At 37.1% G+C, this 72,089-nt stretch overlaps 1 protein-coding gene across 3 annotated transcripts; it reads left to right on the top strand.

The window, feature by feature from the left end:
- Positions 1 to 12,048: 12,048 nt before the first annotated feature.
- On the top strand, positions 12,049 to 69,021 carry LOC131041422 (uncharacterized protein At1g10890). Of its 3 annotated transcripts, XM_057974508.2 has the most exons (6): positions 12,051 to 12,346; positions 12,417 to 12,484; positions 46,340 to 46,511; positions 47,356 to 47,550; positions 68,230 to 68,449; positions 68,537 to 69,021. In XM_057974508.2, exons 3-6 carry the CDS (start codon positions 46,396 to 46,398, stop codon positions 68,816 to 68,818), a joined length of 813 nt encoding a protein of 270 aa, XP_057830491.2. In that variant the 5' UTR covers positions 12,051 to 12,346; positions 12,417 to 12,484; positions 46,340 to 46,395; the 3' UTR covers positions 68,819 to 69,021. The 3 variants fall into 3 exon arrangements, with proteins under 3 accessions (XP_057830492.2, XP_057830491.2, XP_057830490.2); XM_057974509.2 differs by lacking the exon at positions 12,417 to 12,484 and having other exon boundaries at positions 12,049 to 12,346; positions 68,552 to 69,021; XM_057974507.2 differs by lacking the exon at positions 12,417 to 12,484.
- The last annotated feature ends 3,068 nt before the right edge of the window (positions 69,022 to 72,089 follow it).

Below are 72,089 nucleotides of genomic sequence, written 5' to 3'. Positions count from 1 at the left end.
CTTGTCTCAGTGCATCCATGTTGCCCTCTCTATCATACAGTACCAACTCATCGTGGATTGGTATCCTCAGAATCCTATAAACATCCTCTAAAGTGACTAACATCTAGCTAGTTGACAAATGAAACGAACAAGTCTCAGAGTGCCATCTCTCAGCTAGAGCAGTCAGTAATCCTTTGTTCACCCGGATCTCAGGCATATACATGATGTGTCCCAATCCCATACCCTCGACAGTTGCCCACTTCTCAAAGGTCAACTCTGGTCGTAACCTTTGTGTCACAGGGAATCTCTCTCGCGACTCTATATGGGGCAAGTACTCCTGCATCCAAGCAAACCAATCATGTCAATCCTAGTGGTGCTCATGTATATCACATGGCACTGCATCCTAGTGTATATGTTCATCACATTGCACTTGATCCTATTTAGAGGCCCTACTTTAGTGTATCCTCTCAACAACTTATCCAATTGACAACGTATGTTCATCATAGAATTGTCAATTTTAGCCTATCTTGCCATTTGTCTCCCTAGATGCACCTATCCTACTTAGACGTGCCTGGCACTGACCTAGACGTGTTTGTAGTGTAGAACACCAATTTTGCAATTTTTTTATCTACCCTAAAATGTATTAATGACAACAATAAATGCAAAAATGTACAAAGAGGATTCAAGGTACTTACCGACTCACCCATGTCGTCTGGTCTCTGGTATTGCAAGACTCGATCGAACCTGTGAACTCTATCCATTGTCTTTGACTTCTCTGACTACTTTAAGCTCTATCTATGCACTCTGATATCTTAAGTGTGTAGGTGCAAATGAGGATGTTTTCCTTGTGGCCATATCATATAGGCTGCTTAACCCTAGTCTCCTAAGTCAGTCTTTTTCTTTTTGACCTTGTCACCCTATCTTGTCAGTCTTTTCTAGCCTTTCTTTCTTATCAAGAGATTGTCTGCGATCTTTTCAAATATTTTCATCTAATCTCCCGAGGGGGCATATCATTCCCATCATGGGGCAACTTTGTATCAGTTTATCTTATCTTCTTTGAGTCAATGCGACAAGTTGCATTGTCTCAAAGAGGGAAAAAATGTAGACACCTAAAATTGTCATGTCTAATTAAATAAATATTTTATTTATTTAATCATTTTATCCCAAGTCTTCTTTTAATTAAATAATTTCTTATTTATTTATTTAATTAATTCATTAATCCTCTTCTAAGCCTTTCCTCATTTAAATAAATACTTTTATTTATTTAAATGATTCTTTTCCTAAATTAAATAAATATTTTATTCATTTAATTGATCCCACTTCCTCTATTAATTAAACAAATCTTTATTTATTTAATTAATTCATTAGCCTTTTCTACCCATGACACATGTCATTTATCTCTTAATTCTTCTCTTGCCTACCCCCTTTATCATTTAATTATTTCCTCTACCTACCCTTTAATCCTAGTCAACCATTTATCTTTATACCTCTTAATCTTATCCCTTCATTTCTTACAATGTTCTCTATATAAGAGGATGCTTATTTCGTTATCAACCCTAATCATTTAATCCCCTAATGATAGAATCAAGTCTTCTTGCAACCAAGCTATCAACCACATTTTTGTTCTTTGTTGAGCTCTTGTGCACACATAAATTCTATGAGCAAATATATCAAACAAGATCAATGGAGATTGAAACCCTACTAGACATGTGAATGGTATATCTTGTTTTATTTTATTTATTTGCATGGTCTTAGGTAGCTTCATTTGTGTATGGTGGATGCTTTTCATTGTTAGGCTAGGGTTTTGTGGTTGGATCTTTGTTAGTCTTTCAATATTATTGTTTTCATTATTCACTTTTCACCATATACAAATAGACAGCAACCATTTTCACACCCACTATTGTACTAATTGTTCCCAATTAATTTTATTGGGTACAAAGACAATTGCAACTACCATAAATGTTTTTTTTTCCCTTGCAAGGTTTCCAAGATAAAAATATGTGGAGTTGTGTGAGTTTGTATGACTTTCCTAAAAGATTTCTTTTTATTTCTTCTCTCCATGTTCTTACCTTTTAATCAACTTGATTTGTTTTTGACATTAAAAGCAACAACACAAGGGTGTTGATCCTTTACAATAACAACTCATCAACAACATAAACAATAACAAGACAAAGACTAACAATAACCAAACAACAAATATCAAAAACCATAAAGAGTGTTAACCAGAGCTAAACGAAATAAAGTCTTAACAACAATGACCAAAAGGCCAAGAGCAATAAAACCAACCACCCAATGGTTATTTGAGCACATGGCTCCAATCATCAGTAAGAAACTTAAAGAGCTCTTTGTAATTCCCTTCTTTTTCAACATCATTGCCCAAGACTTTTGTCTACATGAGGCACATGGAGGTAGCAAAGCTATGCAACATCTTCATATTGAATTTGTTTCAAGCAAGCACCAAGTAGAATTAATATTTGTGATTCCTAAATTATATGAGTTTAAGAGTTAACATAAAATTTTTGTATCAAAGAGATGTTATATTTGTGGGTTTGTGGAAGTTGTGTGTAATAATCAATTCTCCCTCATTGGGCATGCCACTGTAAACCTGACTATAATTTTTGATAATTAGAAAACCATTTCTTCCTTTTTAGGCATGCACTTCATGCCTTATGTGTGATTTGACTTCAAAAAATATATTTTTTGCTTCCTTAGCATGCAATTCTTCATGTCACTATAACATTTTGTGTTCAAAATCTATCTCCTCCTAGCATTGGTATGCATATTAACTTTTATTGTTATCTAAAAGACATTGAAATTAAAAACTTATCTTCACATTTTAGGGCACACAACTATGTGTGGTTACAACTTTTTATAAATCCCAATTGTTGTGTCCTTTGTACTATGTTGCACCTGATAGTGTAAAGCATTACTTGTTTGGACCTCAACTCAAGCGTTCTTTCATTAGAAAATGTGGGCTATAGTTGAACTTGGATGCTATTTATTAGGTCCAATGGGGACAAATAATTTCGATTTACTAAGATGTATCATTGCTTTGGGACAATTTATCTTCACAATTATCACATGTTTGAAACATTAAAACTAAAAAAAACTTTAAATGATTCTAATTAATTAGTTCTCAATTTTGTGGGTGCTCTGCATAGAGTATGGTTATCACTCTCTAAATTATAATGTTTCTTAAGCTATGGTTCTATCAAGGGGAGCTTCCTTTAGGTAGTGTTGTTGAATAAATTTAGCTTACTCGGGGAAACTCATGCCAGCATAAACACATTGATCAAGTCTCGCTTTCAATTTGTCAATATCACATAGACTTGTAAGGCATTCAAATTCTCATTGAAGGATTTTCTTATGTTGAATTTCATACACATCTTAATGAATCGATACAAACAAGTGGACAAGATGCTTGAATTAATTTAAGCTCAAGAGTGATTAACAGGGATTTCTATTTTTAGGTTAAGCCATTCAAAACTAATAGTGTGAGATGAACTTTGTTGATTCTGCTCCCTATTATCAAAATTAAATGTTCTCAAGAATTTGAGTTTTTTTAATTCTTGTTTGAATTGTTCTTTTTAATTTCCATGAAACCATTTATTTTACTAGAACAATTTATATTATTTATAATTAGATGGTTCCATAAATTTATAAGATTAGTTAATGATAAAAAAATCTATATCTTTTTTTATCATTTACCCTTCTATTTTATGAATTAATTTATATAGATTCATTCTTGTGTTTTTGAAAGGAAGGCTCACTGAAGTGGAAGTTCAGCGGGCTCTGCAACCTAGGGTTTGATGTGGACCTTCTGGTTGTACTCAGCATTGGGGTTCCTGCTCCTGCGTGTGGAGGAGGTGGCAAGGCCTCCTCCACGGTGGTAAATTTATCTCTCTTGTTTGCCTTTCTAATCCATTCTTTTTTCTTCATTCTCTGTTTGGCTCTCTCCGTTCGGTAGAATTTATTGCAGGCGTGTGAAGGAGGCGGCCACAATCAATGCTCGATGGAAGAGGAAACAAGTGGGTTGGGCATTAACTCAACCCAACCGATATCCTCGAAAGCGGTGGAAGAAGGACTTATCGACAAGTCATTTAGAGACGCCATTGTTGAAGACACTGTGCAGGTCCCCCATGAAGACAAGTTCAACCTGGTAAGTGCTTCTTCCTCTGGGTACGATGGCGGAGATGGAGGACAAGGTAAGGGTTCTTCCTCGCCTCTTTGTACCTTTTCTTATTCACCTAATGATTCTATGACCAAAGCTCTTGAATTGGAAAATCTTAAGCTTCAAGACATCGCCATCTTCTTTGTTGTTACTGATTTAGATAGATGTCTGACTAGAAATTTTCTAAATGACTGGATGAAAAATGTATGGAGTAAAAAGCTAGGGTTTAATTTCTCTTTGTGTAGAATGATTCAAAAAGGTTTATTCATCATTTTCTTCAAAGATAATATATCGCAGGAAGAGGTCCTCCAAAAACAATTTTGGGTTGTTGGTCAAACCACCTTCAGAGCCCTCAAATGGTCCTTGGATGCGATTAATGAAGAGATTTTGGCTCTCTCTTGCCCTCACTGGCTCCTGATTAAGAATTTGCCTCCCATCTTCTAGAATTTCATCCCTCAGATTCTAGAATCCATCGGTAGAGTGATTAGGGTTGATCACTCCTCGAATCTTGTCTACCACCTGGATGCCAGAGTCATAGTTTCCATTAACCCTGGCATTGATATCCCTAGATTTATTGAAATTAAACTCCAAGATGACACATTCACATGTATTGTCGAAACCCTAGGAGGGTTGAATTCTTGTTTTCTGTGTAAACGAAAAGGACACATCAGAAGGTCATGCCCTATCCTTTCGGCCAAGAAAAAAAATGGTGGTAACCCTCTTGGAGTCGTCGCTAAGCCAGGTGTCATTGCTCCCCCCAACTCAACCACTAAGACTAAAGGATCCTTGCCTATCCTGGATAAACTGGACTCTCTCAAAAAGTCCATTAATAACGTTGTGGCTAGTTTCTCGAAAGAACAACTTGTTAACCCCCCTGTTATTAAAAAAGATACTGACTTTGGCTCCTTTATTGCCGCCCCCCCCCCCACTTGGCTGTATCTGTTACCATCTCCCAAATGGAGGGAGTTGAGGAATCTGGCTTCCAGGTGGTCTCTAGAAAGAATAAGAGGACAAAAAGGAAAAATGCCCAACAATTGGCATTGGAAAACATCAGGGCTAGAGGGCAACAAAAGCCATGCTCTGTTGAGACACCCATGGAAGATGGTGCGAGTAGGCCCCCGCTTGAGACTTTATCAATGAATGATTCAAACAAGGACTCCCATGTTAATTCTATTATTAAGACTTTTGAAGGGATTGATCGAGGAAGCTATGATAATAGAAGAAGGGATGCAACCTCCCCTACTCCCTGTGATCCTCACTCTGCTTCTAACTCTAATCAATTCCAGGCCTTGGGTGACTTATCCAATTAGACCATAATACAGATTGGCGCTGAGGATCCCCAGGGGGATGAAGATTGCCCCCCTCCCTCTCATGTCATTGCCTCCTTGGTCTCTGCCCCTATGAAATCTAACTCCGTGGTTGATGATGATAATGTCTTCTATGAGGTTATCTCGGCTACTCCAATGATTGACAATCATAAACCTATTTGCCCTTCTGAGGTAGGTCTATCTGAGGGTGATACCCTTGAGGAAGCCTCCTCAGTAGACATTCATGAGTCTGAGTTGAGATCCAACTTTTTGGTTATTAGTTGTGAAGGGATAAGGGACAATGATAATCCGAATGAGGAGATTTTTGAGTCTGAAGCACTCACTAGGAGGAAAAGAGGCAGAACACCAGGATCTAAAAATAATCTCTCTCCCTTGCACAAAAAAAATCTAACCAGAAGGCTAGCTTCCCCAAGTGTTTTAGTGGCTTTAAAGCTGACAAGAATGATAATTAATTATCTAGTTACCATGAAGTGCCTATCTTGGAATATCTAAGGGTTGGAATCCCCTGATAGAAAATACATGGTGAAAAGAATGTTTAATCAACATAAGGACTTGGACTTTGCCCTGCTACCGGAAGTTAAAGCCATTAGTTTTTCATTGGAAGTCAATCTCAATTTTATGTGGAGGGATTCCCTCAAATTTTGCATTAACCATGAGAAAGGCAAAGGGGGGGCTGTTATTCTTATTAACCCTAAATGGAAAAACTCTATCCTTTGCTCACGAGTATCCCCCCTGCAATAGGGTTGTATGGATCACCTCTGAGCATGGTGACTCTTCCTTTGGGTTCTGCATTGTATACGCTTCTAATGACTATAGGGATAGATCTGACCTCTGGCAATGGCTTGCATCCCTTCCAGATATCCCGTGGATCTTGGGGGGAGATTTCAACATGGTTGAGCATAAGGAAGATAAGCTAGGGGGAAACAATATTGAATGGAAAGGGGGAGAGAAGATTCATTGGGAAAGACTGAAAAACATTAAGAGACTCTTTGACCCCTTGGAAGGTTTAAAACAAGCCTATAAGGGCATATGGTTTACCTGGTGCAATTATCAAAAAGTTGGAAACAAGATCTTCTCTAGACTGGACAAATTCTACACCAACAAGGATGCCTTCTCCTTTGTTCTGAATCAACAAGGGTGCCCGATGATTGTGAGTCCCTCTTCCCTTTCTGACCATCACCCCATTTTTGCCAATATTGTCTTTACAAGTTCTAACAAGACTGATAACAAAAGTGGTGGCAAATTCATCCTCAACAATAAACTATTGCAAGATCACATGATGTTTTGGCTGCTATTCATATTGTGAGACTGTTCAATAAATGGGATTCTCAAGTTATCTCTAATATTACTAGGTGGAATACCTCAGTGTCTAGCTGGCAGGAGATTCTTTGTACCATTGGCAAGAAAAAGGCCAAGGATGCTAGACAGGTAGAGCTTATCCTATCCTTTAACCTGCATAAGGTAGCGCAAGACATTCAAAATGACCCTTACAAGTCACACCTTACCCACCTGGTGGTGGTGGCTAGAGATAAGCTAAGGAAATTTTAGCATGGTAGAGCCATGGGAGCCAAGACTAGAGCTAGGATGCTGTGGTTGTCTCAAGGAGATAAAGGGTCAAAATTCTTCTTCAACCTTCTGAAGCAGAAATAGTTCAAGGAGAAAATAGACAAGTTGTGGGTGGACAACAGGGAAGTCTCTGTAGAAGAAGAGATCATGGATGAATTCCTTAATTTTTACAAGATGTTGTTCTCCTCAGAGGATTGTCCCACATCCATGCTTGCTAGAGACAAATGTTGGACTCTTATACCCAATATTCTATCTCTTGAAGAAGGTAGGACTCTTAGTAGACCCTTCTTTATTGAGGAGGTCAAAGGAGCCATCAACTCCCTATGCAATGATAAAGCCCCAAGGCTAGATGGACTTACCATTGAATTCCATAAGGCTAATATTAGCTGGATTGTAGATGACTTACTTGAGGTCTATAAGGAAGTTGCCAAGACAGGGTCTCTAGGTGCTGACATTAATGGAGGCCTTATCAAACTTATTCCTAAAGAAGGGGACAAGGCTCTTATAAAAAAATGGCATCCTATTACACTACTTAATGTATCCTATAAGATCCTTGCGAGGATGCTTGCTATTAGACTTGAGAATATCCTGCCCAAGTTTATCTATACCACTCATACCAGATTTATTAAAGGGAGATACATCTTGGAGAACCTTATTACCAGCTGGGAGGCTATGGAGTGGGCTAGAATTTTGAATCAAAAGGTGGCCATGTTTCTGTTGGACTTTGAAAAGGCCTACAATAGGATTGAATGGAACTTTATTTCCATAATGCTTAAAGCTTTTGGTTTCCCTGAGGTCTTCTGTCATTATGTTCAGGTTCTTCTTAGGGATGCTCATGCCCAGGTGGAAGTTAACAGGTTGATATCGCAACCCTTCAAGCTTAGTAGATCTATTCGACAGGGGTGCCCTCTAACCCCTACCCTCTTTGTAATAGCCTCTGACGCTATGTTTTACCTGCTCAAGGATAATTCTCTCTCCCCTAAGGTTAGAGGAATCTCCTTGCCAGATAAATCTGAATTGCTTAACATTCAGTTTGCAGATGACACTACACTCTTCTTTGAACTGTCCAAGGAAAACATGAGTGCTTTATTTGCTAAGCTCACCCTGTTCTATGACGCTTCAAGGGCAAAGATTTCCCAAACTAAATCTACTATGCTCAGTTGGACTGAGTGGCCACCAGATTGGCTTTCCACCTATGGGTTTCAATGGGGAGGACCTAACACAATTGTCAGATACCTGGGGATTCTTTTTGCAATCTCTCATTGCCTCAAAGATATGTGGATATGGATTAAGGGTAATATTGACATCAAGCTTACCAAATGGAACAAATACTACCTCTCATTGGCAGGGAGAGTGCAAGTTTGTCAGAAGATTCTGTCATCCTACAATATCTACTATGCCTTTGTATGGATGTTTAGTAATTATCAAATCAATGAGCTGCAAAAGATCATCAAATATTTTTTGTGGTCGGATGGTAGAGGTCACAAAAAAACACACTCAGTTAAATGGGAGTGGTGTTGTATGGACAAGTCTATTGGAGGTCTAGGACTTAAGGATATCAAAGTGCAAGGGATTGCACTTGCTTCTAAATGGATCTTCCATGCATTGGAAGGTAATGAGCCTTAGAAAGTGCTCATTCAAAACAACATCAGACTGGGTGTTCCCAAGAAGGCTAAATCCTGGAAATTACTTCCTATTAGTGACCTATTAGCTGGATCCTTCTCAGTCTTTATCGTAGGCTCTGTTGCCTTTAAGTCTATATGGAAAGCATGGGAAAGCGTTAGATTTAGTATTGGCAATAATTGGATCAGCCGAGGTAACCAAGTCTGTGGAGAAAGATCAATCTCGTGGAACTTAACCCACAATGGTAAACCTCTCGCCCTCACTCAAGGTTGCTCGACCAAGAAATGGGCCAACAAAAGGTATTTGTTGTCTTAAAGATATTATTATTAATGGTGCTCTCATCTCATGGGATGATCTCTCTAGCAAGTTTCAACTTCCTATATCTAATAAAAGGACCTATAACATAATGTGCAATGCTTATGATCTATTGCAGCTTCCTAAAGAATGCGATGTGAATGAAGACAAATTTGTATCCTTCTCATGGATTGATGGCAGCCAACTCTGTAATGTGAAATCAATTTCTATCTATAAAACTCTATCTTATAATGATAATATTCTTAATCATGTTAATACTAACTGCTACTCGGATCTATCACATGCTCAATGGGGTAAAATGTTTAAAGCTCTTTGGAGCTCTCCTCTGGCTCCTAAAAAGAAAACTTTTAGATGGTTGATAATGCTTGATAAGTTGCCTATTAGATTTGATTATAGTAAAGAAGAACTTTGTACTGCGTGTAAAGTTAAGGAATCCAGTAGACATATTTTCTTTGACTGTATTATTGCTAAGGAAGTGTGGCTTATGTTTTGTTTCATTTTACCGGTGCATATTAACATACTTGTTGTTGTTACTGGATTTATTAAAGGCATTAAGAAAGACACTAATCTTTTTTGGAATATGTTATCTTGTGAAATCCTTTGGTATCTATGAAAAATTAGGAATATAGAAAGATTTCAAGGGGAAGAAAGGGCCCTTACTAAGTCTTTTCGTAGACTTGCCTTTCATTTTATCTTCTCGCAGGTTACTATGGTTATCAGGCTGAATAAGGAGAAATTTTGTAGATTCCTTACCAACGGGCATATAAGAATCTTTATCTTCGAACTCTCTCATGGCTATACCTGGGGGAGAATGAATGCTGAAAGAAAACCCTTTGTCAATGCCCTAGATGCTCTCATGGAGGAAACTAGAGGAAATAGATAGATGGTTTGCCAATAAATGATACACTCTGCCAAAATGCTGGATGATCGGAGGTTGGTCTGGATGGAAGGCCACTTAGGATGGATTGCTTGGATCTAGCACAAAATTGTCTCATGTTGGATGTATATAGCTAGACATATTTTATATATGCCTCTTTAGTTGTATAGGCCTGTATATGCTTTTCATATATCTCGGTTTAGGAATGTATAGGCTTTGTGTATATGTTGATGGGTATTTTGTTTAAACCCATATGTCAATATCCTAACCTTTACATACTCTCTTATGCGACTGCTTACTTAGAAGGCTGCCATGATCTGCTGATAAAGCTTTAACTGTTTTGTATTTCAGTTTACTCTCATTATCAATACAAAAAAATAAATTTATATAATGTTCTTTTAAACCAACTATCTCCTTATTATATGCGTCTTTTCATTCAATATTTATAATTTCTATGAAAGTTATTTTATATAAATGTCTACATCCTAAATAATGAATCTTAGCATTACATTATTAAACATAGAGAATACATGTATTCAACTATGTCAATTATTAGTTTTTTCAAGTACAAAATTTATCTTTATTCATAATTATTTCCTTATTCTCGAAATATACAATGTTTAATATTTATTATTAAATAAAATTTGGTTTCAACATTTAATGTAGGGTTAGTGTTGGTGTTAAGTCTTTAATATATCTTTATTGTTAGGGCTTCTGAAAGATTGGCCCTGATGAAGACAAAGAGATAGACATTTCTGTCTAGATTTGGTCCTACTATTTGCCATTGGTAGACGAGGTTAATCATGGTTTCAAATCCCTACCTAGAGACTTTGAAGACAATTGTAGTGGGTGAGACTGGTAGGAGGTTGATCTTCTTGTGACCACTGTGACCTAGTTGCTTCCTCCTTTGCCTCAAATGGCCCAAAACACATCTTCCCCCATGTATTTTCTATTCAACAATCCACTGTTGAGATGTATCAAAATTCATTCTTTGTAGTGTAGCACATTCATTTTATTTTTATTGATTTTGATTCCCTTTTAAGATTGCTGGACTTTGGCTAATTTGTGCATCACATTTTCAACATATCTTTAATGATCATAAATTTAGTTGCAATTTTATGGATAAAAATTGTATATGAATGCCATGTCTTATGCTATGCATGCTTTGCACATGGGATTTTGTCTTGCCTCAATAAATATATTTTGTGCTTGGTTGGTAAATATAACCATCGTCACATTTTAAATTTCAAATTAACTTGGTAAGTGTATGGCGATAGTAAATCTGAATTCAATTTAAAAAATGAAAAATTGTGAGGTTAATTTTTGAATGATGGATAATTATCATTTAAAGATGACTAAGGGGGTTTATTTTGGAGAAGAGTTATCATAGTATTAAGATTTGTGACTTCATCCAAAGTTCTAATATTTTATTTATCGATGTACTATTTGAATGCTATGAGTGCTAATTCAATATCTTGTGAATCACTATTCATAAAATTTGAATTATTTGCAAAAACTATAATTTGTAAAGGTTTGTTCATTTCTTACTCATCTTCACTACTTTTATCTATGTTACATTATCGTCAAATGAATTGCAATACATGAAGAAATAGATTGACGTAGAAGCTATATATTACAATAGGTATTGAGAATGCGTCAATGATAAATTTTGTCTATTCTACATGTTTTTCATTTAACCGTTTAGGTAATTGTCCTTGTCTAATTTTGTTAGCATAGTTTTAAATTGTGTTTTTAATAGCATGCATGACTATGTCTACAAGGTCCACCACTTTTTTAAATCGAGATATCTCTTAATGTATTTTATATATATTATTTAAAAATATTTGTTATAGAAATAAATATTAATTAAAATATTTTAAAAAATAGAATATACATTTTTTAATTTTTAGAATATTTAAAAAAAATTACTTTGTTTTAGTTGTAACAATAAATTTAAAGGTTAAACTTCTAGTCAATAATTTGACAATAATTCATTTAAAAAAAATAAAAATTATATATCTATTTAAAAACAATGTTTAAAAAAAATAAAAATAACAACATCGTCAATGATAACAAAAATATTTAATATTGCAATAATGGCAAATACCAAAAATAATAAAAACAAAAAAAAAAAACTTAAAAAAACAAGCATACCTACTAAAAGTAACTTACGCTCAAAATGTTTTGCCAATCACAATTTCCCAGCATTTAAAAAAAACATATTTTTTTCGTACATACAACAAAAATATCTATCCGCATTCCAAATAATTTGCTCGTCGATTTACGCACAGCAGAAGTAGTAACAGTAGGCATGTAGACGCGGTATAAATCTCCATTGATGTCTGGATTGCAGAATAAATATATTGTAGCTTTTCCACTACACATATGTGGGAATTTATCATATTGAGGGTTTAATGATTTCCAAGGGCCAGACAGGGTCGACCTTTTTTGGGTGATATTTGGAGATTCATTTCCGTGTATAGAGAGGTAAGATATTATTGGCTGTTGTCTAATTTGATCTATTTTCTCTTTTATATTAATCTATTTGTGGTTTCAGTTAAAATTTGCTTTTTGTGAGGGTTTTGATGGCACACTAAATTGAATAGTTTGAGAGCACTTCAGACTGTAAGTATTTCATCTTAAAATTTGGTTCGGAAATGGCAATCCTGTTCCTTTTTAAGCTTATATATACGTTAAGGGTATGCTAACTGTTGTAGGTCTCCCCAACCAAAAGATAGGAATAATAACACATATGTCGTGTATATCACTCAACAGCTGGACTGTAAACCTGTCATCATAATTTCATCAGTCTTAGAAATCTAGCGACGCCATATTGATTTGACCTTTGGGTTTTAGAACTGAAATTCAAGCAAATGAAATTCATCTGTAAACAAAACACTAACAGACATATAGATAATAAATGGGGGTATTTGGAATGGTTTCCATACCGAGCCAAACATTTGACTTTGGCAAAATAAATACGAATTCGAAAGCGGCAAAAATGATTATAAAGAGGAGAAATTTTTCTATACCTGGAAAAAAGTATTCTCATGAGAAAGTACCTAAAACTGGATAGAGATTCAAAAGGACATAGGTGAAGATTCAAAAGTACACACATTATGAGGAGGAAAAATTTTCTACACTCTTCAGAGAGGGTTTTAATGTAAATACTTCTTGCTGCCAGCAATAACGTCTCGTTGGGTAGAGAAAGTGTCTAAAACTGGATAGAGATTCAAAAGGACATAGGTGGAGATTCAAAAGTACACGCATTATGAAGAGGAGAAATTTTCTACATTCTTCAGAGAGGGTTTTAGTGTAAATACTTCTTGCTGCCAGCAATAATGACTCGTTTGGTAGAGATTGCATTCTGGATTCAAAACTTGTGTGGAAAGCATTTAATGAGCCAAAATAAACTCCGACTGGATAGAGAAGATACCTATAATTAAAGAGAAATAATGGACTCCAACCTCAAACGTGAGCAATATCCTACATTTTTCAAATTTAACATTCCAAAGAACATAATATGGAAAACTAGGCAAAACACCAAAAATCCAAGGGAAAAACATTCTTTATACTGAGCTGAAACAATCCAAACTTCGTGATTTTACAACAGCTGTCCTTAATCAGACTCTCCGTGTGTATGCACGTAATATAACATGCATCTGCAACATTGAATTGTCTCCCAAGATTATCTAGCATTGGAGAATCATGCTGTTCAATTAAGCAGTTGGATGCACCCCTTGAAGATTCCAAACAAGTCCAGATTTCATCCATGGGTTTAACTCTTGTTTGGAGTTCAATATTCACTAAGGAAAGTAGTTAGTTTAACAGGTTTGAATTCTTAGTGTTAATGTTAATAGCTGCAGGAGATTTCATTATACCTGCGATGATGTAAAATCTCCTTGCTGTTGCTTTTCTGTCAGTGGTGGAGTATGTAATGACATTCAATGTAACAGCATTCAATGTGATGGTGTATTCGGCTCCTGTTGGTGGCAGAATATGTAACGGCATTCAATGTAATTGCCGATTTGGGTTTTGCACGTATGAAGTGTTGGCCCTTCGTCTTCCTCCATCTTCGAGGTGTTTCAAGCCTGGCCTTTAAAAAGGCGTGTTGCTGTTTGTGTTAGTGTATGAAGTTCACAAGAGAGAGTCTATTATATGTAATCTTCTAAGCTGAGAGTTTTGTATCTTCTTCTTCTGCTATTCTGTATATTTTGTAGAAGCTTTCAGTTCTGATATATTATCAGCTTCTACCATTGATTGTTAAGTGTTAACAATCTTGCTTGAGAGCATTGTATTCAAATTTTGTTCCTTCAATAAAGGCTGATTTTTGGTGTGGCTGGGTTTTTCACCCTCAGGTGGAGGGTTTTCCTGGGATAAAATTCTGTGTATCTTGTTCTTGTAAGATTTTCTAAGTTTCAGATTGCTGTGTCTTACCTTTCTTATTCTAACATTAACATGGTATCAGATCTAGGTTTGAGGCCGTCTCCATCACAGGAGGTCTTAGGATTCTGGGAGGGTTGCTTGTTTATTGTTTGGTGTTATTCAAACTATGTTTTTCTGAAGACTACACCTTTTTCTAAGCTGCGACTTCATTTCTTCCTATTTCGGATTTCTTGAGCGGCCCTGCAAAACTCGATGGGATCTCTGTAATGTGACTGATCTGGGTATCACATCGTGTGAGGTCCACTTTATTATTTTGGAAGGACAAGATCATGGCTTCTCTGTGTCGTTGCTCTTATCTGGCATCTGCATCCTATCAGTTTGTATTTGCTGTGATCATTTATCACATTGTTGTCGTTGCTATAATCTGCAATCTTTGTTTTGTTCAAGGAGAGAACACTCAGTATGTGGTGTATTTGAGCAGACCTTAATGCATACCAAAAGATTCCTGATATAAAGAATAGTGCTGGAGGAGTCTTATTGAGACTCAGCTACAAGACTAACTCAATGGGAACCGACAATAAAGAGATAAGTTTCTTTTATGTTTGAATGATGTTCATGAATTTTCATAACATTGGAATAGTGAATCATTATTTCTATTTGTGCTTCTTATTATAGGTGGAGGCTACACATGTTCTAGGTGCATAGCATGTGTTTGTGAACTTCCAACTGAATGCTATATCTGAGCATCATTTGAGCTATCATTATGTTTCATACTGCTGGAAGTGTTTGTCACTCTACCGATGGGAGATTTGGAATTGGGGTATGCTCCAACATACTTCTTGACCGCTACAACACTGAAGATATTAAAATTGAGACAAGAGGGTTCTCCCAGTGAGAGGGAGCTTGACATTTCAGCTTAAGAGGGAGCCTGACTTTTCAACTTCATAGGGAGTCTAACATTTCAGCTTCAGAAGGAGCCACATCATCATGAAGATTTTGTTAATGCATTTTTCTTTGTGACGGAGAAATTTGAGGTGAAAGCCCTTGTTGCTCTTTCCACTCATGGGAGTAGCCATAGTGGATGTCATGTCGAGAGACTCCATGACAACATCACGTTAAGTGACTCCGTGATGAGAGCTTGTGTTTATTTCACACATGGGAGTAGCCATGGTGAACATCATGTTGAGTGAATCCATGATGCTATCACGTTGAGAGAATACGTGATAAAGTGTAGTCATTGTGTTTGTCATGTTGAGAGACTCCATGACTTGAATATCTGTAAATGATATCTCCTTTGCTAAGAGGGAGTGTTAATGTTAATAGCTGCAGGAGATTTCATTTTACTTGCGATGATGTAAAATCTCCTTGCTGTTGCTTTCCTGTTGGTGGCGGAGTATGTAACGACATTCAATGTAACAACATTCAATGTGATGGTGTATTTGGCTCCTATTGGTGGCAGAATATGTAACGACATTCAGTGTAATTGCCGCTTTGGGTTTTGCACGTATGAAGTGTTGGCCCTTCGTCTTCCTCCATCTTAGAGATGTTTCAAGCCTTGCCTTTAAAAAGGCGTGTTGCTGTTTGTGTTGGTGTATGAAGTTCACAGGAGAGAGTCTATTATATGTGATCACTTAAGCTGAGAGTTTTGTATCTTCTTCTTCTGCTATTTTGTATATTTTGTAGAAGCTTTCAGTTCTGATATATTATCAGCTTCTACTATTGATTGTTAAGTGTTAACAATCTTGCTTGAGAGCATTGTATTCAAATTTTGTTCCTTCAATAAAGGTTGATTTTTGGCATGGTTGGGTTTTTCACCCTCAGGTGAAGGGTTTTCCCAGGATAAAATTCTATGTATCTTGTTCGTGTAAGATTTTCTAAATTTCAGATTGCTGTGTCTTACCTTTCTTATTCTAACATTAACACTTAGGAGAAATCAAGGGTCAATAAATCCTATGAAGAAGATCAATGGCTCTAGACACATCCATGGAAGCAAAACATGACGACCAACACATCCTAAATGTATCGGTGAGTTAGCAACATCCTCCACATGACAACATCTTGATACTTAACCCCATGTAATCAATGGATGCCAATTCTCTTCAAAATCATCACAGGCCCTGTTGGGTCATGTTGACGTGTATTTTGTACACAATCATATACAGAATAAAATACCCAAGGGTACCTTATCCTCTCTTGAATAAAGTCTCTGATTGCTGAAGATGTCGCAAAAAGGATCAATCAGGGTGACTCCAATGTTCTTTTATGTAGGGTCTCTACGTGTGGATAAGCACCAGTGGTCGTTGTGATTGCTGTTTCATCAAGGGGACTTACGTATCCGAATTGCAGGAACAAGATTTCCTAATACTAATGAATTCCAAAAAAGATCAAAAGGGTAAGGCTTGCAAGAGATAAACTCTAATCTAATCCTAAGAATGACTCAATGTAGGCTAGACTTGGCAAGATTCTACCAACTCAGTATTGCCAAGGAATTACAACTTTACTGAAACTGATGTGATTTTCTAAGGTGAATAATGATTTTCAAATCATCAAGAATCATAGGCACTACCATGAAGGTACATATCAATGACTCAATAATGAATGAAGGTTTATGCAATCCAAATATTTCCAGTCGACCACACAAGGCGTCCTTACAATCAGTAAGAAGCTAGTGGTTTGGAATGTGAATCTCACCAAAGATCAAGCCCAACACTTAGTCCTTCAAACTTAAATACTACTTTGACTGAGAATGATTCAAGAGAATAAACAACCATGAAGATAACCACAAGAATTGCAATAAAACACCATAACTTCAATATTTTATTGATCTCAAAGCCATCATAAACAACAATTGTTTGAAATTCCTTCTTCAAAGCTCAATCTTGCTACAAAATAACTTGCTTCTCAAAAACTCTAACTATTTCTTATTGCTCTCTCTTAATTCTAATTTCTCCTATCTATCTATCTCAAAATGAAAATGAAGGAGGGTATAAATAGCATCCTCAATTACAATGAACGGTCCAGATCAAAAGAAGATCAATGGCCAAGATTATGACACCTAAACCCTAATTAGGGTTTTATTACAAAAGTTCCCTTTTTATTGCACAACATTAAATGCATAGCCAAATATTAAATTTGGCACAAAAATCTAGGAAACATAGACCAATGACAATTAAGGTGCCACATCATCTATAACAACCTTTCTTCTAGAATCTTATTCCCTTTCCAATGCTCCTTTTTAGCATATGCAATGAATCTAGACACGATTCCTTCGATCTCAGCAATTGGAATCTCGGGAAGATTCCTCATTCGTTCCTCCAAGTGTATGACCTGATCGAAAGCCTTGAGCAGAGCAGTGTCCCATCCAGGTTCAAGTTCTTTGATCCTCTCAATCAGGAGCATGGTGGCAAACATCTGATCCCGTTGCTCATCTGTAATAATATTCTCATCTTTGCAAAAGATGACTTTGACTCTTTCTTCTAATTCTTGCAAATCCACATCTGTCTCAACTGCAATCCTCCTGCCAAGAATAGTACATAATACTTCAAACACTTTGTCCTGGATCAGATGGATAATCTCTTCAACCTGATTGCATTTGTTACTGATATCCTCAAAAAGAACTTCCTTCATCTGGAGTAAAGTTGACCATTGGAGTAAACTATGAGGTCCTCCATCTATTATCTTTTCTTGTGCTAAGACCTTCCTTGATGTTTGTCTGATTACTTGCAGGACAGGAATGATAACATCCTTAGTATGAGCAAAAGCAGCTACAGTTATCATTAGGTTGTGGATGACCTCAAGAACCTGAATAGCTCGGTGAATGGTCTGCATCATCCTTGTTGCAAATTCAATAGCAACTGTATGGGATTTGTCAATCCAAGAGCTCATAAGCTGAACCAAACTCCTGACTCTCTCTGCCTCGCCAACTGATTCAAGGGGAAGTGCCTGTGCAGGAGATACTGTTGGATCCTGACGTCTCAAAGGCTGATTGAGATGACTAAAGTAGCCTCTCCAAGCACTGACCTCTCGCTCAAGCTTCCTATTCTTTTTCATTTCTTCTCTAAGCTTGTCCTTAAGTGCCTCAAATGAATCAGTGGCATCATCCAACGTCTGCTCGGCTGTGAGTGGACCAAGCTCAAATGTCTCTACATCATATTCCTCTGCGAGGATCTCACCTTCATACTTGTCCACTGCTGGTGTAGCTATCTGCAATTTCCTGGATCCTGTCTCATCTCTGATCACCTTGGACATCTTAGTAGCCTTCCTCCTTTCTGTCACTTCCTGAGAATTTCCAACAAGGCTCTCTAAATCAATCACATTATCCTCGTCCTCGATCACAATCACCCTTGTTAGTCTCTCTTTCAACCAATCTGGAATGGCGGATCTTGTTTCTCTAACCTGTATCTCCTTAAGCAATGTTTCTTCTTCTCTGAGAGGAGATGTCACTTCGTCATCGTTCTTGTCTTCATGTAACTCATTAACTCGGAGAGATTGGCTTGATGAACGTTGAGGTGCCTGTCCTTCTTCCTGTTTATCGTTCTGTACCATTGATTCCATAGATTCCTCCATTTCAAGTGTCCTTTTCTCCTGTCGAGAAGATGTGCTGGATGAACGATCTTTGTTGGCTTCTTGCTTCTTCTTGGAGGATTCTCTTTTCTCGGGTCTCTCTTTTCTCTTTGAGCATCTAGGATGGGGGTTGCCTTCACTTACGCTTCGAAGGTTGCCTTCACTTGTGTTTTTGGGATTAGGATTACCTTCACTTACACTTGCTCCTCCTTCGGATGGCCTTTCCTCCAAAGTAAAAGTCATAGATATGCCTTGCTCTCTCAACTTTTGATGTTGCACATCAACCCCTTCTGCGAGTACAAGACAAAACTGGAGCCATCAAGGCATCTAGATCCAAAATTTCAGGTTCATTCCAATCTAGCCTCACTGCTTTGCTCTCTCGGTCATAAGATGATTGGAGATGTCTGCCACTGTCCTGAGCTTGGTCGGCCACTCTGTAAATTTTGCATTTCCTGATAAAGTCTAAAGGCAATCTGGAATGCATCTTTCTTTTCACTTCAAGATCATCTGAGAGATTCATCACAAAGTCCTCTACCTGAGGTTCATGTCTGTATTTCCTTCCGACTGTCTCTTCTATATACCCATAAGGATCAAAATTCTCTCTCATGGCAAAGAATGAAAATGAATATAAAGCTAACTCCTTTTCTGCATCATCCATGGCTAGAGCATTAGGACATACCTCAACTGAATTTCCTAGTATGATAGGAACAGGAACTCCATTTCCATGCCTGTGTCTGAATGCCTTTGCATACGCTGCCAATTGTCTAGTTACCTCAAGTAACACTATTCTGTCTGTCGGATATCTCGGCAACATGTAGGGAGGTGAAGGACATCCATGAACTCTAATATATGTAAACTTCTGAAATTGGATGAACCAAGCACCGTACCTCTTCACAAGCTCTTGTGCATCCTGAGATAGCCGATTGTGAATCCCGCCTTGCAATGTCCTGGTGATGTTCATCGTGAAGGTATCATTGACCAACTTGTAGTCACTTCCTGGAGGATGATGCAAATGAACATAGGAATCACAAACTCTGACTTCCCCGGGCCCTCTCCCGATCACTCCTCTGTGAGGTAATCCTGCATATTCAAAACTCCTGATCAAGGCATATATGATGTATGAACTCATGTGGAAAGACTTGGTAGCCTTCAGTCTTCTTAACTGCACGTCCAAGCAATGGCTAATCATTCTAGCCCAATGAATTGTTCCTTTTCCTTGAACTATCACTTGGATGAAGTAGAACATCCACTTCTCAAAATAGAAGGCTTGAGGAGCCCCTGTAACTCGGTTGAGTAATGTTATCAAATCTCTGTACTCCTCCTGGAAGTCGATCCTATGTGGTGTGTTCGGAATCTTGCTCAGGCGAGGACGACTCTTGAGTAACCAATTTTTGTTGATGATGCTCAAGCAAATGTCTGGATCATCTTCATACATGGACCTGGCTCCTTCTAAGCTTTTATAAATCATATCTTTATGTTCTGGCAGGTGAAAAGCTTCACTGATAGCCTCCTCTGAAAGATAAGCAAAAGTGTCTCCCTCCTTGGACACTATCGATCTGGACTGTGGATCATAATGACGAGCACACTCGATCATCAACTCATGGCACTGGACTGCTGGAGGGAAGCCGGCCGCCTTGATAATGCCACTTTCAATTATTCTCCTTGCGACAGGTGATGGCTTGCCAATGTAAGGGACCTCTCGAAACTTCTTCACACTGAAGTTTCCCAAGTTAGTATCTCCAATGTTGCTCCACTTAGACACGATCTTGGTCTCCAATTCTTCGTTCTTTTGATCTTCCTTCATGAGGGCTAGACGACTGGTAGATGCTCCTACCTTCGGGGTCGCCATCGTGACACCTACACAACATTTCATAATGAGTAATAGATTTTGCAATATAGAAATATAGATTAAAATTTAAATTTAGGAAACTTCATGATAAGTCTTTGAGTTATCATTTCCTAAATACGATTGAGCCATTGGAAATTCAAAATTTCAAAATTCAAAATTCGAGATTGAGACTAGGATGATTAAAATTCAAAATTTGAACAAGGGAATTTCGCCATACCTCACTTTGAGAGCTAACTCTAACAAAAGGATGCAAAATTAGGAGATTCGCCTAGGCAAAATGAAGATTGAAGTCTTCAACGTGAGCTTCCTCTAGCAAATGCGTCTCCTTTATTAACTTCACCACCTTGAGGGCAAATTCGCTCCACCATAAACAAAGTTCGCACTCCTCTTGATGAGATCTCGCACTTCCTTATTCGCCTCTCCAAATCGCATATGAACAATGATTGAATGATGGTTAAAACATGCTCACATACCTTCATTATATAGGTGCTCACCTCTTTGCAATCCCTATAGGCCGACTTGGAAATAAGGCAAATAATAACAAAATTTAAATAAAAAGAGGAGGCCGACTTTTGTAAAAACATTAAAATAAAACCCAAGCGCTCTCTTTTTATTTGATTTAATAATTAATTAATTTTAATGCCTTTGTATTTAATAATTTCGATTTTTAAAAAGGCTAAATTAATCATTAAATGCCTCATGCGCTATTTTTAAATGCTAATTTAATTAAATAATTCAAAGTTTTTATCGAATTTTACCATTTAATGCACTTCAAAATTTATTGGCGCCAAAACATGAGAGATATAAGGGATACTAACCACATTGCTCTGGTCCCTGGGAGAGGGACAGGAGTGCCTTGGCCAACTTGGATTGATTTTCACGTTCAAAGTTGCTTCCATTACGTCCAAACTGGGATCTTCATTTATAACTTGGAGTTTGATCTATTCAATTTTTTGAAATGAATGCCCCTTAGACCCTTTTCGCTCTGGTCCCTTGGTGAGGGACAGGAGCGAACTTTGTGTTTGAGCTCAAAATTGTTGACTTTCGACGTTAACCCCTTGTTCATCATCTTCCTAAAGACATTTTCGATCTTGCATGTCCTGGCCTTGATGTGGTCTAGGAAGGAAATGATTGTTTCAATGAATATCGCCCTGGTCCTCCAGTGAAGGACAGGAGCAAACTTTTGTTCCTTGTGCTAATCCTTGATCATATCAACTTTCAATTGCTTTCAAAATGTAAAATAGTGTCTCTTACTCCTTCTTGAACGTTTGAAACGGAAGTGACACCTCAAAATTGGACACACTTGCATATTTCGCTCTAGTCCCTTGGAGAGGGACAGGAGCGCCTTAGTCATTTCTCATCACTTTTCGTGGTCTCTGTAACCTTGCTTTCCTTCGAAGCACCTCCAACATCTTCGCCACCTTGTGCCTTGGCTTGGATCCGACCAAACTTGGAAGGGACGACTTGATAATCTATATTTCGCCCTGGTCCTTGGCAGAGGGACAGGAGCGATTTTACCTCTATAGGCTAAGTCATTCATTGCCAACGTTTAAAACTATCTTCAATGGATTCATTATGCTCCCCTTCACTCGTCTCCAACATGAAACTTGTTCTAACTTTGTGGGAAATTTGCTTCATGAGGAAATCGCTTTGGTCCCTTGGAGAGGGACAGGAGCGCCTAGGACAAAATATGTTTCACTTTGCGTCTTGCAACCTTCAAAATTATCTTCAATGGAACGACTACGCCTTCTTTTATTTGCCTCAAACTTAAAACTTTCTTCCTCTTCGCCAAAAACTTGTCCTCTAAGATAATCGCTCTGGTCCCTTGGAGAGGGACAGGAGCGCCTTGGGCAATTTCATCAAGTTCTCGAGTTATTTACAACTTCGTTCTTTTTTGAGGCATTCCAAACATCTTTACCATCCTGCCCTTTGGCCTGGACTTAACCAAATTCGGAAGGGAATGCTAGATAATGTATATTTCGCCCTGGTCCTTGACTGAAGGACAGGAGCGATTTTGTATTTATTAGCTCAATTGTGTTTCGCCAACTTTCAAAATTCATCTTTGACGGATTGGTTGGGTCGCCCTTCATTCATCTCTAGCTTGAAATTCGCTTTTCCTTGGTCCAAAACTTGTCCTTTGAGAAAATCGCTCTGGTCCCTTGGAGAGGGACAGGAGCTATCTTTAAAATTCGCCTTGGTCCCTGACAGAGGGACAGGAGCGAACTTGACTTTTTGGGTAAATTTTCTCCTTCGGGGTCCATTCAAGTTATATTCAATAGGCAAAACGTACCTTCCTTGATCTCTTCCAAATCGCGAAAATCATTTAATCCTGCAAAAATAAGGCAAACTTGGTGTTCAAGCTCCGGTCCTTCAGTGAGGGACAAGAGCGATTTTGTCATTTTAGCACATTTCCTTGTTTGCAAATTACTTCAAATTATCTTCAATGGATGAAACATGTCCTCCTTGATCTCCTCGAATCAAAAAATTGTCTTGGCCCTCAAGGACAGTGCAACTTTGAGAAACAAGCTCCGGTCCTTCAGTGAGGGACAGGAGCGATTTGTGTCCTTAAGGTCAAATGTTCAACTTTTCATTGCAAACGACTAAGTCTAAATACTCCATCATGTTGATTTCACCCCTTATTGCGTCCTTGACACTTCAATTTGATCAAGTAAGGCCAAAAAGGCCCTAAGTAAGCTATTTCGCCCTGGTCCTTGGGAGAGGGACAGGAGCGATTTGGCCTTAAACTTAAAAAAATTTGCCATTTTGAGTCTCAAAAAATCTTCAAAACCTTCAATTTATGCTCGATTGCATCTCTTGGCGACCCTGCACAAGACAAATGAAACAAGTCAATAACCAAGATGCATAAAATACCAATTTCGCCCTGGTCCTTGACTGAAGGATAGGAGCGATTTTGCCTCTATAGGCCAAAATATCAAGAATTTAGGCTTTCAGTCACTTCACAAGGCATAATTAGGTCATCTCCAAGGCCAGGGGTCACTTATCAAACTTTCCAAAATTTGGTCAAAATTCACCCGGACAAAATTGCACAATTCCATCATCAACACTTAGGTAAAATTTGAACTTGCTTTCAAAATTCCTACTGGACCTAGTCAGACACACCTGACACCCTGACAGACTCATCCTATTTCAAAATTGCAATTCACGCGAGGATGCTCAATAATCTTCAAAATTTGACTGGACTTCGGCTTGAAAATATCAAAAAAGGAAACCCTAAGGCTTAACCCTAGTCCAGACGACTCACTCACTTACTCAAAACCCTAAAAGCAGAGAGAAGAACAGGCAAACCAAGCAAAAAAGAGGGGGTCCCCATTTTAATGTGGCTGTAGCGTCCTAAAATTGCGACACTTGCAATTTCGACTGCATTTCGGTCTTCACGATGGCGACGCAACACGGAACCTGAATGGAGACCCCGAAACTTGTCCATGACACCAAAAATTGCATTTTCAAGCACCCTGGCTTGAACCTCCTTTGCACCCTGCTGTCCCGGGAGGTGGGACCAGAGCGCCCAGCGCCCTGGTCCCCCAGGACCATGGCGCCCAGCGCCCTGGTCCCTGGCCCTATTTTGGGTCCGGTCTCCTATGGGACTTCGGGTCTTTTTTTTTGCAAATTGGAAATAATATTTCCTGGTCGGCCTAAGGTTGGAAAAATCAGTCTTTTAACCCTAATTGGCAAGTATATAAACTACATTTTCCTCTCCCATTTGGGTAAGAGGGTGATATGTGTACAAAGCGTGGAAACTATACTCAAGCACTCAAGCATTCAAGCATTCTTTCAAGCAATTGATCATTCTAAGTCTCCATTCAAGGCTAAGTGTTGCATTCAAGACAAGGATTCAACCATTGAAGAGGAGATCACATACTACATGCTACATACAACATACAAACATACAACAAACAACAACATCTATACCTTCGCACATAAGGATACAAACATCCTTACAACAAGGTATTAGTACTTGTTTTACATTACATACATTGACATTTACAGCATTTCTCATTTCTTGGTTAATTCCAAAACCGGGGTTTGACCTAAAGGCAAACCCCTAATCCCTAACCCCCCAATCGTCTTCGCTTTTCTGTGTGTAGGTTGCAGGTACGCGGCTGAAATTGAAGATCTGGAATCCTTGTGCAGAGACGAACAGATCCCCCTTCGTTTCGCGGATTTTTCGGAGGACCGTGGCGCCGGGCGCCATCGTCCCGACAACTTTCGCTCAAATTTGCAGGACAGCGCCGTATCGACATTTTACTGCTAATTCCAGGTCCACAGCTTCATCCTATATCCCTATCTCAGTTTATAAGCGAATCTTTGTCACTTTCTATGCATTCCTAGCTTAATTCTCCTATGCACATTCTTTACAAAAGAGGGTAGCCTTGCTGTCATAACCCTTGAAACTCATCTAGCATCCAATCTTGCATTGCGTGGGATTGGATCTTGTGGGTTTCAACCCCTCTTTTGAATGTAAAGTCTCTCCCCTAAGCGAAAACCATCAACCCTAGAGTGAATCTCCCTTCTCTCTCCTTGGAGTTGGAAGAGGGGAGAGCAACTAGGGTTCGATCGCGATTTTCCGCTTTACAGTGGCGATGTGTGAAATGGTCACAACAGGTCCCAAAACTATTGCCCCACATCCTTGAGTGAAATTCCACTCACAAGGCCAAGGTTGGCATCATGCAAGTGAAACTGGCTCATCAACAAAACATGGAGGGTTAAAGGTCAACTCTATAAGAGTGGGTTATAACTTATATCCAAACCCAATTGCACTCTTGACCCTAGTTGAAGGAAGACTGGCTGCATAAAACCCCTATATAGCTGATATAGCTGTGTGAGCATAACCCACATAAAATATATCTACTGAATCCTCAATTAAGAATAATTCCTTGGTCATATCAACAGTCATGGATGAACAAGAAGGACGGACTTATTACTAAACTATTTATTTATTTTTTGAATAATGTGAGATTGGTGTATGGTCTTAGATCACTGCTTATACATTAGGCAACAGAGTCACAACGCATTGTGGAACAAACAAATTGGAATAAAAGGTGGAGCTATGTATTTGCAATTTTGCACACAACTAAGATCATGAAATTTTGTAACAAAACATACCTAGTAACCCATTCAATTGCATATGTTCATATATAAAATGAGAGGATCATTACAATACTTGCATTGTTCTTAGAATGCTGTTACATTCATTTGACCCAATCTTACACTCATGCCAACAAATGTGACATGGGAAAATGTTTGGTTATGGCCAAGAAATCTTCCTGAATATACACCTAATGCCATGGAGATATTCTACAGCACAAGCTACTTACAATACTACTCTTCTTTGATTCCACAGGTTTGTAATCTTTCAACAAATTGCATGTGGAGTCTATGGCTGCCTTGCGATTTCTTTGGTGTTTAGAGACCATAGCTGAACTAACCTCTTCCAAAATGGATTCCAAAACATTACTTAGTCAATTTTGGGCCTGAAACCTAACTTGTGGTACTGTAGTAGTGCCAAATCTAAGGGCAAGGGAGAATCTCGACCAAAAAGGGCATCTTAGATCAAATAACGGGTTGAGCATTGAATTCTGGTAGTTGGGAAACCTTCTACATGCATGGCGGTAGTTGGGAGCAAAACTAGATGTTTATTTTGGCGCCCAAACTCAATTTAAAAAATATGCTTTTGGTTCCAAGCGAGGTCTGAGACTTGGGAAGGAACTATAGGTTGGGGAGTTGGGAGTGGAAGTGGACCTAGAACCAAAACCTCTAGGTTACGGGTTCCAAGTCCCTTCTGGGCTCTAGAAAAGATGATAGGAGCAGGGAGTGGGAGTGGGTGAGGACTTCGAATCGTAAAGGTTGTTGGTTTAAAGTTCCACTCGGGGTTTGAGATTTGAGGAAGAATGGAGGCTTGGGAGTTGGGAGTGAGTGAACCAATGGCATGATAGATTAAGGGAAACAACTCTTGGGATGTAGAAGAAAACAAGGACTCGAAACCCATAGGTTTCAGGTTCCGAATGGGATTGGCAATTGATATGGACTAGAGGAAGACCGATGGGAGTGTAGAGAAATGAGGACTTGGGCCCCAATAGGTACCAATAGTAGAAGAAAAACCATGGGGCCCGATCAAAATGCCACCTCCACCAAAATTTTAGCATGTCTCATCAGGCCACATAATAAGCCATGGAAAAGGTTCCATAAAATATCTTTGGTTTGTTCTTGATTTGGATAAAAATGAGTACATAAATGGCATCAAATTCCATTTAGCAAATTTGCATTTGAAACCTTAAATAAATTGGATTAAGAATAATTTTTCATTTGCCTCTTTTTTTCTTATGAGTGAAACAACTAATTGTTGACCACCACATGGATACCATTGAGCACAAGCAAATTGGAAATCAATGGTTCTCATGCCCATCAAGACTATTGCAGGCCCATGAAAACTTCTTGAATAACTCAACAAATACCTAGATCGAAAATCCATAGTTAACTAGATTTGAAAAACATATGGCTTTGATCCTTGCTCGGAACATCAAAGGTGAATAAATTGTATTTGAGATGTGCAAAGCAAACCCATACCTAAAATTCTTGGGTGACAGATTTGAAACTATTTTGGGTTTGCCCTTTGTCTCCCTTGGTCTATAAGAACCAATTTGGAGTTGCCAAGTCCCTCACAAAGTAACTTGCATGAACCAATCTTGCCTTGCCAACTAGAGCACACCACAAACTCAAAACTGGATCCAAAATTTGCATTGGATGAGATATAGACCACTTTTGGATCCTGTTGTGACGTTTTCACACATCGCCCCATTGCAAATGGGGACCCATGTTTTTTGCTCGTTTTGTTCGTTTTCGCTTTGCTTTTTTTTAGGGTTTTGTTAGTTTGTTAGTTGTCTGGATTTAGGGTCAAGCCTTAGGGTTTTAATTACCGTCTTTTCGGACCAGAATCCAGTCGCTTTTGAGAGCTTTTGAGTTTCCTTTTCTAGAATGCAAATTTTGAATGAAATGAATTCGCCAGAATGGTCTAATTTTCAATTGGAATGTTGACGCAGAGTCTAAATTCGTCTAAGTGTTGATGATGAAACATGAATTTTGTCCAATTGAGTAATTTTGACCAAATTTTGACTTTTTTGATTTTTGATCCTAGGCATTTCAAATGATTTGTTTTCGCCTTGTGAAGTGATAAAATGTGTAAAATCATGATATTTTGGCCTGTAGGAGCAAAATCGCTCCTGTCCCTCAGTGAAGGACGGGAGCTCGTTTTCAAATATCTCATCATTCTTGCAGAGTCCAGACAAATTTTACGTTTGAAGTGATGGAGAACGGCGAGATCTTTCCATTGAATATAAATTGAAGATTTTCATGAGCACAGAAATGCCTCCAGGGGGAAGATCGCTCCTGTCCCTCAGTGAAGGACCGGAGCTACAATTCAAATTTCGTCTTGTCCTTGCAAGATTTTGAAAGTTTAATGATTTGAGGACGTCCGAAGGAAGATACTTTGCCAAATGAATATAATTTGATATGCAAAAACGAAGGAGAATGACCTATATTGACCATATCGCTCCTGTCCCTCTCCAAGGGACCAGGGCGAGGTACCTTGTAGCTCTCGTCCCTCTCCCAGGGACCAGAGCGATTTCCTTCATTATGCAAAATCCAGACAAAGGTCAAGGCAAGTTTACGTTCAAAAACAAGGAAAAACATGAGATAAATGCGTTGAATATAAATTGAAGATTTTTGGGACGTCCATAACAGTGCTAATTGCCTAAATCGCTCCTGTCCCTCAGTGAAGGACCGGAGCTACAAATCCAATTTTGCTTTGTCCTTGCAAGATTTTAACGTCTTGACGATGTGAGAAGGTCCAAAGAGGTACATTTTATCAAATGAATATAACTTGAAGTGCTGTCGGGGAGATCAACAGGGTAGCAAGTCCGGCTTGAGTGAGGTCCTGATCCTGAAATTTGGCTAAGTCTGGAATGCCCTGATCCTGAATTTGACTAAGTCTGGAAACTGAAAAAACCTCCAAAAACTAGATTTTGCAATATAACTCCTGGAGGTCTGAAACCACTCTCAAACATCCTGAAAGTATATATGGAATATAACTTAAAGTATAAGAAAGAAGAAACATAGAAGGAAATGTCACTTATACTTAAATGTTATATTCCATTAAAATTGTCCTGATCGAGAGTGCGACAAGTCAAATTTCGCTCGTGTCCCTCACCAAGGGACCAGAGCGAAAATGCTTAGTTGAGCCATTCCTGACCTTGTTTGGACGAATCGAGACATCAAAGGCATGGTGAAGGACGAAATGAGCATGATAGAGCATCCAGACTTGATCAAAAACAATGAGATGATGAAGTTTTGCCTAGAGGGTCAAATTCGCTCCTGTCCCTCACTGAAGGACCAGAGCGAAATTCTTCATAAGGTACGATCTAGGCAAAGATCAAGCAAATTTTATGTTCGAAGGCAAGAAAGGAGGTCAATCGAACCCGTTGAAGACAAATTGAAGATTATCAAACGTCAACAAAGGACCAAAATGCTTAAGTTCGCTCCTGTCCCTCAGGAAGGGACCAGAGCGATTTTTGTTGTGGATGACTTTCTTGCACAGTTTGAACCGATCTCAAGGCATGGATGAATAGAAGAGCACATTACGAACCCGTTGAATATAAGTTTTGAAGGTGACAAAGTGAAATAAGGCCCATAGAGCTAAAATCGCTCCTGTCCCTCTCCAAGGGACCAGAGCGAAATTCTTATGAAGGCTTAAAATTTGAAAGTTTATCAAGCATCAAGTGATCACGAAGGATCAAGGAACTTTATTTTGCACGATGATGGTGATTGCAAGTTGGAGAACGCAAGCATGAACCCAAAGACTTGAAGTTCGCTCCTGTCCCTCAGGAAGGGACCAGAGCGATATTGATTATAGTTGCTAATTCCTTCAAAAATCACGTTAAGTCAAGGTTTTGCAAAGGGGTAAAAGGTACAAGGTGTCTTTTGAAGATGATATGCAAGAGTTTTGAACGTAAAAGTGTTATCAATTAAGTTAAAGGACTCATATCGCTCCTGTCCTTTGGACAAGGACCAAGGCGATTTTTACTAAAACACTCATGTTCCGACAAAATCAAGACAATGCAAGGATAGCTAAGGTCAAGGACGTCCTTTAAGAGGCAATGAACGAGGAACCAAGGATGAAAGATGACACGTTTTGGCTAGAGCTTCAGGATCGCTCCTGTCCCTCTTCAAGGGACCAGGGCGATATCACATCTAAGGGACATTTATTTGCAAGACAAGTCACTCAAGTTTGAAAATCCTAGCGAAAATGCCAATTCCAACGTGAGGTTAAAGGCTTTGAACGTCAAAAGTGCAAAAAATCAAGACCAAGTGATGGATCGCTCCTGTCCCTTAGTCAGGGACCAGGGCGATGAGGTACATATTTTCCATGTTTTTTAAAAATTTTGGCGCTCAAACGCATTTTTGAATTTATTTAAATGCTAGGAAAATCGATATTTAATTAATGGCATTTAAATTTAGCGCTTGGTATTAATTGATTATTTTTGCCTTGTAAGAAAATCGAATTTATTAATTAAAAATGAAGGCATTTAATAATTGATTATTAATTCATTAAAAAATTAAATGGAGCGCTTGGTATTTATTTGTTTTATGGAGGTCGGCCCTTGTTATTCATTTAAAAATCATTTAAATTGCTTTATTTTTACAAAGTCGGCCTAAATGGTGGTGAGAGGTGTGAGCGCTATAAAGGGAGGGGTAGTTTATTTCATTTTCACATCATCATTTATCATCTCTCATATGCGACTTGGAGAAGGCAAAGGAGGAACGAATTTCATTTCAAGCTAGAAGGCACTAGTAACTATCCAAAGGAGAGGCGAACTTGAAGTTTCTATTTGAGCGAAGTTGCCTAGGACGTCAAAGACATATCAAAGATGGCGAAATTGCTAACTTGAAGAAAAGATCACGTCCAAGGCTTGAAGGGTGGCGAAGTTGATAAGAGGAACGTTCTTTTGAAGATCACATCAAGACTATCGAATTTCAAATTTTGCCTAGGCGAATTCCTTTATTTTGCATTTTAGAGTTAAGCTCTCAAGTAAGGTATGGCAAGATCTCTTGTTTTAATTTCAAATTTTGATCGTCATTGCCTTAATTTTGAATTTTGAAATTTTGTTTTGCCTTAGCTCAGTTGTTTTTAGGAAATGATTAATAAAGGACTTATCATTAAGTTTCCTAAAATTTGCTCTCTAATTTATGTTATGTATTGCAAAATCATGTTACTAATTTTGAAATGTTGTGTAGGCGTCAAATGGAGGTCTCTTCAAGGAAAATCAAGCCGGATCAAGGACGGTCTTCGCCAGGACGATCAAGCCAAGACATGGGCGACCTCTTCCAATCCAGCGTTCCAAGGCGAGGTACATCATCCTGCACATCAAGGACAAAAGGAGTTAGAACAAGAGTTAATCAAAGATAGCCTCTCAACGACATCAAATTAAATATCTAGCAAGCTTCAAGTGTCAGATGAGGTGGCGTCCTAGTCATCATTTCTCCAATCAGAGAAGTCCATCTCAGCATGTCCAGATTCAATGTACTTAACTCATGGAAGGTGGCACAAACTCCGATGTACCTACCCCGGCTATCCATTGGTCGATTTTTCTAGAAGGGACATGTGTCCAAGCAATACAATTTTATCATTGGTCAAGCATTAAATGTTATGTAATGGTTGTAACAAACCCTAATTAGGGTTTTCATTGTAAAATCTTGGCCATTGATCTTGAATTGATCTAAGCCATCAAATTGTATTGTGGGCACTATATAAGCCCAAACATTTCATTTGTAAAAGGAGAATTAGAGTGAAAGAGATTTTTAGATAGAATTAGAGAGATTTGTAAATAGTTGAAAGTAGTTAGAGAGTAGAATAGGAGGACAAGGCAAGAAATTGTTGCCATTGATTGTAAACAAACTCCATTTTCATTGAAGTAATGGTGAAATATGTCGTTTTTCTTGCAATTTGCATGGTTTCTTGTTGAGTCTTCAATCTTAGATGGTAGATAATTAGATGAATGGAGGAAATGTGATTGATTGATGGTGGAATTCGTACATCCATACTACTAGCAGTTTGTTGATTGCAGACTTGCCTTGCGTAGTCAACTGGAATCATTCAGCCTAAGCTCAATTTCAATTTGTTGCCTCTTCATTGATATGCATCAACTTGGATGGTATCTATGCCTGCGGTGATAACTTGAACATCATAAAGCTCCCCTTAGAAGATTGCACTAGTCTTGTGTAGATGTTCCATTGATGTCAAAACAAGACCTAGTTAGAGTTTCATCAAAAGGTCAAGTCATTGCTCCTACATTCTTAGTATTAGGATTAGATCCTCTCTTCGCCCTTATCCTTTTTCTATTTTTTTTAATCTAAGTTAGTAAGAGCCTGTGTCCAGCAAAGCAGATCGGAAGTTCAATGTAAGTCCCCTTGTGATTCCAGCAAATCACATCATACCACTGGAGCTTGTCCACACGTGGAGACCCCACTAAAAGAACCTTGGAGTCTACCTAACTGATCCTTTACGCGAATCTTCAGCAGTTAGAGACTATTTTCTCAAGAGAGGATAAGATGCCTTTAGGTATTTTATTCTGTGTATGATTGTGTACAAAATACACGTCAACAGAATTGGCGCTAGAAGGAGGGCTTGTACGTGAACTCCAGATTCTATCACTTCAAATTTACGGAGGTTATCTCAAGAGCTTTTGTCCCTCCTCCCGCGCACAACAGAATTGGCGCTAGAAGGAGGGCTGAGCATTTGAAAGTCCGATCTTGTCAAGAACTTTTTACCCTCCTCCACGCTCGACAGATTGAATTAGGAGTGCTTGACAGTGAACACGAACTCTTGAATCCAAGGAAGATCAGTGGAAAGCTTTTTCTCAAACACTCGAAGGAAGGTGACTGCTGGATCGTTAGTTGGACTTACGCAAGAAGGAATCAAGCTGGAACCAGTTGAACGTTCAAGTTGAATCCGAGATATTCAAGATCTCTCTTATTCCAGAAAATCCAAAAAAAAAGCGAAAAATAGAAAATCCAAAAAAAGTGAAAAATAGAAAATCCAAAAAAATCAAAAAATCAAAAAATCAAAAAGAAGGATTTCTCAATGGAGCGACAACAGTTTCACGAGGAGCAACAAGTTGATTTTCCTGAACTTTGGTGGAGGTTAGATACACAACTTTATCCACGAAGATTGTCCGAGTTTGCAAGACAAGGGCAGTGTCGAGTCCACGAGACAGAGGAACATGATGAGATGCATTGCTTGAAGTACTTATCAAGGATGGAATCGGCAGCACAGGGAAAAATCTTCTTTTGGGATGTCCCAAGGCCAGAAACGGAAGAAGGCAACTTCAGTGTCCCAGAGACTAAAGATCCTCTTCTAAGCTTCATGTGGATGATCGAGAGTCAACTCGTTTTGGATGGTGAAATGCGTCTGGAAAACATATTGCTACCATTGTGGTGTAGAATTCACAACTCACCTCACTCGGAATTTACTTGCTTAGTATGTGAAATGGCTATCAATCAAGTCATAAACCAGTTTGGAATGCCAACTTTGTCCGAGGAAGAATGTATCATGAATGGATCTTGGGGTGCACATCTCGCAGCCGAATTTAGGAGAACCTATGAACAGGACATTGCTCCAACATCTGAATGTGAGAAGGATCAAGTGTACGTTGACAATACCAATGCACCTGATGATCAATGTATTACAATGGATAGCCTGCCATGCCTTGCACCTGAAAAGGAATACTATGAAACAAAAGTTGAAGAATCAGTTGAGAATATTCAAGCAATAATAAAGGAAGATCCAGGAGTTGAACAAGCAACTAAAGGAAAGGACGACTCATTCCTTGAAGAATTCTCACTTATGCTACAAAAGGAGATCCTTGAAATTGAATTGCAAGAGTTTTCGAATGGCCTCATTGAAGAAGACAATCAAGTTGAGATATTGAGTGAAGAGCTACAAATTATCATAAGTGAGCCCAGGTATGAAGAACAATTCAAAGGGGCGCTTGAAGATTTTATCACCATTATGCTATTTGAGGAAGCATTGAAAGATTTTGCAGAGGAAACACAAATGGAATCACTGCCAAAATTTTTTCTAGATAAGCAAGTTACTGGGAGTGATATGATCCATCATCAACTTCGACCTCCCGAGACTATACTTGAAGAAGAAAGGTCACCTGAGATTATCTTTGATCCACTAGAGGAGATGTTTGAAGCTCAATCTATCAAGGAGACTCTCATTTTTGAAGATATGCTAACAATATTTCATGAAGATGCCTGGTTTATGCAAGATATCTCAGTGAAAACAGAGAATCTTGAGCTATTCGAAGGGGCGCTGAGCTTGTTTCAAGAGGAATTTCCTAATCAAGATCAATATGTTGTGGATACTCGTGGAATGATTCGTCATCAATGGCGACCTCCTGAAGCAGTTGGTGACCTCGCTTCCGACAATACAATGTCGTCTGAGCCTGAAATACGCCAGGTTGTCTCTTTCCTTAGTCCTAGCCTTGAAAGTTATTATGATTTTGATTATGGGGATTTTGGGAAAACAACTTGCATCTGGATTGATCATGGTCCTAACGAATTACCTCAGTTGATCATTTTGAGTGAAAACTTGCTTGAGTATGAGATGTGCATGGTGAGAGTTTGCCTTTTTGTATTTAAGGATGAATTTGCCCGATTGAGAACCATCACGTTTGCCATGCTCCTGTTGCACAACCTGAGAAATCATGTAAAGTCATGTACATATTTTGCTTCTTTGAGTCGTGTCGAGTCTAGGACTCTTGTATATAGGTTTAGAGTAGGTTTTCTTTTTGTGTTTTTAGATTAGAGGTCTTTTGAGCCTTGTTCTTAATTTGCCTTGAGTCATTTGACTCATGATCTAGTGTGGCTCAGGTAGTTTAGTTGTTTTCTTTTGGTGTGCGTTTTAGTTTAGTTTGCTTTGGGTCGGTTTGTCGGTCGGTTTGCTTTAGTTTAGGTGTCTTGAGTGGGAGCCTCCATCTTGTGAGAAGGGCGTTTGTGTTGTTGCCCGCACGCTGGCAATATCCTGGATCTTATGTTAGACTCATTTCTTAGATATCTATTCATGAAGTGCTCGGAATCCGAGGTTGTTCCTCTTCAGCTTTATCATCTGATCAGGACCTGTATTTGACTTGGAAGGGAATCATTTTCTGTGTCTTGATGCCGACATCTGTTGATTACTATATCTTCACACATTAATAGACTCCGAGTCATTATGGTTTTTAGGCAAAGCTGTGATTGGTGAAAAATCTAAAATCTGGCTTCAGCGCCACCGCAATCCTCAAACCCCAGTAAGCTTCACTGCTTACAAGCCAAAGGAATTGACGAAGAGAAAAAGCAATATCAAAAGGAAAAAATGAGAAAAAAGAGAAAAAAAAAGAGAAAATGAAAGAAAAAAATGAAGAGAAAAGTGAAATGAAACGAAATATCAAAATTGGCTAAAGGGAATATGCGAGTAACTCCATCGGGGCTATAGACGCCTGGCTGGCAATGGAGCAATGTTCGTGAGCTTGCGGCGATAACCTCGTCGGGACTATGGACGTCTGACTGGCAGCGAGGCTCTATCCAGGATGCTTTTGAAGTTCAGATATACTACGTAGCCTATCACAGGGGAACCTGAAAGTCATAGTTGTCTTGTCGAGAGGAATGAATACACTTGCACACACCTGGGTAATCAAAGACTAAGTGTCTAGATATGGTTAAGGATTCTCCTTCTACTTTGAGTACATTTTCTAATCTCTTGATGAGCTAGGTTGAATTTTCCAGAGGTTCTAGGTGTCGATTGAGTCTTTATCTCTGAAATGTTTTTCAACATTTATTCAAGGTGGCGCTAGATGTTGTGACGTTTTCACACATCGCCCCATTGCAAATGGGGACCCATGTTTTTTGCTCGTTTTGTTCGTTTTCGCTTTGCTTTTTTTTAGGGTTTTGTTAGTTTGTTAGTTGTCTGGATTTAGGGTCAAGCCTTAGGGTTTTAATTACCGTCTTTTCGGACCAGAATCCAGTCGCTTTTGAGAGCTTTTGAGTTTCCTTTTCTAGAATGCAAATTTTGAATGAAATGAATTCGCCAGAATGGTCTAATTTTCAATTGGAATGTTGACGCAGAGTCTAAATTCGTCTAAGTGTTGATGATGAAACATGAATTTTGTCCAATTGAGTAATTTTGACCAAATTTTGACTTTTTTGATTTTTGATCCTAGGCATTTCAAATGATTTGTTTTCGCCTTGTGAAGTGATAAAATGTGTAAAATCATGATATTTTGGCCTGTAGGAGCAAAATCGCTCCTGTCCCTCAGTGAAGGACGGGAGCTCGTTTTCAAATATCTCATCATTCTTGCAGAGTCCAGACAAATTTTACGTTTGAAGTGATGGAGAACGGCGAGATCTTTCCATTGAATATAAATTGAAGATTTTCATGAGCACAGAAATGCCTCCAGGGGGAAGATCGCTCCTGTCCCTCAGTGAAGGACCGGAGCTACAATTCAAATTTCGTCTTGTCCTTGCAAGATTTTGAAAGTTTAATGATTTGAGGACGTCCGAAGGAAGATACTTTGCCAAATGAATATAATTTGATATGCAAAAACGAAGGAGAATGACCTATATTGACCATATCGCTCCTGTCCCTCTCCAAGGGACCAGGGCGAGGTACCTTGTAGCTCTCGTCCCTCTCCCAGGGACCAGAGCGATTTCCTTCATTATGCAAAATCCAGACAAAGGTCAAGGCAAGTTTACGTTCAAAAACAAGGAAAAACATGAGATAAATGCGTTGAATATAAATTGAAGATTTTTGGGACGTCCATAACAGTGCTAATTGCCTAAATCGCTCCTGTCCCTCAGTGAAGGACCGGAGCTACAAATCCAATTTTGCTTTGTCCTTGCAAGATTTTAACGTCTTGACGATGTGAGAAGGTCCAAAGAGGTACATTTTATCAAATGAATATAACTTGAAGTGCTGTCGGGGAGATCAACAGGGTAGCAAGTCCGGCTTGAGTGAGGTCCTGATCCTGAAATTTGGCTAAGTCTGGAATGCCCTGATCCTGAATTTGACTAAGTCTGGAAACTGAAAAAACCTCCAAAAACTAGATTTTGCAATATAACTCCTGGAGGTCTGAAACCACTCTCAAACATCCTGAAAGTATATATGGAATATAACTTAAAGTATAAGAAAGAAGAAACATAGAAGGAAATGTCACTTATACTTAAATGTTATATTCCATTAAAATTGTCCTGATCGAGAGTGCGACAAGTCAAATTTCGCTCGTGTCCCTCACTGAAGGACCAGAGCGAAATTCTTCATAAGGTACGATCTAGGCAAAGATCAAGCAAATTTTATGTTCGAAGGCAAGAAAGGAGGTCAATCGAACCCGTTGAAGACAAATTGAAGATTATCAAACGTCAACAAAGGACCAAAATGCTTAAGTTCGCTCCTGTCCCTCAGGAAGGGACCAGAGCGATTTTTGTTGTGGATGACTTTCTTGCACAGTTTGAACCGATCTCAAGGCATGGATGAATAGAAGAGCACATTACGAACCCGTTGAATATAAGTTTTGAAGGTGACAAAGTGAAATAAGGCCCATAGAGCTAAAATCGCTCCTGTCCCTCTCCAAGGGACCAGAGCGAAATTCTTATGAAGGCTTAAAATTTGAAAGTTTATCAAGCATCAAGTGATCACGAAGGATCAAGGAACTTTATTTTGCACGATGATGGTGATTGCAAGTTGGAGAACGCAAGCATGAACCCAAAGACTTGAAGTTCGCTCCTGTCCCTCAGGAAGGGACCAGAGCGATATTGATTATAGTTGCTAATTCCTTCAAAAATCACGTTAAGTCAAGGTTTTGCAAAGGGGTAAAAGGTACAAGGTGTCTTTTGAAGATGATATGCAAGAGTTTTGAACGTAAAAGTGTTATCAATTAAGTTAAAGGACTCATATCGCTCCTGTCCTTTGGACAAGGACCAAGGCGATTTTTACTAAAACACTCATGTTCCGACAAAATCAAGACAATGCAAGGATAGCTAAGGTCAAGGACGTCCTTTAAGAGGCAATGAACGAGGAACCAAGGATGAAAGATGACACGTTTTGGCTAGAGCTTCAGGATCGCTCCTGTCCCTCTTCAAGGGACCAGGGCGATATCACATCTAAGGGACATTTATTTGCAAGACAAGTCACTCAAGTTTGAAAATCCTAGCGAAAATGCCAATTCCAACGTGAGGTTAAAGGCTTTGAACGTCAAAAGTGCAAAAAATCAAGACCAAGTGATGGATCGCTCCTGTCCCTTAGTCAGGGACCAGGGCGATGAGGTACATATTTTCCATGTTTTTTAAAAATTTTGGCGCTCAAACGCATTTTTGAATTTATTTAAATGCTAGGAAAATCGATATTTAATTAATGGCATTTAAATTTAGCGCTTGGTATTAATTGATTATTTTTGCCTTGTAAGAAAATCGAATTTATTAATTAAAAATGAAGGCATTTAATAATTGATTATTAATTCATTAAAAAATTAAATGGAGCGCTTGGTATTTATTTGTTTTATGGAGGTCGGCCCTTGTTATTCATTTAAAAATCATTTAAATTGCTTTATTTTTACAAAGTCGGCCTAAATGGTGGTGAGAGGTGTGAGCGCTATAAAGGGAGGGGTAGTTTATTTCATTTTCACATCATCATTTATCATCTCTCATATGCGACTTGGAGAAGGCAAAGGAGGAACGAATTTCATTTCAAGCTAGAAGGCACTAGTAACTATCCAAAGGAGAGGCGAACTTGAAGTTTCTATTTGAGCGAAGTTGCCTAGGACGTCAAAGACATATCAAAGATGGCGAAATTGCTAACTTGAAGAAAAGATCACGTCCAAGGCTTGAAGGGTGGCGAAGTTGATAAGAGGAACGTTCTTTTGAAGATCACATCAAGACTATCGAATTTCAAATTTTGCCTAGGCGAATTCCTTTATTTTGCATTTTAGAGTTAAGCTCTCAAGTAAGGTATGGCAAGATCTCTTGTTTTAATTTCAAATTTTGATCGTCATTGCCTTAATTTTGAATTTTGAAATTTTGTTTTGCCTTAGCTCAGTTGTTTTTAGGAAATGATTAATAAAGGACTTATCATTAAGTTTCCTAAAATTTGCTCTCTAATTTATGTTATGTATTGCAAAATCATGTTACTAATTTTGAAATGTTGTGTAGGCGTCAAATGGAGGTCTCTTCAAGGAAAATCAAGCCGGATCAAGGACGGTCTTCGCCAGGACGATCAAGCCAAGACATGGGCGACCTCTTCCAATCCAGCGTTCCAAGGCGAGGTACATCATCCTGCACATCAAGGACAAAAGGAGTTAGAACAAGAGTTAATCAAAGATAGCCTCTCAACGACATCAAATTAAATATCTAGCAAGCTTCAAGTGTCAGATGAGGTGGCGTCCTAGTCATCATTTCTCCAATCAGAGAAGTCCATCTCAGCATGTCCAGATTCAATGTACTTAACTCATGGAAGGTGGCACAAACTCCGATGTACCTACCCCGGCTATCCATTGGTCGATTTTTCTAGAAGGGACATGTGTCCAAGCAATACAATTTTATCATTGGTCAAGCATTAAATGTTATGTAATGGTTGTAACAAACCCTAATTAGGGTTTTCATTGTAAAATCTTGGCCATTGATCTTGAATTGATCTAAGCCATCAAATTGTATTGTGGGCACTATATAAGCCCAAACATTTCATTTGTAAAAGGAGAATTAGAGTGAAAGAGATTTTTAGATAGAATTAGAGAGATTTGTAAATAGTTGAAAGTAGTTAGAGAGTAGAATAGGAGGACAAGGCAAGAAATTGTTGCCATTGATTGTAAACAAACTCCATTTTCATTGAAGTAATGGTGAAATATGTCGTTTTTCTTGCAATTTGCATGGTTTCTTGTTGAGTCTTCAATCTTAGATGGTAGATAATTAGATGAATGGAGGAAATGTGATTGATTGATGGTGGAATTCGTACATCCATACTACTAGCAGTTTGTTGATTGCAGACTTGCCTTGCGTAGTCAACTGGAATCATTCAGCCTAAGCTCAATTTCAATTTGTTGCCTCTTCATTGATATGCATCAACTTGGATGGTATCTATGCCTGCGGTGATAACTTGAACATCATAAAGCTCCCCTTAGAAGATTGCACTAGTCTTGTGTAGATGTTCCATTGATGTCAAAACAAGACCTAGTTAGAGTTTCATCAAAAGGTCAAGTCATTGCTCCTACATTCTTAGTATTAGGATTAGATCCTCTCTTCGCCCTTATCCTTTTTCTATTTTTTTTAATCTAAGTTAGTAAGAGCCTGTGTCCAGCAAAGCAGATCGGAAGTTCAATGTAAGTCCCCTTGTGATTCCAGCAAATCACATCATACCACTGGAGCTTGTCCACACGTGGAGACCCCACTAAAAGAACCTTGGAGTCTACCTAACTGATCCTTTACGCGAATCTTCAGCAGTTAGAGACTATTTTCTCAAGAGAGGATAAGATGCCTTTAGGTATTTTATTCTGTGTATGATTGTGTACAAAATACACGTCAACAGATCCATAATCACATTGAAGCTCAAATTCATCAAAAGTATCCCAATCAGAACTTGATGTGAAACATATTTGGATCCAAATCCAATATAAACCATGTTAACAAATATATCGGATTCAAAATCCTCTTGGAGCACCAAAAAATCCAAATTTGCACAAACTTGGTGTGATATCTCCTTTGATGTGAAGATTTAATTGTTCTAGAACATTATAGACATCAAATCTGTTCATAACAAAGAGTAATAGAAAAGTGTGAGCCAATAGGAAGGCACAACTTGGCATACCACCGTCATTGGAGAAAGAAATTGGCTTCCATGATGTCGACACTTGGCAATCATTCGACATAAACCAAAGTAAACATAACCCAAGCAAAGCTAAAGGAACTGATGTTCAGAAATTTTAAAATTGGGTGTGAAGGAAGTAACAAGACACACTAGGATTAGTTTACTTGAGTACAATAGAAATAAAAATATGACTTGAGGAAATAGAACAAAAGTGAAGCAAGGTGAAAGCACCAACAAGGTAAGACAAGGGCTTGGGGAAATATGATGCAAACAAAAACACCCAAAAATTAGAGATTGCTAACAAGGGTGATACTCTTGTTTTATTGGCTTTACTTTGGGATGCATCCAGGATGTAGCTTAGGCCAATAGGGGAACCTTGGTAGAAGAATTTACAAAACTTACATACAAAAACACCCAAAAATTAGAGATTGCTAACAAGGGTGATACTCTTGTTTTATTGGCTTTACTTTGGGATGCATCTAGGATGTAGCTTAGGCCAATAGGGGAACCTTGGTAGAAGAATTTACAAAACTTACATGGGATTGATTCAAATCCAAAACACACTTTACATGAGTACAGCTACAACACAACACTAAAAGGTGTTAGAGTAGTATACAAGGGCATAACAAAGGCATCTTACAAAAAATAGTGTTTTAGATGTTACCCATGGACGGGTAATTCTAGGAACTTGTGCACATGGAAGGTTTCTTCTGCACAATGATTTTGTACGATATAGGTCCAATCCATAGGCTTCAAATTTTCCATCTTTTTCTTTGTTCTCAACGCAAGCACTCCATAGCAGGACCATGTCACCATTGTTGAATTTTCTTGGGTTACCTTCCTATCATATGATAACTTTGTCTACCATTGACTCTCTAGATTCTTCTTTCGTGCCTTCCTCTTGGACTCATCCAATTCAAGCAATTGACATATGTGCTGGGAAAATGGATTATTCTCCAAGTCTTTGCACCGTTCTAACAATTGAAAATAAGGTATTCCAGGCTCACTAACAAGATGACACTCTAAAGGGCTCTTCCTAGTAGATTTCTTTGTGGTAATCTTGTCAGTCCAAATAATTAATCTCAACTAATCATCCCAATATCTTTTGTTCAAATCTTGTGTTCTCTTGATTATCTTCATTAGATTCTTGTTGCTAGATTCAACTTGCCCATTGCCTTATGAGTGATAATGGGAAGAATAAGTAACATCAATCCCATATTTTTTGCACATCTCCACAAATTGATGTGCCCTAAAACACATGGCATTGCTTGCAATAATTCTCCATGGGACACCAAACTAGGTACTAATATAATTTAAGATAAAGTCCAAGATGGCTTTAGTGGTGAATGGATCCATTGCTACTAGGATCCATCAAAAACTATTTCTTGATCTTTCAATGATTTCATGTACATAATCAATTCCCTATTGTTGGAATGGAGCTTTCACTGGTATCAACTTTAGAGGAAGAACTCTTTTTAGCTTTTAATTTCCTTGAAAATCTTTGGCACACATCATACATCCAAATTTTTTAGATGACATTTGAGAAAAGAGATGGCGACCAATATCCAATTCTTAGATCTTATGTGTAGTAGTCTTGGCAGTGAAGTGGCCCCCACACACACTTTGATGAAACTTGGCAATAATTTTTTGAATATCTCCTCATTTACACATTTCAGCATAACCCTCTAGATCCATCCACAAAAGCTCTCCATTGATCAACAAGTACTCTGCACAACAAGCTTTAGGGTTCTTTTTTAAACTCTTTGGACATGCTTTAGAGGAAGATCCATTGAAGCTTTTAATTTCCCCAAAAGTTTGAGGGATGCATCGCATTTCTAAATGTTTTGATTACATTTGAGAAAAGAGATGGGCCAAAAATACTCATCCCTTAAGATCTTATGCCTTATTCTTGGCATTCAAGTGGCCTTTGAACACTCTTTGATGAAACTTAGTAATTATTTTCTAGAAAGTATCCATATTTACACATATCAGCATTACTCCCTCCGGATAGTTCTACAAAAGTTCTCCATTGATCACAAATAGTTCTGTGCAACGAGCTTCAGGTTTTTCTTTCAGATTTGTTTATACTCTTTGGGTACGCCAAATCTTTAAGATATAATATAATATTAGAGTACCAAGCACAACCCTCTAAAGCAAAGGATTTGGATACCTCTGAGTCTCAACTAAATTTACTTAAACCGGTTCTACATTTGAATCAGTGCAATTTACCCTCTCAGGTGACCATGGGTGCCCTTACAAAATATCTTTGATAGCTCAACATATACTCGAATTTGAATTTCATACTTAAGTGAATTTGAAAAACACCCCAGGTTTGATTCTTGATTGCAGCATCAAAAGGTAATAAATTGCATCCAAGAGGTGCGAAGCAAACCCATACCCAAAATTTTTTGGGTGAATTGGATTTGAAACTATTTTGGGTCTGTCCTTTGTTTCCCTTTGTCAACAAGAACTAACTGGGAGGTGCTAAGTCATAAACTCAAAACTGGATTCAAAATTTGCATTAATTGAGATATAAACCACTTTAAGATCTACAATCACCTCAGAGCTCAAATTCACCAAAAGTACCCAAACTTGGTGTGAAGTATACCTAGATCCAAATCTGATACAAATTGGGATAACAGACACCTCAGATCCAAATTCCTTTCCTCTGAGAGCACAAAACTCTAAATTGACATAACCTTGGTGCAATATCTCTTCGGATGTGAAGATTTAACTATTTTACTTCATTAGAGACATCAAGTCTGCTCATAAACAAAGAGTGATGTAAAAGTGTGAGCCAATAGGAAGGCACCACTTGGCTTAGTACTTAGTGGCAGAATTGGAGAAATAAACCGGCCTCCAGGATGCAGACACCTGGTGATCATTTAGCATTCTCCTAGATATTATGATCCCGACCAAGGTAAACACAACCCAAGCCAAACCAAAGGAATCAACATTTAAAATTTTTAAACTGGGTTTGAAGGAAGATCAAGAATGACAAAGACAAGGATTTGACCAGGGGAAACAAAATAAAACTAAAAGAAGGCTAAAGTAGCAACAAGGTAAACAATGCTTCAATGAAATAAGACACAAGCAAAGCACCTGAAAACCAGAGATTTCTTAGAATATCTAACAAGGGTGAAACCTTTGACAACTCTTGCATGGTGTACATGACCTTAGAACTGCGATGGGCAGTTTTTAAATTTTTGAAGCTAGTCAGGCTCAGGGTTCAAGTACATGCCCTTGCTTATTCCAAAGTCTATATTCGAACCAAGGGAGAAGTGATAGCAGGTTTCAAAAGTTCTCTTATCATCTCAATTAAATGAACAGGTATCATAAACTTTGAAATAGTACTTCATTTTTATTTCTTTGAAGGCAGGAGTCTTAAAAGTCTTGCTTCAAAGGTGCTGCCAGCAGTGATGAAGAAGGGAAATGGGAGAATGAATTTTCTCTTTCTTTTGTATAGAACTACTGCTCATAGCTCTAGCCATTTTAAGAGACAGAAACTGGAAATTTGACATATGGGCTATTGCACAGGAGCAGAAGGGAAAAGCACAGAAAGTCAGAAATAATAGGAAATGAATGATGACACTAATCAACAGAAAAGCTGCATTTATGAAGATGTCAATTTCCATTCTCGAAAATTTAACAAAACCACTTTCTATTATAATAATACCTGAAGATAGGCGTGACTCCAAATCTATACAGACAATCCTTTTGGATGCGCAATCTGAGATAGAGACAAAAAGGCAAAGTTGAGTATTTTATGTCTTAGCATAGCCAGCATACTAACTTGGTACATGAGACCTGCCTTGTTGGAATAATGGGTCTCTTTCTGTATGTGTGTGTGTGTGTGTAATCTATAGATACCTATTTATATATACAGATACATAAAATATATAGAAATACACACACACACATGCACACATTATATATATATTTGGGTTTCGATGTCATGATCAAGCTCTGGGATAAACCGAGCCTTGATCTCCTTGAGGGTTGTGGAAATGAATGACTCACCTTATCTTTTGTCATGTCCTGACCGTAAGATAATAAATAAAATATAAATGTTTGGAGATCTTCCTTGTTATGGATAATCCAACCAAGAACCATCATCATTTGATTGGCGAACTGCTAGAGCATAAAAATAGTTACCTTTAAGCAGCTATTTATCAGCAGCGATTCCAAGAATTACCTTTGAAAAAACAAATATGAATCCTCAGCGGTCGCAAGAGGCTACGATTAGTGAGGGGACAGCAATTAGTTTAGAGGAGATGCCTCCTTTATGAAGGATGGTATTCTTAGCAAGAGTTGTGACTCTTTAAGGTCTATATAAGGTGGACCTCCTCTTTGGGGAAAGAGAGGGATCGGATAAGAGATCTGAAATCAGATATTGAACCAATTAAGAGCAGAATCCGATTTTATATAAGCAGCCCTGAATCAGTAAGGTTACGAGTGGAGATCGAATCAGATCAGAATTCATAAATAATTTGCATTCAGGAAAAGCAGCCATTTGATTTAACAAAGTAATTGGTATGCATTAATGGTTAAGTCTATTGTCAAGTATATCTCTTATGAATCTTTGATTTATTTGTTAATTTGAATTATTAATCTATCTAGATTCTTAGAACTAGTAAATTGATCAATTTATCATCCTACAAGCAATCAAATGTGAGATTAGCAAGGAAACAGGTTAGGGAGATGCAGTAGACTGGTTCCCACAATGTAAGTAGACCACCCCAAATTGGATGGATTGGAGGCCCTGCCACTTGTGGGCCAAGGGGTTGAATTGTCTTGGTTGGATGTTCCGTGCCCTTGGGCTTAGTTGAGGCAAATAGTTTCCCAGCACCCTACCGTGCTTTCCCCTCAAATCCCTAATATGGTTGGTTGTTGGAAAAGAAACTATAGTATGGATCCAAATGCATTTAGGTGATGTTGTTTATTTATAGGACTCGTCATGATCATTTTGTTGATGTTAATTGATTATTTCCTTTCAAGTTCAATAGCTATTATGTGATTTAGTTATAGAATACTATTTGTTAACAAATTGTATTGTTGAAAATGTTATTTTTGGGCAAAAATCAGGTATACCCCAAAAGGGGACATTACATCTTTCCCAGCCAAAATTTAAAAGTTTATGAATATCATAATGGTTTTGCCTTAATCTATCAATTGAATGGGTTGAGCTGCATGTAAAAAGTATTATCCAATCACCATTTCCCTATGTTCCCCATAGTTTTTCAGTTTATCACCTTATCACTAATTAAAGTATGATGATAACTACAACCTGCACATTTACTAATATTTTATAGGAAATCTAACACTCTATTTGCCTTGTGGTAGCTGCATTTAAAGTTGATGCTATCAAAGGTTTTGGAAAGATTATAAGCTTCCTCAGCGATTGCTTTACAGCTTCAATAATAATCTGTGCCTTTATTAATGTTTGGGATAATTACCACTGAGTCTTCTTCTCTTGATTTTTAATGCTCCGATAGAGTCTTGGAGACCTTTAACCAGAGCATCTGCCTCCACTAAGTTATTAGTGCCCTTGATTAATCCTGAAGAATGTTACTTTATCAAGGCTATTTCAAATGATTCCACATCCTGCAGTGCTATTTTTGAAGCTATATTATGTATTACATCTACTGATGCTCAAAAACAAAAAAACCATAGCCTCACTTGATATTTTTGAAGCGATATTATGTGTTGCAGCACTGTTCTTAAACATGAAATGATTTTCAGCATTTTCTTTAAGCTTAACATACCAAAATTCTTGCAGGATTGCTTCTCTTTTATACAAGGATACAGACTATTCTGACAAGAATTTCTTGAACAATGTCTCCGTCTCCTTCGAAGAGAAGGGATTCTGTAATGCGTGCAAATGATAAACACAGCAGGAGGCACAGCAGGAAAGACAGAAGTCGTTCACCCTATCGAAGTTCTCACAACAGGTTTGTGAACTAATTAGATACTTATAGATCTCAAAAACTATGGGATACATTTTTTCTTTTCATATTTGTCCTCAGAAAATTAACTGCATTTGAGGATTAAACCACAAATAAAATGAAATCAAAAGCCTTTATAAAATTATTGACAAAAACTGTTGAGGTTTGTTGATGTTTTGGATAGAAGCAGGGTGATCTGAAAGTTCATGTTTTTGTTGATGCTTAGATTTGTTAAATGAAATCCAATTTCATGTTTTTATTCCTTGCAATCAATTTTGGGGAAATGTTTTGCAAAGTTTTATTGTTTTAATCTGTAATAAAGTATGGTTCATGAAGTAGATTTCCATGGATTAGAAATCTTGATAACTCTAAGATTGCTGTTCAAAATCTTATCTTTATCGGCTGTGTGTTAAAATGTGAATGTTGTAGTGTTTGAAATAATTATTTTTACACTGAGGAATGAATGAAGTTAGAGATAAGCCTTGTTAAACATATTATAAGTTATTTCAAGTTGATTTATATAAAATTCAGTATTTGGAAAAAATGGGCAAACATGTGTCTAAAACTTGGGAAAGTTTAGTTGTTATTGTATCTAAATATTTTAAACTCTCATGAACGTGCAAGTAGTACAATTCTTGAGAAATATCTATTCATTATTGTAATTAGAATGTTTAATTAGGTGTAAAGAAATTAATGCTATATAAGAAAGAGAAGACAGAGGATGAAAATAGCATTAGGAGCCAAAAGTTAAATGCATTGTGTAAATAAATTGATGACCAATGATTGGGGGATATTGACATTATTTGCTCTTTAATTAGACTTCCTTGTTTTTATATTTACTATATGACAGGCACAAAAGCCGTTCACCCTCCCAAAGATGGCATGGAAGTACTTCAACATCACCAAGACGACAGCGGCACAAGAGGCACAGAAATAGGAGTGCTTCAAGGTCTCCAGCAAGGAAGTTGAAAAGTCCAAGTCCCAAATTGTCTGAGCGTAAACAAGACACTGAGAGAGCTCGCAAGGAAGAAGAAGAGAAGAAAAGGTGAATATCCTTCACTATGAAAGCATGCCTTACAACTTCTTTCCCATGATGGTTGTTCATATACTGAGTTTTTAAATTTTTTGACGAGCTGAAGCTGAGGGATATTTTTGTCTTCTTCTAACATTTCTCTAAGCAAGCTTGTGCTTCCAAAGAATACATGTAGAGCAGATGATACTCTCAAACAGCTTTTGGTAGGTAGAGAGGTGATTTATGTAATTATTTCATGGAAGCCTTAATTCATGTTATTATTTAATAAGGAGAAGAGAGTGCATTGTTGCAATTCCTTTCTTGTAGGACAGTAGAGTTGAGAGTCATGTAAATCTAGTGAGCTCATTTCTAGCTATATCCGGTGACTGCCAAAACGAATTTTCATTTAACAAGTGATTGATATAAACTGGTCCTTGACACATCTCATGTACTTTTTGTTGGTCTTCCAAGCCTTCTAAATACTTTGGCCCACCAAAAATGCCCCTAAGTTTGACACGAGCAGATGTAACAAGATACTAGAAATCAAGCATTTTCCATGCTAACTTACCTCTAACAGCCTTAACAATTCACTTGATACATAAATCTAGGGTTTTTTCCCGCTTGATGATAGTGTCACATGATGATATGGTACCTTTAGCTTGGATCCATCCAATCATGGAGTTAAAAATGTTTTTGTGTGAGGTCTTCTAGAATCAATTGTGCAGTATTTAGATTGTCTTGACATTTTGGACTCTACAGGCTATCAGGGTATGTAGGAACAAACTGTATTGAAAAACTAAATACTACACAGTGGATTCCAGAAGACTCACACACAACTATGCAATGTGAACAACCACTCAATAACATTAAAAATTACCTTACTTGTCATCTTGCTATTTGGCTAGGTTATTAAGATGGAGTTGGTTGGAGGTCCAAATGTGTGATGCCTTATTCGTGATGAATGGTGATAGTTATTTGATGGACTTGGTTTGGTCATGGTCTCCATTTATAGTAGAATTATTATGTTTTAGTTTACTAACATATGTGGAATATGTTTAAGTGATCAGCTCTTGGCTTTTGTTTTCCTGTTGGGTGTAGATATCAAGTAGGATGTTTTGTACTGTTGCCATTGGAATAAGATCACATTTTTCCCATTCTCCTCTGCCATTGCTGATACGACTAATCCAATCAGGAAAATACCCCTAAACAAATATTCCATGCATTAGAAGATATTTCAAAATATATTAGAGGTCTAAAAAAAAACAATGCTATTTAAGGATGTAATGTCCCAAACTGATTTTTCACTTTCACAATGAACAAGCATGAAACCTTAACGCCCTTTGATCACTGAGATCCTGATGTGGGTAAGGTGAGAGCATACAGTGAAAATGTTAGAATAATATTCTAATTAAATCTTTGTTGGTGGCAAGCCGCACAACTTGATATTGCAACTATTACAAAATATGGAATTAGTGAAATGCATATTCTAGCAGCAAGCTTTTCAGATTAATTATAAACACTAAATCAAGAGGAGAACTGCACAGAGTATCGTTAAAACTTAAAAATAATAAATTGTAGAGCGATTTTCTAATGTCATGGCAGCAGAGCCATCTAGACTTAAACAGATCTATTTTAAACTGGCGATAAATTTTCAAGTTTTATACAAATAAGCAATTAAGCTCTTAAAAACTGAAACTTCTTATAATATCTCTGAATATAAAAGTAGAAAGCCTCCTCAACTTATTGTATCAGCAAAGATACCAATGAGATATAATAAAATCAAGCTGTATGGTTAGCTATAGAAGAGTATATCAGCTGGAAATAATGATAATAAATTAATTTCTGCTTTTGGATAACCGTCATAGCAATATACTAACCTGCTTTGCTGAATTGGTCACCTCAGTACTGCCAAAAATTCATCAAGAATATGTATGGCTCCAAACAGGGTTGTATGATATACCAAATAAGATTAATTAGCATTTCACTCAAACTTAGAATCACTACCCTTCATACAAATATGGGGTGCTCCAAAACAAAGTTAAGAACTTTAAGAGAAAGTATGGTAGCCTCCTATTTAATACTTTTTGTTATATTTGAATTGTCATCTTCCAAAAAGTAGTACGGGTCTTCAAACTCCAACAAATATGAACTTAAAGTAATATGCGTAGGAATAATATTGAGGAGAGTGTTACGACAGTCTAAAACACTGCAAATCAACTCTTCCAAATGATATGGCTAGTGCCAAATGGTACATCCTGTTGTGACGTATTCACACATCGCCGCATTGCAAATGGGGACCTCCACTTTTTCGCTTTCTAGGTTAGTTGTCTTAGCTTAGCTGTTGGTAGTAATAAGGTCTTTTGCTATTAGCCTTTCGTTTGAAGAAGTGCACTTCTCAGGTGGCTAGGCAATGGTAGAGTCATTTCTCCCTCCTTAGGTTGGAAAGAGGTCGAGTGATGTCAATTTGAGCATAGTAGGTAAGGAAGGCCAGTTGCAGGTTGAAAGGGAAAAATTTGACTAAGTACATGAAAATTTCCATTGCTCCTTCATAGGAGCGAATTTCCTTCCATTGCCATCTATGGGGTCCAAGATACCCTTGGTCATCACAAATTGCAATGTGGAGCTTTGATTGAGCAACGAGTTCGATCTTTTAGCTTGGCCTGATGCAAAATTTGGCTAAGTACATGAAGATTTTCATTGCTCCCTTCTAGGAGCGAATATGTCTTCCTTTAGGAGCAAAATGTGCTTCCATTGCTCATTCTCAGGAGTGAAGATGTCTTCCTTTGTTCATTCACAGGAGCGAATACGTCTTCCTTTGCTCATTCACAGCAGCGAAGTCATCTTCAAGACATTAGGTGAAGGTGATTTAACGACTTTTGCACATGAGGATTAAAAAACTTAAGAGATAGATTGATGGAATGGAGAGAATGGACGAAAATTTAGCTAAGTGTGAATTTTTTTTCCATTGCTCCCCTTTAGGAGCGAAATGTGCTTCCATTGCTCCCTTCTAGGAGCGAATACATCTTCCTTTGCTCTCTCATGAGAGCGAATTTGCTTCCAAAGCCTCACTTAATGATAATTTGACATATCTACACGCTAGGAGAGCGAAACGACAAGATTTAAGTTGATGAAAAGAGGAGAATTGATGAAACCTAGCTAAGTGGTGAATTCAAAGGTTACTTCCATTGCTCCCTTATTGGAGCGAATTATACTTCCATTGCTTCTCATTAGGAGCGAATACGCCTTCCTTTGCTCTCTCATGAGAGCGAATTTGATTCTAAAGCCTTCCTTGAGGTTAATTTGACACATTCACATGCATGGATGACAAGAATACCTAGACATGAGTTGATGGAACATAGCTAAGTGGTAGAATTAAGACTATTTCCATTGCCCTCACCTTGGAGCGAATTCCTCTTCCTTTGCTCCTTCATTAGAGCGAATTCACTTCTAAGGCATTCATTGAGGGCTAGTTGATGTTCTTTTGTGCATAGAGACTAAAACCTAAGACATGAGTTGGTGAAACCAAGCTAGAGGGCAAATTTGAGGTCACTTCCATTGCCTGAGTCTCGGAGCAAAAAACACTTCCTTTACTCCCTCCCAAGAGTAAAATACTCTTCCTTTGCTCTTTCATGAGAGCGAATTTACTCCTAAGGCCTCACATGAAGGTAATTTGATGCATTTGAGTGGATGGAATGGAGGGTAAATAGAGGAAATCAAGCTAAGTGTCTAAATTGTAATGACTTCCATTGCTCATCATTTGAAGTGAATGTCACTTCCTTTGCATTCATGTTGGAGCGATTTCCATTGCCATCACATTGGAGCGAATTTCTCTTCCTTTGTATTGATTCAGTTAATTTTGTTATTTCGTCAATATGATTCAAAATGTCTTCTTTTCCAGGTCTGATTGAAGAATCAAAGCCGGGAGTGAGGAAGTACATTCAAGACTACACCAAGATGGAACACAACACAAGGCAAGCATGACATTCAAAAGAAGGATTTCACTGGCAAGCACAATGATACCAAGAAAGGTGACCGTGCAAGAAGGACTTCAGGATATTCAAAAGATTTCATAAAGAAGAGAGGTCATACAATCACCTCAAGGCGGGATGGGCAAGCAAGGGAAGAAGGTCAAACTTGATCATCATCACACCAAGCTTTGAGCAAGTGAATAATGTTGAGTATCAAGAGCTATTGCTCAATATTCATTCATGATGATGAATGAGGTTTACAAGTGCAAATTGAGGTGGCATCCCAGTCACTACTCCACCAATCAAGGAAGTCCTACATCAGCATGTCTTGATTCAATGAACCAAGCTCACCCATGGGGGCACAAACTCTAATGCACCTACCCCCACTATCTATTGGTCAAACACTCCAGAAATGACATGTGTCTAAGCATTGTAATTATTTCATTGACCAGAATAAAGTTTTTTGTAACAAATGCTAATTAGGGTGTCATTGTAAAATCTTGGCCATTGATGGGATTCAATCCTGGCCACTCATTGTAATGAGCTCTCTATATAAAGGCTCAAGCTCTTCATTTGTAAAGGTTAATAGAATAGTTAAGAGTCAAATAGTGAATAGTTGATAGATTTTAGCTAGCAAGCAATTAGAATAGATTAGGAGGAGGAGGAATTGTTGTTAAGACCTGTAAATGGAGATACTCTTTTCATTGAAGTTATGGTGATTTTTTTTTTTTATTTCAACGAGTCCCATGGTTTCTACTTCTCATTTACTTTCGTGTTGATTAGATTGAATGGAGGAAATTGTTGATTGCAATTGCGTGGAATCCATTTAGTCCATACCACTAGCCTCTTGCTGATTGTAAGTGTACCTTGCATGGTCAATTGGGATTATATGAGCTTAACTTTAATTGTTATATATCCATTGTTTATGCATTAACTTGAATGGTAATCAATGTTTGATGATAATGATTTGAACATCTTTGAATTGCACCTTAGAAGATTGCACTGAGCTTGTGTCAAACTGTTCGGTTTGATGCTGAGACCTTGCTCGATAGGATTCCATCGAATCATTCACTCTTCTCTTACATTCCTAGGAGTAGCGTAGTATTCCTAAACCCTTCTTTTTTGCTCTTTTTTAATTCTCCACGCAAGTAGATAGAATCAAAGTTCGAGCAATTCAAGCATTCATGTACAATGTAAGGCCCCTTGAAGAAACAATGACAACGACCAACTGTGCTTATCCACACGTCGTGACCCAACATATTAGGAACCAAATAGAATAGTTAAGAGTCAAATAGTGAATAGTTGATAGATTTTAGCTAGCAAGCAATTAGAATAGATTAGGAGGAGGAATTGTTGTTAAGACTTGTAAATGGAGATACTCTTTTCATTGAAGTTATGGTGATTTTTTATTTATTTCAACAAGTCCCATGGTTTCTACTTCTCATTTACTTTCGTGTTGATTAGATTGAATGGAGGAAATTGTTGAATGCAATTGCGTGGAATCCATTTAGTCCATACCACTAGCCTCTTGCTGATTGTAAGTGTACCTTGCATGGTCAATTGGGATTATATGAGCTTAACTTTAATTGTTATATATCCATTGTTTATGCATTAACTTGAATGGTAATCAATGTTTGATGATAATGATTTGAACATCTTTGAATTGCACCTTAGAAGATTGCACTGAGCTTGTGTCAAACTGTTCAGTTTGATGCTGAGACCTTGCTCGATAGGATTCCATCGAATCATTCACTCTTCTCTTACATTCCTAGGAGTAGCGTAGTATTCCTAAACCCTTCTTTTTTGCTCTTTTTTATTTCTCCACGCAAGTAGATAGAATCAAAGTTCCAACAATTCAAGCATTCATGTACAATGTAAGGCCCCTTGAAGAAACAATGACAACGACCAACTGTGCTTATCCACACGTTGTGACCCAACATATTAGGAACCTTGGAGTTGTGTCAAGTGATCCTTGTGCTAATCTTTAGCATTTGAGAGACTTTGATCAAGAGAGAATAAGATACTATTGGGTATTTTATTCTGTGTTAGATTGTGCCTAAAAAACACATCAACACATTCAGTATTAATAAATGATAGTTAAATATTGTAGCTTGTAGAAATCAAAATATTAAGAGGTACAACTAGAAATACAATTTGTCTTCAAACCAAAATCTGGAAACTCCACACACTAACACAAATTTGGAACACCAAACTATAATAAATTCTGAAAATCCAACATTACAAAAATAATCGAGTTGGAAAAGCTTTTGCAACAATCAACTCACTGGTAATCCATATATAGAATTAACGAGGGTTTTTATTCTTGAATCCGTTCTTTGCTAAAGGGTTTCCATACTAGGACAGAAAAGATGAACAATGTTCAATATCAAGAGAAATGAATTAGTAACCCTTTCCAAATCTCAGCTTTTTATATAGGCTTTTAAGGGAAAAATATAATATTATTTTCTTTTTCTTCTTTTCTCTCCAAAACTTAATTTTTGAAAAGTGTCTAGAAAGTGCTTTTGATTAACTTTACTTTTGGACCTCATTCCTAGCAACATTTTTTGTCTCTCTTTTTTAAAACAGCCTTTTTAATAATAAAACTAAGTTACCTTTTTATGAATATATCATAAAGTTACTTTTTGGACAACTTAACTTATTAAATTTTTTCGCTTGCACCACCCCATCAGCCTACAATAAATAACATAATAGGCTAAGGATCTCCTTATGATTTATGCTCGGAAAAGGGACATTACAAAGGACAATTTTAAGGCTATAGTCTAATTACATGTAGTTAAGGTTAAGAGAAATAGGGAATACAAAAGAGGATGTATACATAGAAACAAAGATTCTCCTATATGTTCTTTAGCCAAAAAACTGAAGAAGGGCCATGTACTAAACTTTGACTCCAAGGGAGATGATGTGTGAAGCATGACTCAGGTTAGTTGACAATTTTTCTTATGTGAAACTGTAGAATATTAAAATATTAACTTTAGAATGACAAAATAGTATTGAAATAAAACTAGGAGAATCTTTAAGAACAAATCTCAATCAAGTGAGGAAGTCATTGGTAGACTAGAAGTAGCCATTTAATAAGATTTGAACTCCCATTTGGTCTAAAATCTCAAAAGAGATAAGAAACTATCCAAATGGGATTTTGATTTGTCAAATTCATGGAAATTTTTAAGACTCCCACTTGTTAATAGGATTGTCCAATTTAAGTTTGCAAAAGAAAATAGAGATGCAACAAAATGGCTATACCCAATTAGTGGATGGTTCAAAATTAATTTTGATGGTGCCTCTTAGGGGAACTTTGGGAAATTAAGATTAGGCTATGTGGTAAGAGACAATGAAATAAATTTAGAGAAAGTTGCTTCAATAGCCATTTATGAATGTGCAAATAATACGGTCAAAGCTTGAGTTTTCATTCTTAGATTACAATTCGAAAGTTCGTTTAATGACTGACTCCAAAATTTGTGTTGAAGGAGATTCAATGACAATTGTAAAAGCAATCTCAAATTAGAAACAAATTAGTATTTTACAAGAAGCTTTGGTTACTCTAGACTCTTTTCAAGAAATCTTAATTGAGCACTACCATCAAAAATTAAATTCAATTGCAAACTTGCTAGCAAACTTTGGTATTGATTCACCAATGGAGGCAATTATTCATATAATATGAAAGGTGGAATAGTGTGGATAAAATATTGGAAAAGGATTGGAAATGGTATGGAGAATGTAGCATCTTTCTTCACGATCTTCCAAATCTCATGGAAGTTGGATATGAAGTAATATGAGTGTTTTTTTAAGAAATTTTTTCCTTGTCCTACATGGAAAGAAGAGAAATCCTTGTAAAGAAATGGCAACTCTATCATTAGCTATGGTAGTCTTATTTGATATGTTTATGTTCTTAACACAAATGGAGAGGGACCCTCTTCACTTGCATATCTATCAATTTTTTTATTTATAATATAATTTAAATTAATCACATTAGTTGTTTAGGGCATAATGCTTTGATAGAAGGTGGCATTGTTGTTGAGGCCACCTAGTTTCAAGCCCCACTCTTGGGCTTGGACTATTATTTGTCAGGGTATGGCCCCTCGATTGTGGTCCCACTAGCTAGGCCCAGTTGATGATTCTTAGGAGAGGGCCCCTTTATAACCCTCACTAAAGTATCAATTTTTTAAATTATTTTAAATATATTATATTATAAATTTATTTATTATTATTCAAATTTCTAATTTTTGTAGACATAGTAGTGGGGGTTATATAGAGTCCCTCGCCCAAGAAAAGATCAAATTAGCTTGACAAATATGATTAGCATAAGGGACTAGAAATCTACAACTAGCTATCCAAGAAACTAAAGTAATCGCTATGTAGGAACTCTAGGTCTAATGGTAACACTGACACTGCCACTACCACTACCAATACCATTGCCACCACTTGAAGATGGGCAAAATGGGGAAATGGAAGAAAAAGACTCTCTAGTTCCACCAATGGCTGCCATCTCCTCTCTTTGCCTCTTTTTTAGTTCTTTTTGCTACTCAAAGGTTTTTAATTGAACTTGCACGTCATGCATAACTTTAGCAGACATGGTGCAACATGCTATTTTGATTTGTTAATGCTTCCCCCATGCAAAGTTAGTTTGCAATAAAAACAAGCAATTTCTCCTTTCTTTCCCGCATTGGCATGTTTCCAATAAGGGTCCCTTCAAACTGGGGTTCTGGTTGACATTGTGATAAAGACAATTTATAAATCTAAAGAATGCTACAATAACATATAAATAGAAAAAAAATATTGGAAGACAAGACAAGAGGACATCTAGAGGAACTTTCTATAAGTGTGGAGGAGAAGGACATTGTGCATAAAAAAATCGAGTGTTTGCAACTATAAAATTAAAAAAAAATTACAAAAACATTTGGGGTTTCTTCTTTGGTCCACTAAAACAAAATAGAAAAAAGAAATGTAAAGGAGAAATGAATTTTTTATTTTAAAAAACTAAAAATTCAAAATACAAACTTACCTCTTAAATCTTGCTTGAAATCAATGGTGAGCTCTTCCCAATCCTTTGTAGACTCTTTTAGATGTGCAAAAAGTAGCTACAAACCTGCCCAAATGTGATTGAATTGCCGACTTTTGCTAAATCTGCTTTTTGGTTTCCCTTCAATGCAATCTAATTTTGGCTCAAAACTCTCTTTTTTCTTCTCCTTTGGCTTCAAAATCAAATGAAGTTGCTTTTAGGGTGTAGGAGACAAATATAAGACACTTTGTTCTAAGTGAACTGCTTTTTTTTTTTTTCCTTTTTTTCTTTTTTCTTGATCTATACTCAACCAGCCATGGTCGAGTTTTCCCCATGGGACTCATTGAGTTTGGCAAGTGCTTGGTTGCCAAGTCACCTAGAGCCATTTAGGGTTGCTCATCTCACAACCCGTTAAGTTTGGTAACTATGGAACGAACATTAACATTTTAATTCTCTTTTCTTTGTAAGCTACTAAACACAATTTTGCGGGTGGCCATTGTTGGAAATTACTGTTAGTGCTCAACGTATTGTGTTTGTTATGAGTTGTTTCAAATAACTCACTAATTCTAGAGTTGGGTAAAACTATATGGAGAAATTTGTGGAAGACATCTTCCTATATAAATGATTTGTATCGAGTGGTTTGAAGAGAGTAAATAAAACAATATTTTATTTGTGTGTAACGCTCTGAAATTTATCATGTTATCAGAGCAAAAGTTTAGATAATCTGCAGATGCAAGAAAATGTGTGAAGCTGTTCGATGCTCCTTTTGTTTGAAGTTTCTGCCCCTGCGATATCAGACACATTGGAGGGGCCACTTGAAAGCATGTAGAAAGCAATCCAAAAGCTAATGATCTGAGATGTTTCAAATCCACAAGCATTCTATCAAATCTGTGGTGTGACTTATGCGATAAACCTTGATGTTTATTTGCAGAGGTTTGCCTTCCCTTTAGATCGGCGTCACTTTCTCATTCTTATCCTTTGCTATAGATGCTACATATCATTTCTATTCCTGAGGTCCAAATCTGTCACGTTTGATCTTGTTTATAGGAGTAGCTGATTATAACCTTACACAGACAAGCATATCCAGGTTGGTATATGCTGACAATGTGAATGTGATCTGCTGGCTTGGAATAGATAGATCAAAGTCTTATGTGATTTCTTCTTAAGTAGGTGTTTTTCCAAATTGTTTTGGTAGTACAAGTGTTTGGTTTTGTCTTTTAATGTAGATTGAGTGTCTATGGTTTTGAAGTTGTATTTGAATAAGGTCTATTATTTGTCATGTCAATTTTTTTGAGTTGAGTAGACAAAGGTGTTGAATTTTATAATAGTGCTCCCAATTAAGATGCATTATCGGTGGAACCCGACAACTTCATTTTTTCTTTTGTTTAAGGGGTAGTCATGGACAAATTAAGTTTCATCGAGAAATTCGAAGGTAGAAAATTTTTCTTACATAGCAGATACAAATGCAGTTACACCTGATAGGAAAAGATCTCTGGTATGTTGTTAAACCCAACCCAGTCTCTCCAATTGATGCAAATGAACTTGCCAAATGGACTAGCAAAAATAAAAAAGCATTGGGGACTATTGGCCTTGACTTATCAAAAGCATACGTACACCATGTGGATTTTACGAAGTCGGCAAAGGAAATTTGGGAGTCATTAAACAAGCTCTTTGGATTTGAAGCAGAAAGTGCCAAGGCAACATTGAAGCAAAGATTGTATGGATTGAAGATGGAAAAAGGTACAAAAATGGCAGATCATATCAGTAAGTTTCACTCTCTCCTAAATCAGCTAGCTGGGATAAATGAGAATGTAAAAGATGATGATGCCAAAGCTATACTTTAGAATAGTTTGCCTAAGAATATGTCTGGAATGGTGTTTACATTAAGCAAGGTAAACAATAGTCTTGAAGGAGTAATATCTACTCTACTTGATCAAAATGAAGACTTAGAATCTGAAGAGAATTTTTTTGTACATAACAAAGCAAGAAAAAGAAAGTACAAATCCAAGTATATTCCTTCAAAAGGAAAAATCAAATGCTTCTATTGTAATGAAATAGGACATGTAATTTTGATTGTAAGAAGAGAGCACAAGATCTAGATCATCGTGCTTCTTTGTCTAAAGAAACAGATTGGAAAGAATATGCCAGTGATGAAGAGTTATCTTGTCCTAGTGATGAGGATTATGTGTTTAAATAATTCAAGATTGGAGGCAAGAGGCAATAGAGGAAGGAGGGTACTCAACATCCTCTTGTCACCAACAATGGGGCCGCTTATCAGATTTGATAATGTTTTTTTTTCTATTGTGGTGTGTGCTTCTTTCTTTTATGCCTTTAATAATTGGAAATTTCACATTATGGGGGGGATATAACATCAATATTCCATCTCCACCGGTAGTGACAATTTCCTAGATGTTGTTGGAGATCGAGTGATACGATCAACAACAGTGACTATTTCTATTCATGTGTGTGTTGTTTCCTTATGTAACCTCCTAGTGTAAAATATTGTAATGAACAAAAGCACTAGTGTAATGTAGTTCATGGATCTTGAAAAGGCTGGTGGTGATCCACAAAACCATATGAGGTGAACAGATGGGTGTGTTCCTGTTCATCTAGTGTAATGTAGCTCATGGATCTTGAAAAGGTTACTGGTGATCCACAAAACCATATGAGGTGAACAAATGGGTGTGTTCCCGTTCAGCTTTAGGTTTGTGATAAGCCTATGATGAGAAGTGCCTTTCGATTGAATCAAGATAATGAGCCAGAAGAGTTGGGCATACTGCAATTGAAAGTGTGAGTTTTTTTACCATGTTCGCACTAAGGGGGGGAATGTTGGAAATTACTGTTAGTGCTCAATGTATTATGTGTTTGTTATGAGTTGTTTCAAACAACTCACTAATTTTAGAGTCAGGTAAAACTATATGGAGATATTTGTGGAAGACATCTTCTTATATAAATGATTTGTATCGAGTGGTTTGAAGAGAGAAAATAAAACAATATTTGATTTGTGTGTAACACTCTGAAATTTATTAGGTTATTTAATGAGCTGAACAGATTGACAATTTTTTCTGATTTTTTTCCTTTTCTTTGTAAACAGTCAATTTTCTCATGTATTATGCCTCTTTTTCCTGACCCAATAATGATTCTCCATTCTCTCTAGGGGTTTATCGTTTGCTACCAAACTACTTGATCTTCTTCACCTTTCTTGCTACTTTCATTCAAGGAACCGTGTTCTTTTCTAGCCTTGGCTATTATTTGGTTCTTAATGAGGGATCAAGCTCATCCAATCTGATAAAAAGTACACTGAACATAGCTACATTTGTTTCTTTACATTTGTTCTTGTGACAAATTATTGCCGGGGGTAGTTCCATCAATCAATATTTCTGGGCCTGGATCAAAAGCAAGAAGTTTTTCTTAGAGTTGGTCTATTTGATGGATCCACTTACTTCCATTATGTTAATTTGGACTTGCATTGATATCTGGTTATCTAGATGAGGTTCCTAATCTCATGGATGAACTTTGGGATATTACACTAGATCACTGAGATCACTTATGTTATAGTGTCAATGGTATGGTAATAAGAGAAAAGTGAGAATGTGGACTATAGATAGTTGATTTGATACTTGACGAACTACTCTAGATTATTATATACTTAAAATGAATGGGTCAATTGTCTACTCCAAGACTGAATTGTTGAGAAATAGAATATTGGATTATATATGAAGTATGACTGGGTGGAAGATTTAAGACTGAAGACTGTATATTCCAGAATTGATATCTAAGATTATATATGTAACATGAATAAGTCAAATGTGAGAATTAAGAATGATCTATGTAGCTCATGCAGAGTATGTGTAACATAAAAGGTGGGACTGGACTAGATTGTAGGTTTGTGTTCAATCATTTTCTAGTGGCTCATTTATAAGTAGTATTATGTGAATAAAGGAAATGTTGGGTTAACTGGTATCTTGGCTTGGCCCGTGTCTCCACTTTGTGGAATCATATTGAATTAGTTTGTTTGATTTGTTGGTTCTGGAAAGGACTGTTTACGTTTCTTCATTGTTCTTTTCCTTTACCACCTATCCACCTATCTAAACTATTGCACACTCTAAGATAGGATGAGCCCTACTAAGGATAATAGACCTTTTGTGCTCCTCTCCCTCTTCTCTCTAATGGTGAAATGCTTGGAGGGGGAGAGGGTATAAATACTCTTCAATCCCTTTTCTGTGGTTGGCCGGGCAATGAAAGAGAGTCGGTTATTTTTTGGAAATGCAATCAATGTGAGGATAGAAGACAATATAATGTTTAAAGTTGAAATCAAGAGATCATCATTTTACAAACGGTTCTATTCTTCCCCCAAAACCAAGTTTCCTCTTGTAAAATCCCATCTTTATGCTGACACCATTGTAACTCAGAATGGAACAAAGAATATTTTTGGTGAGAGGTAGAGGGTAAAACCTTTTTTCATGATAAGTGCAGTAGTTGAACATTACTGCAAAGGAGACCAATGCAAATTCTTTTACACACCATACATGGTAATCTTGACAGCTTGAACAGTTTCATCATTCATTCTGATCATGTACATTAACATAGTTTACTTTGGTGGAGAGGGGGATTCAATTTTGAAAGCATAATTATATAGGTGATGATGATTAGGAAGTTTTAGTTATTGGACACACAAACTAAGGGGTCATTTATGCTTCAAAACATTGCTTATATGATGTAAAACCACCTGGCTCTTTTTATTTCAATAAGCCAAAAGATTTTTAAATTGTTAATATTAGAAAAGTAATCTATTTCTGATTAATATTAATGGCATGATGAGTTTGCAGAAAATGATAATCATTTTTAATCGCCTTGGTATTAGAAAGCTAAACTATATTATTCTACAAATGTTCGGTGGTTTCTAGTGCCTAGCTTTGCTTTGAAGATTATGATAGTTTTTTCTACTTTTTTGGACTGACCATTCTTTTTAGCTTGATGTTATAGAAATAACTTTGATCAATAAAATCAGAGTTCATTAATTTGTAGTGCCTTGGCTTTTATTTTTATTTGTAAAATTTATGATTTAATCATTGTTCTAGGTGTCACCTTTAAATCTTGATGTGTGTTATTATAAATCGATATTTACAATAGAGACTAAAATCTCCTTAAATAGAGAATACAAGACGATCTTTCCATAATGGAAACGATCGAAAATATAAACACGAAAGACATAATCAGATGTTTCTAAATGCTAACTAAACGACTAAGATAACCATTATAGATACATTACAATATTATTTTAATGCCCTCCCTTAATGGTCATCACTCTAACTACCTGACATAAGACATGATAGAATCTATAGGTCTTTTGGTCACGAATGCATAGAAGGCTGCCCCCTTCTCTTCAGAATGCTCTGCGATATGAGCCTATTGCTGAGACCCTCCTTGGTTCTGCAAAACTTCTGGATATGACCAAGATAACCACAATCCTTCCAACCTGATGTTGGGTAACAAAGCTGTCCCTCCCTTTATCTAGAGACACAAAGATCAAGTTCTCAAAAAGCATCAATTTTTGTTGACAAAAAATTGGCAAAAAAATTGAAACCACGATTTTGTAAAAAAACGGTCAAAAACTTTTGTAGATGAACACCGCTGGGTGCAACACAAAACAACTGCAAGAAACCACAATTTTTGTGGAAAAATCGACAAACCTTGATGGGATGTTGAGGTCATCGATGATTTTGTGGACAAATTGACAAAAACCTTACATGATTTTTTTGAAAAAAACTAGAAAACCCAGACACGATTTGAGGAGAAAATTGAAAAACCTCACAATAATTTGTCTTGGGAAAAAAATTAGAAAACCCTCTTGTAGAGAAAGAACCCACATTTTTTGGGTGAAAAAATCAAGCAAAAAGCGAAAATACATGACCACGATTTTTGGGAAAAATTGTGCAAAACCCTTTTACAAAATCACGATTTTTGTGGAAAAAATTGTACAAAACCTATATGTTCTCGCTGAAACCCTTGATTTTTTGGAAAATCGGAAAACCCTAGCTCGAAATTGAAGTCGCATGCGCTCAAACAAACTTGTTGTAGTTTGCTGAAAATTGCGGAAAAACACAAGTGCGGGCTTTAACAAATGCAGACATGGGCATGTGAGGAGGTCACGTGCTTTGTAAAAATGTCGTGGGCTGCAAAAACAAATCAGCCCATCATGCATAAAAAACTCGGAAACGCGAGCGAGTTGAAAACGTAGAGCAATCGTGAGTAACCTAGGTCGTGCGGGCTGGAGAACCAGGAAACGATAGCCAAAATGCAGGAAATGCCGGAAAACGGCATGCCAAAACCTTCTTTCAACAAAAAAACCTCCCCAATTTCTCACTGTATAAACCCACGAAAAGACTTGCACAGACACAAGCATGGCTCACATGAAGAATTGTGGCCCAAAAGTGAGGAAAAATGCGATTTTTTTTGTTGAGAAAACCCACAAAAACCCTCAAAAAATTTCTCTAACGATTTTTTCATAAGAAAATCGATTAAAAATTTCTGGAAAAAATTCCAAGTGAGGCCATGATTTTTTTTATAAAAAATTCACTAAAACGTAAAAAACCTCATCAACCCACTCTGATACGATGTTATGATAAATCGATATTTACAATAGAGACGAAAGACTCTTTAAATCGACCGAAAATAGAAACATGAAAGACATAATCAGAAGTTTCTAAATACTAACTAAACGACTAAGATGGCCATTATAGAAACATTACAATATTATTTTAATAATATGCAGGTTTGAGCCTCCTTTCTAATTCCCTTGCAATACATTAAATAAATTAGCTAATTATGCATGCTTTATTCACCATAACTCTTGCAATCATCATGCACCAGCGCTCTCTGACACAGGAGCAAGACAGTTCCCGTTCTTAGACCTCCTTGCATGTTTACGATAGAACTCACTCTTAACACCAAAACATTAGATGCTTGGCCTAATTATATTTGCAGTGTTTCAATATTTAAACCCTTTAGAAGTCTTCTATACATTAAGAGGGAAATGAACATTCATAAATATTTACTCACCTAATTACTACCAACATTCTAATAAAATGTTTGGATGTGCACCTGACATTACTCCGAATAATTAATTACCACATCACAGTACTTAAATTTATGTCATCATGTGTCACAATCATTTTTCTTTGGCCATATGATGCTCCTGGTCATTGATTTTTTAAAGTGTATACATTTGACTAGTGATCATTTAATTTGTTCGTCACCAACTTTGCAAGAAAGAACCTATCTTCTTCATCAACTGCATTAGCTAATTCTATTACTTGCAATTCTCTACTCTGCAGACATGAATGTGTTTCAGTTGAGTGCTTGAGTCCTTAATCTATCTTATTTTGTGACTAATAAATAGAAGAAAGCTCAATTATTCTTTTTTCTTTTTTCCCCTTTTAAACCCTTGACACAAAAAAACTTGACTCGAGTCTTGTGCTTCAATGCAGTGAATCGTTCACCAATTTTCCATGTGGGCACATTTCAAAGTTTCCATTATTCACCATATTCTTGCCCAATTTGGGGAAATCTCCTTGCTACTTCTATAAGAAATAAGGAACTTGATATATACTCTTATCAGAAATAAATTCAGGGATAAATGATTTCTAAAATTGAATTTATTGTATTTATTTTAAAAATAAAATTGGCAATGAAGATGTGTCATCTAGTTATTTATTGACAAGTTCTGTTATTGAAAACAAGTTATATAGATACAATTTTCTTTAGTACTTGTATTAAAGATAGGAAAAACCAACAACCAATAATGAATGCATTTTTCCATGTAATTCAATCTTTATAAATTATTGTTACAGATGTTATCTATTGATCAATCAATCTAAATTGCATCTCTAACCTGTTATTAGTGTGTCCAAGTGGAAATGCACAATATTCTTGAATCTACTTAATTTTTTACGATGTCCATGATTTACCGCACAATCAATTTTCAAAATTAGTTCATAGGAAATTAATGGAAAAAGGAAGTTGCCAGTAAGGGAAAGGGAAAGTGAAGACAAGGGAAGGGTTAGAATGATATGCATATTCCAAATAAAAATAAAATATAGTTTTAATTTTATTTTCAATGCAGTGGATGTTTATGCACAAAAAAAAGCACAAAACCTCTCTCCCAATGGTCAGTTAATTTTAGGGGATTGTTTTTGCATACATTAACTGCATGGTTTGTATGTATTGAGACTGCTATGGTTGGGGTTTGGACTATAAGTGTTCGTTCCTTTTTCATTGTAATCATGACTACAGGTTGCCTTGAACTGAGGAATAAGTATGAAGTCATGTATTACCAGCTGTTGGACTCTTCTGTTTGGAATCATTTTGAATTTTCTTTTGAGATTTTCATTTTTCATTTTATGTTGATGTGTGTTTTGGCATGATATTTGTTAAGATTTGCATTGTCGAAGATTTTAGTAATTTTAAATTGTTGAATGGTAGCTAAGTCATATTTGGCATATTATGGCCTAAGTACCACAACAATTTCTATGCCTGAAAAAAGTAACTTGTTAAAAATAGGAAAAGGTAGCTGTTTTTATTGATTAGAAATAGAATCCAAGTTTTGCCACATCTAGTAAGACCAACCAACTCACAGTTGTGATTTGGTTAGATGGATCATCCAACCTAATCTTTTGGAGGACCAGTTGACTCTAGACTGTCAAAAGATTGAAGACAAGATATGAAAATAATACAGAATGTTTGTTGCTGATTGGTGGCAAATGAATGCTGCTTGTTTAATAGTGTTGGTAATTGGTGATATAGCGGTTGGGTATTTGCTATCCTGATGGTTAATCAACATCCATAAAAATTTGAAACCTTTGGATTGCACTTGTGTTGACATTGCTGATCTGCTCGATTTTTGCTGAGGCTGTGCTAGATTCTCCTTAATTGCCTAGGATGATCTTGAAACTTTTAGTTTAGAGTGTTGGTTTAGGTAAAGTCAAAAGGCTTTCATTGAACTGAGAATAATTAGCATTGAGCAAAAAGCCCTGCTTTATTTGTATTCCATGTGGTTTGGGCAGATCAAATTCCCAGCCATAGTTTATGTTGGTCTGGCTGTGGATGGTTGCATTAGTTGTTTTTAGCTTTGGATTAATAGAGAGGAAGTTTGACTTGCTAAGTTGCTTTGTTCTTCATCCTGTATTTCTTGAACTGCTTTATCTTACTCAGCAGGTGGACCATTTGTTATAAAACTTCAACGATGGCATCAATTGTGTTGTTTACATGTTTTGTCATGGTGCTGAGCTACTATTCTATCTCCTCTTTAGCAGTTTCTGCTGGAATTTTAGGGTTCTTACTTGCCTTTCATTTGGTGGGGGTGGTTTCCATGGTTGTGTTGCTTTGGCATTATCTGTGAAAGGACAATTATGCAGAGTGTTATTGATTGGAGCTTTGTTAGAAGTATATTTGTTTGCTCACTACTGTTATTTACCATCTCATCAACAAGATTCATTGCAGATGTTTCCTTTTTCCTTTTGCTTCTGCTACTAATCTGGATTTATACTGAAGGTAGAAATAACCTCCATTAATAGTATGGGCTTCATTATGATATCAGGCATAAAGCGATGCATAACCTAATTCTTATATGGTTGTCTATGTTTGTGAGTGAAAAGCATTGGAACAAACATTTGCTCACCCATGTCCTCTAGTCCAGGTTATTCTCACAAGGATATCTTCAGACTAGGTATTGCCCCCTTTGCAATTATTGACAAAGGTTTTTGTCCTTCTGATCATGTTTCTGTTGCAGATTAGATCTTCGTTATCTGCTGCTTCTCTTCTTACTTGACTCTCTTGGCAGTTTCTCACTTTAGCATGGTGCTAACTTATTGTAAATTAAATTCTCATATTAGTTGTTGGCATCTTTTTTATTCATCTGATTTTCTATTGTAGGTTGTACTCTTAAGTCCCATTGATCTACCCTGGTCATTCAGGAGCGTTGATAATTTTTTTTTTCTTTTCAAAAATGAGGGTGCTAAGAATTAATGTTGACACGGTTGGAGTTTATTTGAACTTCCAAGTAATGTTTATCCTATGCTTTATATTAGATATAAACTCAAAAGCTTGCCAATCTATTTAAGAACATTGATTTGCTATTGTATTTTGTTGTACTCTTAAGTCCCATTGATCTACACTGTTCATTCAGGAGCATTGATATAATTCCTTTTTTCCTTTTCAAAAATGAAGAGGGTGCTAAGAATTAATGTTGACACGGTTGGAGTTTATTTGAACTTCCAAGTAATGTTTATCCCATGCTTTGGATTAGATATAAACTCAAAAGTTTGCCAATCTATCCAAGAATATTGATTTTGCATTGGGGATATGTGAATTGTCTGATTCATCAAAGCTGTGCCAAAGACACTGCACACAAGAGCTCACAAATTACCAAGTTAAAATTGGATGAACATATTTTGATCCAATTAATTGAGAAGGTTCCCTTAAATATGGGACATTTATTAATTTCATTGCCAACCACAGAGACATGCCTTGTATTATAACACTTAATTTTTCCATAATTGTTTGAGATCTTCCTACAGCTAAGCAATTGGTTGGTGCAACCTATATCTTCTGTGCCAATTTGCCGATCTTGTACAAGCTTTTCTGGACTAGGTCTGGAAGCACTTTAATAGTTATGTTGTTCCGGCTGTTAAATTGTTTTTGGAACTTTGTTTTCTTTTCCATTGTGGCATCTGTTTGATGTATGATTGGATTGAGGTTTCATTTTTCATTCTCAGTTTGACTTCCATATTTTTGCTATGGGTCCTATTGGTATAATTTTTTTTGCAGTAGACTGCTAGCTTATTTGATACTGTTTTATAACTCTAAAAATGGTACATTATGAATTTCTAGTATTGAAATATATTGACTTCTCAATGTTTCTTCAGACAAGATTAAATTTCCTTAATGTATATGCTAGTTTAATTATGTGTTCTTAAATTTAATGCATGTACTTGGTATCATTCTGGATCTGTTAATTGCCAAGCGTGCCCTAATTTAGTGGCATGATTGAGAGATTGCTAGGATGATAACCTTGGTTCATAGTGGAACAGTAATATAAGCTTGATTTCTCATTTCATTTTGCATTAAAATAATGTTAACATTATTATTCTTACTGTTTTAACAAGAATATCATTGCAATGTTAACATTCTTTTAATGTAGAATGATACTCTGTGTGTGTGTGTGTATGTGAGAGAGAGAGAGAGAGAGAGCACCTTTCTATTCCTTTTGCAGTTGAGTTCTGTATAAGGTAACTTAGAAGAACATGTTGCTTGCTTAACGATATTTTATACTTACTGGATTTCAGTGTGGTCCATGTTTGAATCTGAATATTATCAAATAGTTACTTTACATTCTTCTACGCAGGCTTTTCTGAAGGAAGCTACTGCTTAAATTGAAGTTGGTTTAAGATTTGATGATCCTCTTGCTGCCACATTTACCCACTGTTCGCGAGTCTGAAAATTTCTTTTTTCACTCTGGAACCTGTTAGAGGTATGCCTGAAAAGCATAAGTTGCACATAGATTAATAATGTGTATGTCAGACATTGCTAATCCTGTTGTATATCTTGTCAATGGATTGATTATGCTTGGTAGGATGGGTTTGTCACAAAGGATTTATGTTCAGAATGATGTGTGCTTGTTTGTAAAAGTAAATTTTCCATTTTCTGATCTACAATTTATTTTCACAGGCGTCAGCAAGAGGCAGAATTGAAACTTTTAGAAGAGGAGACAACGAGGAGAGTTGAAGAAGCTATTCAAAAGAAGGTGGAGGAAGCATTGAATTCCAAGGAAGTTCAATTAGAAATACAGATGTACACAGAAGATTCTAGGAAGAAGATGTTTGAAGATGTTGCTGTGCAGCTTCAGAAGGAGATGGAAGAGAATCTTTCTAGTTCAACCAAGAAAGAAGTGAGTTTGATATATTTTTGTGAAAAGTATAATTTTATTGTCTTTAAGGACTATGGGATTTGATTTTTGGACCTTTGTTACTTTAAGTCTATTCATTTACAGGACCAAGCAAGAAAGGAAAAGGAAGATCTAGACAGAATGCTGGAGGAGAATAAGCGTAAAATTGAAGAGGCACAGAGGAGAGTGTCAATGGAACAGCAGCATGAAGAGGAGCAACGGTACTGGGAGTTGGAGGCTCTTCAACAACAGAAAGAGGAGGCCGTTAGACGCAAAAAGCTTGAAGAGGAACAAGAACGCATAGAGCAAATGAAGTTGTTGGGTAAAAATAAAGCTCGACCCAAACTTTCTTTCACACTTGGTTTCAAGTGACAGGAATTTCTGAACTCTATGATCCTATTATGTTCTAATTGTAGCATTGTGGAAGCATCCTTCAAGTTTCTTCAAATGCAAAAGTTATAGATTTGTTTTTCATGTTTCATATAATTGGTCACTGATGTCCATAACATATCAGCTCAAAAGAATTCACTGAATCTATTTTTCCTTAAAAGGATTTGTAGTTAAATCTTGGAAAATTGTTCAGTGTTGCAAGTTTTGTGGAATACTTGGAGTTTACTTGCTATTTATTTTCTCTCATTAATGATTTCTTAGAAGCATTCAATTGTAAACATATTTGATGATCAAATTTCATAGCTTTAGGCTTTTTTGCTCAGTAAAATGAGAAAGAATTATATTAATTATCTGAAGGGCAAGTTACAGGCTTTATAACTGCCTGTTCATAGACTTGACATCAGAGTTATGCCAGCTGAGATGGAAATAAAATTTACAAAGTTGGAAAGATATTCATTAGAACTGGTGCACCTGAACACATGTATAACTTCAAATCCAGGGTTTATATGTGTAGCTTATTAAAACAAAAAAACTAACTTTTAACTTTTTATCTAGTGCTGCTAACAGTTTTAAAAACCACTCCAAACAAAAAACTTAAAATTGTGCATCTCTACATGTATCACTGAGGAGATCTCCTCAGATGAAAGCACATGACAGATTGTTAGTGTGGTTCATCATTAATATTGCCACATTGGGTTTTCCAAGTCTAATGGTGGTGCATCTTGGAGACATGGCTGTTTTGGTGCAGGTTCTGGAGGTAGATTGCTGCAATTTCATTCTCACTGTTTGTGCGTACATGCATAGCTCTGCTGTCATAAGCATGGGTCTGGGCATTAGCAACAAAATTCTTTTTGGGGAAAAAATTGGCAAACCAATACATGAAGATGTTTTTCAAAAAATTGGGATTTGATCAGGAAAACTCAGCTTTTCAAAAAAATCTAGAAAGATGTGAAAAAATGAGAGAAAAGCATCCTGGTGTTTAAATTTAGAAGGAATTTAAATAGCATAGAGAAATAGAGAAAATAAAAATGAGGGTAGCGCATAAATGATAACTAGTTGCTAATTCAAATTGTTGATTACAGTCTACTTTGTGCAAAGTTAACCTTCAAACTAATTACGGAGTTTAAAAAGTCAGATGCAACCAATGATGCTGCTACAAAGAGACCTACACAAGAGGGTAGCTGGTCCTAATGATGGAGCTCTTGGTTAGAGCGTCCCCTGAGTTTGTTTACTGCTATATCAGATAAATTAAATATAGGAAATAGTAATACAAATGACAGTGCATACTAGACACAACAGTAAAATATATCTCTATTCGCACATGAAATTAGTATAGAGAGAAAGACCAGAGATGATCAGCCAAGGATTACAATTGGTCCGATTATACTATACTACCTTCCTTGGTGGTACACAACATATTTAAAGGACCCAACGGTTACTGAGAGAAGCACAACTGTCAACCAATAGACACATAACTACCTGAGAGTGACAACCCACTCAATACAATTAATTAATACATTGCCGGATAACCAATATTATCAAACATAACAATAAGCATTTTATGCCAACTACATCATCCCCTCCCCCAAAAAAAGAAAAAGTCGTCTTGCAGACGACAAGTAATCATCAAGTAATATCCGAGAAGACTAATGACAAGAGTGTAGAAAATGACTTAGACTGGACAACCCCAACTTCTAGTGTACTTGCCAAATCAAATGGGGGTTTAGGGGCAACGCCCCCAACGGGGTCAAGGGTCAACGCCCCTTGCGGGGCTCTGGGGTAGTGCCCCCAGTGGGGTCAAGGGGCAGTGCCTAGGGTGTAGCCCCCACCGCCAACACCAAATTAAAACCTTAAGAATTGCACGGAACTGCATGGCATGCATCATTTTTCTGATTTTTTAAGATGCCAAGAATAATGTTGAAGAAGCCAAAAAAAATGGTTTTCATGTCAAAATTATGATGTTGAAGCTGTGGAAGTCTTAGAGGACTGAACTTATGATGCCGTAACTGCCACACCCAATGGCTTGACCACACTACACTCCTACCAAGGTGCCGTTGTGCTGCTGCCACACGATGTACTAAACCCCATACTTGTATGGACTGCTTGATGCGGTGCTGCCAAAGACTATCTAGCAAAACCAAAATTGCCCTTTGTACACCATATAACTAAATTGATGGGCGTGCTATCGAGGGTTTCCATATGCCATACGACAAAGTTGAAGAGTATCGTATGAGGTGTCTAGTCCGTGCGCCGTATGGTAGAGTTGAAGAATATTGTATAGGTGGTCTATGCCGTACGTCGTACGACAAGGCTGGTACTATTGGTGTACGTTTTATCATATATCGAACATTAGAATAAAGTACCCAAAGATAATTTATCCTCTTGAACAAAATCACCGCGTATGCTAAGATTTCTAGAAGATCATATGGCGATTCCAAGTTTTCTTTTGTTAGGTCTTGACGTGTGGATAAACTCAATGGGCGTTGTGATATGTTGGTAATACACAAAGGGACTTACGCTTGGCTCGTTCAATTCACAATGAGGGTTTAGACAATGAAGCTCTATCATTTGAGACTTGGATCATGGAAAAACTGAAAAGGAGACAAGGGTTTAGAAATTCTAATCTATTCCTAGGAATTCAAGAGACGACATTGACTAGGTGATCTCAATGACCACACTTTGCTTCGCCTCACTTAGGACAACTACACAAAGTGGATGCAATCTCCAAGGGATGTGCTTATGATCGGAAGTTAAGCATACACAAAGGAAAGCTCAAACTAACTTTACACAATGAACAAAAATCATCTGTCCATCAAAAGTATAAGCGAAGATTCACCACAAATCAATACTTATCAGATCTTGCATTCAATCTAACATACATGAAATAAAATCTAAACTATTGTGTTGAGGAAACTGAAAACCTTGCTAATCATTCAAATAAAAGAGGTTACAAAGCCTTAAGAGAAAGCACACAAGTAATGCAATATCTGGAAATGACCTTCTTGCAACAATATTTCAAAAAACCTCACACTCTCCAAATGAGAGGAGGCGATCTTATATAGGAGTCCAAAATTTTTGAATGGCCAAGATTGAACAAAGATCAAGGGCCTAGATTAAAAGATAAAATCCCTAATTAGGGTTTCCCAAAACTCTAATAGTTGTGACGAGAAAAGATGACAAGTGGCACAACTGCTAATTTCACTGAAGTGGGTGTCTAGTTTCATTTTGGATAAGTCAAGCTCATTGAATCTGG

This window comes from Cryptomeria japonica, chromosome 11 (assembly GCF_030272615.1).
Source record: "Cryptomeria japonica chromosome 11, Sugi_1.0, whole genome shotgun sequence".
NCBI lineage: Eukaryota > Viridiplantae > Streptophyta > Pinopsida > Cupressales > Cupressaceae > Cryptomeria > Cryptomeria japonica.
Note: the sequence above shows the minus strand (reverse complement) of the source record. Positions and strands in the feature narration are given on the sequence as shown.

What these genes read in the sequence shown, in the direction of transcription:
- LOC131041422 (XM_057974507.2), top strand. Translation starts at nt 46,396, where the DNA reads ATGTCTCCGTCTCCTTCGAAGAGAAGGGATTCTGTAATGCGTGCAAAT. An exon ending in GAAGAAGAAGAGAAGAAAAG is followed by an intron (nt 47,551 to 68,229) that starts GTGAATATCCTT and finishes TTATTTTCACAG; the next exon opens with GCGTCAGCAAGAGGCAGAAT. An exon ending in CTAGTTCAACCAAGAAAGAA is followed by an intron (nt 68,450 to 68,536) that starts GTGAGTTTGATA and finishes TGTTACTTTAAG; the next exon opens with TCTATTCATTTACAGGACCA.